General features: G+C 44.5%; 5 long non-coding RNA genes across 5 annotated transcripts in view; 2 read left to right on the top strand and 3 right to left on the bottom strand.

Moving 5' to 3' along the window:
• Window positions 1–5,174: 5,174 nt before the first annotated feature.
• On the top strand, window positions 5,175–9,749 carry LOC129385702 (uncharacterized). Its single transcript, XR_008613210.2, has 3 exons — window positions 5,175–5,539; window positions 6,377–6,488; window positions 6,696–9,749. It is a non-coding gene; the product is annotated as an uncharacterized lncRNA (long non-coding RNA).
• Window positions 9,750–25,266: 15,517 nt separating this feature from the next.
• LOC129385703 (uncharacterized) lies at window positions 25,267–29,703 on the bottom strand. The gene is made up of 3 exons (XR_008613211.2): window positions 29,477–29,703; window positions 28,528–28,639; window positions 25,267–28,320 (listed from the first exon to the last, which is right to left on the bottom strand). It is a non-coding gene; the product is annotated as an uncharacterized lncRNA (long non-coding RNA).
• A 4,588-nt stretch (window positions 29,704–34,291) lies between these two features.
• LOC129385704 (uncharacterized) lies at window positions 34,292–51,664 on the top strand. The gene is made up of 3 exons (XR_008613212.1): window positions 34,292–34,378; window positions 44,477–44,551; window positions 51,638–51,664. It is a non-coding gene; the product is annotated as an uncharacterized lncRNA (long non-coding RNA).
• A 4,468-nt stretch (window positions 51,665–56,132) lies between these two features.
• On the bottom strand, window positions 56,133–62,759 carry LOC129385705 (uncharacterized). Its single transcript, XR_008613213.1, has 2 exons — window positions 61,646–62,759; window positions 56,133–56,230 (listed from the first exon to the last, which is right to left on the bottom strand). It is a non-coding gene; the product is annotated as an uncharacterized lncRNA (long non-coding RNA).
• A 2,719-nt stretch (window positions 62,760–65,478) lies between these two features.
• Window positions 65,479–72,089, bottom strand: part of LOC126534133 (uncharacterized) — a 9,549-nt gene continuing 2,938 nt past the window's right edge. The window contains exons 3-4 of the long non-coding RNA XR_007600245.3: window positions 70,796–70,850; window positions 65,479–65,575 (exon numbers count right to left, since the gene is read on the bottom strand). This is a non-coding gene — a long non-coding RNA (uncharacterized lncRNA). The remainder of the gene's footprint in view (window positions 65,576–70,795; window positions 70,851–72,089) is intronic.

Below are 72,089 nucleotides of genomic sequence, written 5' to 3'. Positions count from 1 at the left end.
CGTTTTCTTCATTCACCAGTTCAGTTGGTAACAAAACGCACTGCTGCTAGATATGACCCAGAACATGAATTGGTAGCTAAGTAAAGAGGTATCATGCTTCAAGTTCCCATTCTGTGTGCTAAGTATTATCTTTCGCATGTGCAGACCTGTGTCCATGGCAGGCGCAAGGTGTATAGGAACAGCTTAGAAAAAAAAAAGTATTATGGGCAACTTGTTTTGCCTTGCAAATATGAATGAGTCAATGTAAACATGTTTTAGGTAGTGTTTATGGTGTCGGAATACCTTGAAAAGCTAGCAATGTTTATTAAAGCAGTGAAAAACATGACAGCTATGGTCACCAGTTTGTGAACATATGCCATGTATATCTATGTGTGTGGTGTGTTGTCATCTATGAATATTACTTAGTAAGCACATGGAAAATTTGATTTTGATCATCTCTGTACGCCTACTTCAAATAAGAACATCGGTTGAGCTCAGTAATTGTGTTCTGTCTCTATACCGTCCCTTCTATCTGAAGATTTCCAGCAGACTCTTTCTATACTAGCTAAAGTGAAGGTTGTCAACACCTGCAAACAATGCTGAGCCTCAGTCATCAATAGGCTCCTGTGTTCTTTATGAACAAAGCACTGACATGTCTTAATCAAAATTCACTTGTAAGGCTTGCGTATAAGAAAAATATTCTTGATGGCGGTATTTTTGTTTTTCTTTGCCTACCTTCCTGGTTTGGCATGGCGGCTGCTGTTGTCGGTTGCTGGGCCGGTCGGCATCTCTGCGGATTTATTTATGGATATATATAATACAAATGTCATATGTGCCCCTCCTGCAAGTACCAGCAATCAGGGTCACATAGCACCTGCCGCCAGACCGCGAGTAGATAGTGTAAGTAAGCGCACTTTGTCTGACGTAATAAAAAATAAGTTACTTTGCCAGACCCAAACATATTGGGGGCGAGCGCCACACTGGAAAAGCTGGCGGTACCGCCGGTGTGACGTGGCATGAGGGATCACGTGGACACAGCGGCCGCGTCGGCTGCTCTGGAAGCGCCGAAGCGAGCTGAAAACGAAAGTTCAAAGTCCCATCTGCGCTGCGGTTCTGATTAAATGGTGAGGCTTCCCCTCCTTCGGTGTCTGCTTGGCAACACTTGAAATCACTATAACAGGTAGTGGCTGCCTTTGGAGACGTGCAGCATGGTAGGCTACCGCTCGGTGCCGCAGTGCCGTACGTTCGCAACGGAGCCCGGTTTCAGCCTTATTCACACGTAGCCGCAGCCGTAGCCACAGGCTGCGTGAAGCTTGACTCGCGAAACTTTGGACCGGCAAACAGCCATCGGCTACAACTCGGGTATGCAGCAAGCACAGACGCGAGAAATATTTCTGCTACGGCGCCGGGACTGCGATGTTCGGTGAGGAGCAAAAAACGCGCACTGAGACGTTCGCCCGCGCTCGCTGCCCTGCTGGCGTCACGACAGTTTGGTTTATGAAGTTGTTGATGCTAGACACTGGCAAGTTTACTGGAATGAAAAGGAAGTGGTAAGAAGCACATTACACAAAGGCATGGCATATGGTCATGTTTGTGTTATGAATTAACGCACTGGATTAAGAAAAAGAAAGAGCGCGAAATCGCCCACTGAGCGCATACAGTGCGACGCAACTTGAGAAATAATATTGAAACACCCAAGAATTCAGAAGAAAAAAATATTGAATCGTCGCGATGGCACATCACAGTCGCCGTAGGCGTCGAAGTCCCTTGTTGAAAGGAAATTGTTTTTGAACAGCTCGGATAACGTCCACGCAACAATGGTTGCTTGTGGACTGTCAAATGGTCATATTCTTCGGTCTAAAGCTCACAGCACGTTGCGAAAACGCTCGCAGTGAAAGCGAAACATTGTGCGTGGACATGCATGCGGACGCACAGTCGGTCGCCGCGAACCCGTGTGGTTGCTTCACGCATTGAGGCTTCGTTCTGTTATGCGCCATTTGGTTATACACTCTTAGCACGGTACCTTTTATGGTAACTTGTAATCACGAGTAACTTATAAAATAAAGGTTACATGCGAAATATGTTGATGTTTTAATTAAATGTTGTTACGTATATATATATCTATAGGTTACAAGAGTCAAAATTGACGGATTTAAAGGTTAATTCAGCGCAAAGCGCCTTGTAACCTTTAGATTTTAACCGCTAAAGAACACTGCAGCGCACCAGTGAGGAGACCTACATCATGGATTGGACGTTTGCTGATAAATGTATCCCAATGTGTTTGTGTGCTGCATTTATGATCTGGTTATTACAAACGTAGGACTTCGGCAGTTCGAGCTGTATTCGGTATTCGAGCTGTATTGCTTCAAAGAGTATAACAGTCAATGAACCACTGAGTAAACCAATCAATGCGCCATTGGGGATGCATTACACACTGAACGTTTTGTGTTGGAATGTTTCTTTCTTTGACATTCTGTTCCACACCGCTTACTGGACACCGTGGTCATGCTGGATATGTGTTGTGTGTATTTCTCCTGCAAAGCATGCATCATGATTCATGACCAAGAAACTACAAGCTACCTCACTATCTGCAAGAACAACGGTTTTCTTGCTTTTACCATGAAAAAATATATATATTCAGTTCAAAACAGCATGTAGAAATCTATATGAATCGTTGCTTTGAACAGACCATACGCATTCAATCCCATAAAACTAACGGCGTCGTGGACAATTCTGTTCACTTTGATTCTATGCAGCACGCAACGCCAAGCAGTGTTATCTACTACAAACGCCACCACTTTATTTAGATTGAATGTTTATGTTCACGCGCTACACCACTACAATACCGCCGAAATCCAAACACCGAATAAGCTGAATGTAGTGTGAGACGCCTACGCAGCGATGCCACGATGACGAATGGGATGTGTGATAGTTCTTGAGGAAGCAATGGGGGTGACAAGTGCATGCACAGAGATGTTTTCAGCTACATTTCTAGCTCCATTTAAGATTCTACAGGTGTTTCGTCGCATTGGCAAGTACCTATTCTATAGTTTTGGTACGGAAAGGGCACGTGCCAGTGGCTCCTACCAAATAAAGTAATTCAGAAAATCCAGAATTAACCAGAAGATTAAATGATTGAAAAAATGCTTCGGATATTAGGCGCTATTTCATCCAAAGGTCGGTGGGTTTTGACATATGTACAAGCCGGCAATATTGGGGGCGAGGAGTTATGGAAACGCCATCTGTCGGAACGCCTCCCTTGCGTAGTATGAGGTATCACGCGGCGCGCTCCTCATGGGTTTCGCTTACGGCGCTCAATAAAAACACCACGCGGCAGCCCTCCTGGACATTTCTGTAAGTACACTCTTAGCACGGTACCTTTTATGGTAACTTGTAATCACGAGTAACTTATAAAATAAAGGTTACATGCGAAATATGTTGATGTTTTAATTAAATGTTCTTACGTATATATATATCTATAGGTTACAAGAGTCAAAATTGACGGATTTAAAGGTTAATTCAGCGCAAAGCGCCTTGTAACCTTTAGATTTTAACCTCTAAAGAACACTGCAGCGCAACAGTGAGGAGACCTACATCATGGATTGGACGTTTGCTGATAAATGTATCCTAATGTGTTTGTCTGCTGCATTTATGATCTGGTTATTACAAACGTAGGACTTCGGCAGTTCGAGCTGTATTCGGTCTTAATTTCTGTCAGCCAAGCAGTTACATTTTTCACGATTTAAAACCAAAAACTAAATCTAGCACGATCGCACTTGCAAGTTCATCTGCGCGCTGTTCTTTGACGACCCTCCATACTTGGCACACAGCCATATTTGAAATATCAGCAACGAAGACTGTGTCATCGAATGATGTGGCGTGAACTGCCTGCCGAAACCCAGCGGTCGAACGTGACGGAAGCCCCCTGCTCTCGCACGCATTCTACCCACAATGAGACAGGCATGGAACATCGGTATTTCAACGCGAGAAACAAAAGCGGGCGAGTTTCTTTAGAACAATGAATATTTTTTAACAAATTTCATGTACGAGGCGAGAAAGAACAGTAGAAGAAAAGCACACGAACGCGTTGGGTCTTTCAGTAAAAGGTTGTTGAAAACATTGGATGGTTCTATCACATATCAATATAATTCAACTTGTCTACTAAAATGTCCCTGTACAGAACCTTTCAGTTGTCTGCATACATTTTCTGCCTTTAACCGGGTTCGTTTCATTCCCTGCACTGCCTTGATGCTGTCAACCAAATATTTTCCATGCCTCAACCATAAGCGTTTAAGATGAGGTTAATAGTTAGTGTGCAAGAAGCGCGTGCCTAAGAAAACCATGCCGACACGCGGTACCAGCTAGGCAGCGTGCGTACATAAGTATAAACGCGCGGCGAGGGAGCTGGGTATGCGGTACGCGCTAGGCGACCGGCGTAACTGCTTTGAAATAGACAACAACCTACATGTCGGCGAACCATTCTGCATTGCATATTAAGCTGCGCCGAAGACTGACACTACAACGACAGCAAATTTAAGTTACAGCACACACGAAACGCGCCAAACGTTCAGTGAAATCAACAGGATGCCGCTACACTCACATAAAAGCGAGCGCCGTCCGCTCCGTTGTCTCTTTAGGAGACATAGACAGATGAAAAGAGGGTTAAATGTGTGAAGCCGCCAACTGAGAAATGAAATCTTTATCACTGTCCAAACATGAAATGCTTCCACCATCACACCAATAACATCACTGGCACCTCTGACATTTATTTCTGTAAGTCATTGCTTGTTTTCATTCTTTTATTCATTTTTGCTTGTGCCTCTAAGTGCCTCTTTCTAAGATGGCGGAAGCGAGCAAGCATCAGCCACACTGGAGTGCGGCCATCCACGGCGCTATCATCTCTCCTCCTCGGTCCAATCGAGATAGCTCGAGTTGCACGCTGGGAAGATCTTAAGCGGGAGCGGGAGGCCAGGCCCCGCACACTCTCAAGTTCAACAAATGGCCACAGAGGGCGAAAAAATCGACCGCGCGCTGCTGCTAATAAAACTAGCATAGTAATATCACTTCGGGATGCTTACGTTAGTTTGAACATTTTCCGCTGGAGGCGCCGTAATAAGCGCAATTTTTTTTTTGCAAACTTTCGCCTACAATTACCGAAGCACGTTTATTACATGAAAAAGAGGTCGAAATTATCATTGCTAAATTGATATTGTATTCTTTGTAAGTAAGTTTATTGTTTCTTTGTCATTATAAACGCAAATAGCGTTCAGCATCATCGATCTTTCACGTGACCTCTGGCCTGGATTTAAAATTTTTACCGGTATTTTCGAGTGCATGGCGGCACGGATTCATTCGTTCGTGCGCTCAGGCTGGTTGCTTCTTTTTCGCTAAAACTAGTTTATTGCGCTTCGATGTCACGCGTTATTTAACCTGGGGTGAAGTGACGTGTTTGCAAGCGGACATGCAAGCCCGAAAGTTGGGTATCGGTCGTGAGCCATTCGGAACACGTCTGCATCGAAACGGGAGCTGGATTCTGGTGCGGCTGACAACGGCAATAACGGTGAGTCGTTTAACACCGCTGCTTGAATCGTTATATAATATTCGGCTCATTAACTTACAGGCGGAGACAAGTTAACGAACTAGATCCTGCACAGCATATGGCAGCCGGGATCCTCCGTTGCTGTTTCCTAAGTAAACCGTTACTTGCGAGGCTGTCGTTATACACACACAAATCAGGAAAGAAAGAGCGATATCGGAACGCGCGCCTCATTTTTAATCTTATTGTAGCCGTGGCCATAGGTGACTGGGTAGCCTTAACAATATACATATAAAACTTATTTTCGAGTCCGCCGGCAACTTTTTTCGTCCACAAAATCGAATAATCCTTTGGTAAAATGATGTGAAAGTACAGAATTTAATGTATTAAACAGTTGCAAGCGTGGTAATTCACTCATATTTCGTACTTGTTGGTTCCAAATGTTCTTGCTGTTCACTTTGGTTTACCGTAGGGCATTTTTGCAGTAGTGCAGCAGTGCATCACGTTCGTGCAGAAAAATAATGCATCACTTCTAATAGCTTCATGACTTTCATGTATTTGCTTGTGGAACCAGCAGTGTATTCTCTTCCAGTGTATAAATGAACGCACAAATGTTCTCATTTGTGATCTTAATAATACTTAAACTGTTTACATGCATTGTATAGTTAGGCAGGCATAAATTTATGGACAATAGCAATATTTATTTAACATGCTGCTTAAGTGCCCTAGAACAGACAGGGTATATTTGTATGTGTTCTGTAGTCGCAAACCATTACAATATATATGTCACACCTTTTTGCATTTCATATTGCAAAATTGTGCTTTTTTCAATTTCTGATTCAGTCAAAATTTCTGTTCCAGACATGCAGTAATGAGGATGGCACCAGTATAAAGCAACACACTCCACACACTAAACAGAAGCTGCTGCCTGCTACAACAAGGCCATTGTGTGGACATTGGCTGCTACTACAAGGTAAACAACATGTGGTTCAGAAATAAGTATGCCTGATATATGCTGTATTGTCTTGCTAGTCTTGAGATACATGTCGTTTGTTTGCAGCAGAAATGAATGTTTGCTCATGTTTATGGTTCAGTATAATTGGTTCGAACATAAAAGAAAACACACATGAGTTTGGCTAATCTGTGCTGTATCTCATGTGTCACCGTTCTGCCCCAACAGAGTCCATGCCAAGCATACCTTGGTCATCACAGGAGCTCCTATCCACACCAACAGAAAGGGGCTGGAGCTGAATTTGCAAGGCTTTTACACCACGAACAAAGAAGCGCATGCAGAAGAATTTACATGAGATATCAAGTCTGCAGAGCACTGTGTCAAGACTGAAAAGAGCTTCAGCCACCATTCCACCAGCGCGGACAAATTGGCTGAGTCATCCAGGTAACTCAAAAAGGACTTTATGGAAATTCTTCGTCTCCAGATGTGCCTGCAACGTCTGATCAAGCACGGACGAAGCTGGCCAAAAGAGTTCCATCAGTTTGCCCTTAATCAGCTTCCTGGCCATGTCAATTCCATTTGTGCCAAGTGTAATTTTTCTTCTATAAATGCAAGCTTTTTCATTGTCCATTCTTGTTAGAGATCATTCATCCTCATCCAAACATAAAGGTCAACCGATTCTTCGCTGATACTTAATACCAGTCACTGTCTAGTAGCATAACATATTTGTAGCAGTACCTTTTAATGCATGTTGTCATGCACAATTCCTCTCCTGAAATAGCTGATGCAACATCGACATGTTTCTTGCATTAACCTACGCACTGTTTGCTATGCACCATTTTACTTTTCTTGATGTTTTTGGCCTTCAGTGCTTGCAGAGCAGGGTGGCTTCTCTCTTGAATGCAAGCTTTCTCATTTTCCATATTCCTAGTCTCGTTGATGGTTGCTCTTCTTCCTCGATAGCCTGGGTCTTTGCGCAAGCTACACTGAATGATAGATTGCAGAATCTGGTTTTGCTGCCCCACTTGGTTGTGGTCGCCGTGTTCATTTCTCGGATGTGGGGGCCTGCTCAGTTACATTGGTAAGCAGTCTCTCGAGGTAAACATTTGCTCCTGCAGTCCGCACAGCGGCATAGACTCCCAATTTACACACCATGATTCGTGCTCCCCGTTCAGCCTTTCCTGCTGCAGCCATGTGCAAATTGTGCCTGCGGCCTTTCTCAGTCGCAATTAAGCACGAACGGAGACAAGCATACGTGCTTACATGGTCCAACGTGTTTGAAGTTCATAGCCACATGGGTGGAAAGGCCCGCATAAATGGCTGCCGAAGGTGATGCCCACGAAAGCGACTTGTCCATATTGAGACAAAGTGGGACGCCAAATGTGAGCCACACATTAGTGGCCCTCGACAGAAAAGAAACATGCAGGTTGAAAGGAGTTAACGCTAAAATGCCGGATAGTCCATTTCGCTGTGTTGGTTGTGGCAGCAGATGCCTGCATCACCTGATTTCTTCGCAATGGAAGTTGCTCATCTTCAACGGCAACTGTCGGTTCAAACAGGTGCGACGCTCTGTCCAATCTGTTTGTACTGCTGTTTGCCGCTCGTTACCAGACCACCACATGCGACGAAGGCAAGCATTATGCCTGTAAGTAGGCGGCTGAATGTATCCTAAGAGACCCGTGTATGTGAATGCTCACTGTTGCCATATGGTTTGTAGCCAATGTATAACGTATTCTCTGAACACTATGTGGTGAATGACTGCCGTTTATTTTTGCTGTTATCTCACTTGGTTACGGTTGCCGTATTATGCTTATCGGATGTGGGGGCCTGGTCAGTTGCATTGGAAAACAGTCTCTCGAGGTAAGCATTTGCTCCTGCAGCCCGCACAGCGGCATAGACTCCCAATTTACACACCAAGATTCGTGCTCCCCGTTCAGCCTTTCCTGCTGCAGCCATGTGCAAATTGTGCCTGCGGCCTTTCTCAGTCGCAATTAAGCACGAACGGAGACAAGCATACGTGCTTACATGGTCCAACGTGTTTAAGTTCATAGCCACATGGGTGGAAAGGCCCGCATAAATGGCTGCCGAAGGTGATGCCCACGAAAGCGACTTGTCCATATTGAGACAAAGTGGGACGCCAAATGTGAGCCACACATTAGTGGCCCTCGACAGAAAAGAAACATGCAGGTTGGAAAGGAGTTAACGCTAAAATGCCGGATAGTCCATTTCGCTGTGTTGGTTGTGGCAGCAGATGCCTGCATCACCTGATTTCTTCGCAATGGAAGTTGCTCATCTTCAACGGCAACTGTCGGTTCAAACAGGTGCGACGCTCTGTCCAATCTGTTTGTACTGCTGTTTGTCGCTCGTTACCAGACCACCACATGCGACGAAGGCAAGCATTATGCCTGTAAGTAGGCGGCTGAATGTATCCTAAGAGACCCGTGTATGTGAATGCTCACTGTTGCCATATGGTTTGTAGCCAATGTATAACGTATTCTCTGAACACTATGTGGTGAATGATTGCCGTTTATTTTTACTGTTATCTCACTTGGTTACGGTCGCCGTGTTATGCTTATCGGATGTGGCGGCCTGGTCAGTTGCACTGGAAAGCAGTTTCTCGAAGTAAGCATTTGCTCCTGCAATCTGCACAGCGACATAGACTCCCAATTTACACACCGCGATTCGTGCTCCCCGTTCACGTTCAGCCTTTCCTGCTGCAGCCATGGGCAAATTGTGCCTGTTGCCTTTCTCGGCCGCGATTAAGCACGAACGGAGACCGGCATACGTGCTTACATGGTCCGACGTGTGTGAAGTTGGGTGCAAAGGCCCGCAAAAGTGGCTGATGAAGGGGATGCCCACGAAAGCGACTTGTCCATATTGAGACAATGTGGGACACCAAGTGCGAGCCACACATTAGCGGCCTCCGAAAGAAAAGTAACGTGCAGGTTGTAAAGGAGTTAAGGCTAAAATGCCGGGTAGTCCATGTCGCTGTGTTGGCTGCGGCAGCAGATGCCTGGTTCACCCGATTGTTTCGCAGTGCAAGTTGCTCATCTTTAACGGCGACTGCCGCTGCAAACAGGCGGGACACTGACCAATCTGCATGAGCCGCTGGTTGTCGCTCGTTACTAGACCGCCATGTGTGACGACGACGGTGAGCCGTTTACGAGCTCGCGTCAAAGATTCCATTGTATCTCGACATACAAATTTTATTTCTGCTATTGCACGAGAATGTACATACACTGCTTGTCTTCTGCCAATAAAGTCGCACGTTCTGTTCACTCACTTGTGGCTTGTTTGTATGGGCGTCAGTAGAGGCTCTTTGGTCTCCTGGCAATTAGAACGCACCGGCTACGCGGCAGCCGAGGCGGGTACGGCGCGTACGAGCGGATACAAGCGTTACAGTGGCTAGAACGTACACGAGCGGATACAAGCGGCCATATTGAATAATGCTCTAAAAAAAATGCGCATTTCCGCTTCCTGTTTTAGCAACGTCATCTGGCGTCCACCTAGGTAAGTTCCATGCGCTGCCGCTGCTTATTTTCGAACCACTGCGGAAGGTACAGTTTCCCTTCTCTAAAGTTGTTCTTTATTCTATGGGGAGGCTCGGAGCCGGCGGGAGTGGTTAGCGCGCTGTCGTCCTGTCGTTGTTGTAGTTGTCGTTCTGAGACGGCCGTTATATATTTGACTTGTTTGGATACCATCCGATCACCATTGTGTGCTGCCACCACTTGTAGCCTGCAATAGTTATTACCGCTTCTACTGGGAACTCGCGCCATCCGCTGCACCCTCATGCCTTTGTGCAGCAGAGTCCTTTTCGGTGTGTTGCGCGGTCGCTGCAACGAGCCGGGTTGTGAGTGCAAGCGATACACTATTCTGCGCCTGTCGGAAAGTGACAACCTGGTGAGGTGTGACTATTGTGACCACGTCCCAAATGCACACGGATAAATCTGGGTAAGCAGAACTTTTGCTTTTAATTATTTTTAGGTGGATAGTACGTGAATTCTTTATAGTTCGCAATTCAACATTTGACATAGTGCATGCTCTCGCTGCGCGTAAGTGTTTCTGAAAAAAGTTATTGTTGATATATTTGCTTCTTTAAGCTCTTCGATTTACATTGAGCTAAATTCGATGTTGTCATGTTGACATTTTGTGCAAATATTAGATTACACCTCTCTAAAATATTGAGATTGTCGGCGGGATGAGTTGTGTCAGGGCAACTAAATGACCTCAACAATACGTTTCTTGTACTGGCACCGTGCTTTGGGCTGACGTAGTTGATAGAAATCGTTCAGTATTTTACAACTCGCCTCGCGCACCCTCCGTTAGCCATGCTGTGGTGGTGCGTGACTGCCCGCGCCCTGGCCTGGAGGTAATCTCCGGTGTGTGCAGAAGTCGGGCAAGCCGAGGCGGCTCGTGGTTGCCTTTCCGCTTTCTTTCGGTGCGCGTAGTGCTGGAGGTCGCGTAATCTCAAAAGTTCGGAGACACGTTGAAGGGAGCAACAAAACAAACGTTCGCTCCCCTCTGCGTTCTTCAAGCCAACTTGATAGCGATTGTTCGCGGTCGTCAAATGAGATATGTTCATTTATGCCTGTGCTCGCGTGACACCATGGTTATTAGTAAGCTAATGATTACTGTTACGGCAGGTAAAACTACGTACCTTAGTTTGAGTAGTGGTCTAATGCTTTGCTATCGCTATTAGTGCTTCGCGTTTTGGGTGAAAATACGTGTTTTTTCTATTTTCTTTTAGTCAAACTGGCCAATAATTTAACATGGGAATCAGTGGTTAGCATTGACTAACTGCGAAGAATGCACAATTCTCTTTTTACCGCAACGTCACCCCTTCTCTTACAACTTGCATTCAAATTTCGCACAATTATGTATAATTATATACAGCGTTGTTCCGGAGAATACATGTTGTATAGCTGTCGCACGAATTTCGCTTACGTACGCGTTCTTTTTTTTCGCCTAGAGCTCTGCAATGCGCTCTGCATTGCTTTGTGAACACTAATGATGTTCTTTCGTTGCGTCTATAATTTCAGAAATGAAAAATACAGCCGAGGCAAAGGCGCAATGCAATGTGCCAGGCACCGTGTCCGAGGCCTCAGTGTCAGATGAAACCGTGGAAGCTTGCACATCTAGTCTCTCCTCAGTACAATATGGTTAGTATAAAGTGGAATGTTAGCCAAAGCTTTTTTGATTGCCTAGTGTATCAAATATTTTAAAGCGAAGCTTTCTTTGCCACTTTCCTCGGCTTTTCCACTGTTGCTGCTGTCGCTGACCTGCACGCGGCGTCGGGGAGTGGTTGAGTACGTAATGTATATAATGTACGCAATGTACGAGAAATTACATTGTACGTGTACATAGTAGGGACGCGGGAGTGGCGTCTGTGAGCCCTTTCCAGCAAGAGCGGCGCGGGCGTCGCCACAATGCCCTCTGGAGCTCTTTAGTCGTCACAATGTCCTCTGGAACTCCTCGGTCATCGACACAATTGCCTCTGAAGCGCTGTAATTACGCGTTAGCCTGCGGTATAAGCGTTGTAGAAGCTGCAGCGCTTTTGTACTCACGTGCAAATTTCCAGAGGGGAGATAGTCAATGGAAAGATAATACAGAGAATGCGTAAAGCCAACGCCCTGACCAAACGGATGAATATTAGCTGATATTCGCTCGTGGCGCCTTGCATACATAGTATGATCGCGGAAGAAGGGAAAGACGCCACCAGAAAGCATGCTTCATTTGGGGTCGCTACTTCAGAGACGTTGCTACTAGACATGGCAACAGTTGCAGGGAAACTGTAAAAATGTTAGTTTAAGAATGAAACGGCACGTTTCTGCTATTTCTGAAAAATAAACACCCTGCAAGTTTGTACATGATGACAACTGATGCAGGCGTGCAGACGCAAAGCTGCGCTCAGTACCGCAGCGTCAAGACGACAACGCGCAAGCGGCTGTCGAGCAAATAAACATTTCAGCCACGATGCCATGCGCTCGTGTGAAGAATGGCAGTGCTAAATTCCTTGCAGCATACGAACAATGGCGCACAACAATGCCTCGAGCAAACACGCCTCGCTGTTTGGTGTACTACGTAGGCAAACACAAGTGGTGCACGTAAGGTGACATTTAACATCGCATCACGACTGTCGTAGGCCGTCAACATCACCGCCAAATATTGCCACTGAACGCAAACAGCACAGAAAGCTTTGCTTACATCGATTCCCACAGTGCGTGGGATCTATATATATTCTTTTCCTTTTTTTGCTTTAGAGAAGACTGTCCCAGTAGGTGCCTCCATAGAAAATGAATCGGCCTGCATGCCTGTGCAAGAATCACAGCCTGGCTGCTCTAAAGGTAAATGCATAGCGCATACAGGAAAGAATTGGTTTCATTGGGTGCTTTGTTATCACTTGTTTGTTTCAGACTCCGCACCGTGGCCCCATGTGGAAGAGCCCCCACTTGACAGCCCAGTGGTTGCCATGGAGAAAGATAATTTGCTAGTTCATAAGGAAGACATCTCAAATGTAACAATGCTAAATATTACATTCATTTGTAAACTTTTCACATATCGTCCAGAAAGCTCTCTGCATTCACTTTGTGATTACTTGTGCTCACATCTGTGTTCCTGTTCAGTACTTATATTGTAGCATCATCATTTGTATTGGTCAGTGGTGCGAGTCGAGCGGAGCATCACTACACGATTTAATGTTGTCGCCTTAGATTTTCTTCCCATGAAATAATACTAAGAATGGAGGCATTGCTCATACTTTATATGCGCTTAAATTGAGGTATGGTAGTATTTTGGTGCTATTTTTTATTCACTCCTTTCGTTTAACTAGACTGCACGATAATTAACACATGATGGCACAGAATGTAGAGAAGGAACAAATTAATGAAATTAGATGAAATCGTTAAATTATATTTCACAATTTAATTTAAATGTGATTTACCGCATTTGAAAGTTAATAAAGATGAGGTAAGCAAAAACCGTAAGAGACATCCTGCCGGACGGAACGTGCACACAGCCAGCTCATGAAGTGTGCGATGCTGCACCAATTTACCTGGTGAAATCTCGTTAATGCGTATCTAGTGGGAACAGGGCATAATTACGCGCTGAACGGTAGTATCCTTTAGTGAGATTTCAGTTGTATATAGTTCAGCAAACAAACGAAAATTAGTATTATACTGATTACTTTCAGTAAAATAACATGTCATTGCTTTTTCCTGCATGCTTACTATAATTAGAGCTAAAGGTGAGCCAGTTCTAATTTTCCTTGATGTAGAATGGTTGGGCTCTTTGGGGTTGTGTTGTGCTCTCCAGTACTGCACGTTTTTGGTAAATTTTACTTCGTCAGTTCACATTATACTGTGCATATTTAATGTTTGATAGGCGAATGTTTATAGGCTCTAACTGTCTTTGTAGGCTCCACTGCCCAGTGGTGATATCCAGATTGCAGCTCCCCACGTCTACACATGCAGCGAGCACACGTGTGTTTATGCTGGCAGCAGGCAAGAAATAATTTGGGTCTCGAACGGCAGCCTGGAGCTAGCTGTAATTTATTGTATTTTAACCTACTACATCAAGAACCTCGATTATCCATATGCATTTGCACCACTCCTGGCGCTGATGCAGAAACTTGTGCTTCCCAGCAATGTTGTGCCTAGAGGGCTCATAAATGACAGATTGAAGTGTTTCTGTGCTCTTCTGAAGAAAAAGAATGTGATTTGACTCAAAATCTAGTTAACAATTTTCACCTTGCATTAATGTTCACTTGTTGCCAGGAGGTGGTGAACAGATGCATCATTTTGTGCATTACATTTGCATGCCTTTTTATAACTGTTCAAAATTACTGAGGTAATACAACCATTCATGCAAGTGACACTTAGTATTGTGCACAAGTATTTTATTTAGCTGCTCAAAATTCTTAAATTCGTGCAATGTGAATTATGGCGGCCTTACTTTGTCACTGAGTTATTCTAACTGCTAGCCTCTACATGATAGAGTAATTGTGCAGTACTATGCATAGTAGTGTCCAAATGACCTTTTTCAATATTGATTTTAAGTAGGTAGTGCATTCAAGAAGTTTGAATCCCATCCTTGACATTGTTAGCTAGACAGTAAAATGTGCCTTGTAGTAATTTTAATAAAAAAATGTTCATGTTTGTATTGTCACAAGGATCCAAACTGAGAGTTCACTATGCTGCTTCCAACCTTTTGTCATTTGGCCCTACAAGCCAGCACTTTGCACATCTCCTGGTTAAGCTTTGTCTGATGTTTGTAAGAGCAACAAGTGGTCTTTTGATGCCAGTGGTGGTCAATGCTAACACTAAGGAAACGTTGCTCAGGTATAGATGGGCCGCATGCATGCATGGCCTTGTGGTCTAGTCTTCTTTTTTAGGTTCACCTATAGCCAATACTTTGTATATTTTTTGCATTGTCTACATTGCATTGGCAACGTCTTTATTGACCTGCTCTAATGCTGCACAGGATGTGTAAAGCATTTTTTGTGTAGTGTCCAATGTGGATCTGAACACAAGTGTCCAGTTTTTGTTCCTGCATTCTCATATACTAATCTTTGCCTTGTTTTCTTGCTTCCTGGCAGCAGTACAAGTTTTTACATGGACAGTTAACACGAATTTATTGACGACATGCATGGCTGAAACACGGTGATATGCTTTTGAAAATTCCTGTGATATGATGCAAGTGATAGTATTCTCTTGAATTTTCAGATCTAGTCATGTGCCAGCAAGGCCTGCTGTACTTGTGGTGTATTCTATGTTGTATTTTCAAATAAAGATGTTGCATTCTGAAGTTAACCTTATACTGCCTGTGGAACTGTCAATTTATACTCAAATTATTTATACAAGCTAACGGTGCCTCCTCCTCAGGCGTTCAAATTGTGTTTTGATCTGTATTTTTGGGAACATTACCGTTACATATTTGCTCAAAAGGTGCCGCACGGGGAGTTTCATTTCGTCAGAAATCCCAAGGGATACTAGTATACTAGCATCATAGTAGCCCTTTGTTGGCTGAAATACAACGATTTAAGTGATTTAAATGAAAGTAAGCTTTTGATACCACATTCAGTTGAGCGTTTCTTTTTTTTTTTTTTTTTTCAGAGAATTTCATGTGGGTCACGTTCTTTACATCGTCCGACAAGCCGGGTGCAGCCTAGCAACGGGGAGGCGCCACCTTGGGTTTTGTTCCAGAAAGTCCAAATCTCCGCATGGTACACCGAGCCGGCTGCCGCCAAACAACAGAGGTGCGTCATTTCCTTCTTTTGCGGTTCTCTCTGCTTGCGCCTCTTCTTTCTTGCGCGCTTCTTTCGCGGTCGGATTAAGCAGCCGACAACCATGCCCGAAGAAACGTGAGCCCTCGCGGAGGACGCCACTCGGCCAGTCTTTTTTGGACACGGTCTTTACACGCGGTTGCGCTTCGAAATAGTTCACCTGTACACCTCGTGTGGTTTCCACAGGAAAGGGTGTCCCTGTGTCTCTCTCAGCCTAAGCAAAAAAAAAAAGAAAAAACTGCGTTTTGCTGGCAACTTACGCAAGCCGTAACATCTCTTCGACTGCAATAACATCTAGTCAAAAAATTCTCTAGCTATCACAAAGCGCAAAGAGGAGCGCGGGAGTACAGATCTTCACTTACGAATGGCATAGCAAGTGACAGACGCATACTGTTTTTGGGTACAATTGTGTAGCTGTTTAGCAATAAATGAAGCAAATTTTTGCTTTGCTTATGAACAACGGCAAGTGTTCAGGCCCTTTACCCGTGCTGTTGCTGTTTTTCTCCTGCGCATGCATTTACGTTTACTGTGTGGATTGTACCAAGGGTATCATTCAGCATGCAGAAATTAAAAAGGAAAATTAGTCAGCTGAAATTCATTTTTTTTTTTCATTTTCGCATGCTAAATGATACCTTAGGAACAATCCACCGTGTAAACACAAACGTATGTGCAGGAGGATAAAAACCGCAACAGCGCGAGCCAAAGGTCTGAACACTTGTCGTAGGCAAAGCGAAAATTTGGCTCATTTATTGATTAGCAGCTACAGAACTGTAGCCCAAAAGAATATGAGTCTCACTTACAATATACTATTCGAAAGTAAAGAAATTTCTCTGGCTCCCGCGCTCACCTTTGTTGTACTTTTTGGGGTAGTAGGCTGCATTTTGTCTTCGTATTTTTTAGGTCAAACAAGAGATGTTGCGGTATGCGTAAGGTCTACGTTGCCTGCAAAACGCAATGTTTCTTTTTTTTTTTTTGTTACTTAGGTTGAGAGAGACACAGGGACACACTTTGTCCCGAAAACCGCACGAGGTGGACACGTTCACTATTTCGATGCGCAAGCGCATGTAAAGGCAGCGTCCGGAAAGGACTGGCCGAGGGGCTTCCTCCGCGAAGGCTCACATTTCTCCGCGCACGGTTGTAGTCTGCTTAATCCGGCCGCGGAAAGAAGCGCGCAAGAAAGAAGAGGCGCAAGCAGAAAGAAGCGCGAACGAAGGAAGAGACGCACCTCTGTTGCTAGGCGACAACTGCCTGGGCGGAGCATGCGCAGAGCAACGGGCTTTTATGAAACATACCGCAGAAAGAAGCCCGAAAGAAGGAAGAGCCGCGTCTCCGTTGCTAGGCGACACCGGCTCTATATACGGAGCATGCGCAGCGCGATGTCCATCTGGGACCTCCTGCAAGCCGCATTGTGTGAACATTTTAATCTTTCAACCGGTATATTGTAAAAGTAACTTTTATATTTAGGCAAAGGCACTCAATACTGTATGCCTATACTAGAGGTTAAAGTGTTGTAACCTCTAGTTGAGGTGCACGCTTTCTTACCTTTAATAGAAGTTAAACTTGTAAAGGTTGCTGTGTAACTTATAAGTTAAAGGTGCACAAATCTGTGAGAATATACCCCTTTAATAAACGTTACCGTGCTAAGAGTGTACAGACCGCCCACTATAATAACATATTTCACATAATTTGCGCTCAGCAATTGCCGACCGTTCACGCAAGCTGGTTTGGGAGACTCCATCGCGGCGACCACGCGCTGTGGCTTTGACTGTACGTGTTCCGAAAGAGATGGCGTCTGTAAACGATTCCGTGCTTTCAGTTTTCCCAATATTATTATTTCGACAGTAATACAGTTCCCTCGTTTTGTGAGTACACTCTTAGCACGGTAACGTTTATTAAAGGGGTATATTCTCACAGATTTGTGCACCTTTAACTTATAAGTTACACAGCAACCTTTACAAGTTTAACTTCTATTAAAGGTAAGAAAGCGTGCACCTCAACTAGAGGTTACAACACTTTAACCTCTAGTATAGGCATACAGTATTGAGTGCCTTTGCCTAAATATAAACGTTACTTTTACAATATACCGGTTGAAAGATTAAAATGTTCACACAATGCGGCTTGCAGGAGGTCCCAGATGGACACCGCGCTGCGCATGCTCCGTATATAGAGCCGGTGTCGCCTAGCAACGGAGACGCGGCTCTTCCTTCTTTCGGGCTTCTTTCTGCGGTATGTTTCATAAAAGCCCGTTGCTCTGCGCATGCTCCGCCCAGGCAGTTGTCGCCTAGCAACAGAGGTGCGTCTCTTCCTTCGTTCGCGCTTCTTTCTGCTTGCGCCTCTTCTTTCTTGCGCGCTTCTTTCCGCGGCCGGATTAAGCAGACTACAACCGTGCGCGGAGAAATGTGAGCCTTCGCGGAGGAAGCCCCTCGGCCAGTCCTTTCCGGACGCTGCCTTTACATGCGCTTGCGCATCGAAATAGTGAACGTGTCCACCTCGTGCGGTTTTCGGGACAAAGTGTGTCCCTGTGTCTCTCTCAACCTAAGTAACAAAAAAAAAAAAAAAAGAAACATTGCGTTTTGCAGGCAACGTAGACCTTACGCATACCGCAACATCTCTTGTTTGACCTAAAAAATACGAAGACAAAATGCAGCCTACTACCCCAAAAAGTACAACAAAGGTGAGCGCGGGAGCCAGAGAAATTTCTTTACTTTCGAATAGTATATTGTAAGTGAGACTCATATTCTTTTGGGCTACAGTTCTGTAGCTGCTAATCAATAAATGAGCCAAATTTTCGCTTTGCCTACGACAAGTGTTCAGACCTTTGGCTCGCGCTGTTGCGGTTTTTATCCTCCTGCACATACGTTTGTGTTTACACGGTGGATTGTTCCTAAGGTATCATTTAGCATGCGAAAATGAAAAAAAAAATGAATTTCAGCTGACTAATTTTCCTTTTTAATTTCTGCATGCTGAATGATACCCTTGGTACAATCCACACAGTAAACGTAAATGCATGCGCAGGAGAAAAACAGCAACAGCACGGGTAAAGGGCCTGAACACTTGCCGTTGTTCATAAGCAAAGCAAAAATTTGCTTCATTTATTGCTAAACAGCTACACAATTGTACCCAAAAACAGTATGCGTCTGTCACTTGCTATGCCATTCGTAAGTGAAGATCTGTACTCCCGCGCTCCTCTTTGCGCTTTGTGATAGCTAGAGAATTTTTTGACTAGATGTTATTGCAGTCGAAGAGATGTTACGGCTTGCGTAAGTTGCCAGCAAAACGCAGTTTTTTCTTTTTTTTTTTTGCTTAGGCTGAGAGAGACACAGGGACACCCTTTCCTGTGGAAACCACACGAGGTGTACAGGTGAACTATTTCGAAGCGCAACCGCGTGTAAAGACCGTGTCCAAAAAAGACTGGCCGAGTGGCGTCCTCCGCGAGGGCTCACGTTTCTTCGGGCATGGTTGTCGGCTGCTTAATCCGACCGCGAAAGAAGCGCGCAAGAAAGAAGAGGCGCAAGCAGAGAGAACCGCAAAAGAAGGAAATGACGCACCTCTGTTGTTTGGCGGCAGCCGGCTCGGTGTACCATGCGGAGATTTGGACTTTCTGGAACAAAACCCAAGGTGGCGCCTCCCCGTTGCTAGGCTGCACCCGGCTTGTCGGACGATGTAAAGAACGTGACCCACATGAAATTCTCTGAAAAAAAAAAAAAAAAAAGAAACGCTCAACTGAATGTGGTATCAAAAGCTTACTTTCATTTAAATCACTTAAATCGTTGTATTTCAGCCAACAAAGGGCTACTATGATGCTAGTATACTAGTATCCCTTGGGATTTCTGACGAAATGAAACTCCCCGTGCGGCACCTTTTGAGCAAATATGTAACGGTAATGTTCCCAAAAATACAGATCAAAACACAATTTGAACGCCTGAGGAGGAGGCACCGTTAGCTTGTATAAATAATTTGAGTATAAATTGACAGTTCCACAGGCAGTATAAGGTTAACTTCAGAATGCAACATCTTTATTTGAAAATACAACATAGAATACACCACAAGTACAGCAGGCCTTGCTGGCACATGACTAGATCTGAAAATTCAAGAGAATACTATCACTTGCATCATATCACAGGAATTTTCAAAAGCATATCACCGTGTTTCAGCCATGCATGTCGTCAATAAATTCGTGTTAACTGTCCATGTAAAAACTTGTACTGCTGCCAGGAAGCAAGAAAACAAGGCAAAGATTAGTATATGAGAATGCAGGAACAAAAACTGGACACTTGTGTTCAGATCCACATTGGACACTACACAAAAAATGCTTTACACATCCTGTGCAGCATTAGAGCAGGTCAATAAAGACGTTGCCAATGCAATGTAGACAATGCAAAAAATATACAAAGTATTGGCTATAGGTGAACCTAAAAAAGAAGACTAGACCACAAGGCCATGCATGCATGCGGCCCATCTATACCTGAGCAACGTTTCCTTAGTGTTAGCATTGACCACCACTGGCATCAAAAGACCACTTGTTGCTCTTACAAACATCAGACAAAGCTTAACCAGGAGATGTGCAAAGTGCTGGCTTGTAGGGCCAAATGACAAAAGGTTGGAAGCAGCATAGTGAACTCTCAGTTTGGATCCTTGTGACAATACAAACATGAACATTTTTTTATTAAAATTACTACAAGGCACATTTTACTGTCTAGCTAACAATGTCAAGGATGGGATTCAAACTTCTTGAATGCACTACCTACTTAAAATCAATATTGAAAAAGGTCATTTGGACACTACTATGCATAGTACTGCACAATTACTCTATCATGTAGAGGCTAGCAGTTAGAATAACTCAGTGACAAAGTAAGGCCGCCATAATTCACATTGCACGAATTTAAGAATTTTGAGCAGCTAAATAAAATACTTGTGCACAATACTAAGTGTCACTTGCATGAATGGTTGTATTACCTCAGTAATTTTGAACAGTTATAAAAAGGCATGCAAATGTAATGCACAAAATGATGCATCTGTTCACCACCTCCTGGCAACAAGTGAACATTAATGCAAGGTGAAAATTGTTAACTAGATTTTGAGTCAAATCACATTCTTTTTCTTCAGAAGAGCACAGAAACACTTCAATCTGTCATTTATGAGCCCTCTAGGCACAACATTGCTGGGAAGCACAAGTTTCTGCATCAGCGCCAGGAGTGGTGCAAATGCATATGGATAATCGAGGTTCTTGATGTAGTAGGTTAAAATACAATAAATTACAGCTAGCTCCAGGCTGCCGTTCGAGACCCAAATTATTTCTTGCCTGCTGCCAGCATAAACACACGTGTGCTCGCTGCATGTGTAGACGTGGGGAGCTGCAATCTGGATATCACCACTGGGCAGTGGAGCCTACAAAGACAGTTAGAGCCTATAAACATTCGCCTATCAAACATTAAATATGCACAGTATAATGTGAACTGACGAAGTAAAATTTACCAAAAACGTGCAGTACTGGAGAGCACAACACAACCCCAAAGAGCCCAACCATTCTACATCAAGGAAAATTAGAACTGGCTCACCTTTAGCTCTAATTATAGTAAGCATGCAGGAAAAAGCAATGACATGTTATTTTACTGAAAGTAATCAGTATAATACTAATTTTCGTTTGTTTGCTGAACTATATACAACTGAAATCTCACTAAAGGATACTACCGTTCAGCGCGTAATTATGCCCTGTTCCCACTAGATACGCATTAACGAGATTTCACCAGGTAAATTGGTGCAGCATCGCACACTTCATGAGCTGGCTGTGTGCACGTTCCGTCCGGCAGGATGTCTCTTACGGTTTTTGCTTACCTCATCTTTATTAACTTTCAAATGCGGTAAATCACATTTAAATTAAATTGTGAAATATAATTTAACGATTTCATCTAATTTCATTAATTTGTTCCTTCTCTACATTCTGTGCCATCATGTATTAATTATCGTGCAGTCTAGTTAAACGAAAGGAGTGAATAAAAAATAGCACCAAAATACTACCATACCTCAATTTAAGCGCATATAAAGTATGAGCAATGCCTCCATTCTTAGTATTATTTCATGGGAAGAAAATCTAAGGCGACAACATTAAATCGTGTAGTGATGCTCCGCTCGACTCGCACCACTGACCAATACAAATGATGATGCTACAATATAAGTACTGAACAGGAACACAGATGTGAGCACAAGTAATCACAAAGTGAATGCAGAGAGCTTTCTGGACGATATGTGAAAAGTTTACAAATGAATGTAATATTTAGCATCGTTACATTTGAGATGTCTTCCTTATGAACTAGCAAATTATCTTTCTCCATGGCAACCACTGGGCTGTCAAGTGGGGGCTCTTCCACATGGGGCCACGGTGCGGAGTCTGAAACAAACAAGTGATAACAAAGCACCCAATGAAACCAATTCTTTCCTGTATGCGCTATGCATTTACCTTTAGAGCAGCCAGGCTGTGATTCTTGCACAGGCATGCAGGCCGATTCATTTTCTATGGAGGCACCTACTGGGACAGTCTTCTCTAAAGCAAAAAAAGGAAAAGAATATATATAGATCCCACGCACTGTGGGAATCGATGTAAGCAAAGCTTTCTGTGCTGTTTGCGTTCAGTGGCAATATTTGGCGGTGATGTTGACGGCCTACGACAGTCGTGATGCGATGTTAAATGTCACCTTACGTGCACCACTTGTGTTTGCCTACGTAGTACACCAAACAGCGAGGCGTGTTTGCTCGAGGCATTGTTGTGCGCCATTGTTCGTATGCTGCAAGGAATTTAGCACTGCCATTCTTCACACGAGCGCATGGCATCGTGGCTGAAATGTTTATTTGCTCGACAGCCGCTTGCGCGTTGTCGTCTTGACGCTGCGGTACTGAGCGCAGCTTTGCGTCTGCACGCCTGCATCAGTTGTCATCATGTACAAACTTGCAGGGTGTTTATTTTTCAGAAATAGCAGAAACGTGCCGTTTCATTCTTAAACTAACATTTTTACAGTTTCCCTGCAACTGTTGCCATGTCTAGTAGCAACGTCTCTGAAGTAGCGACCCCAAATGAAGCATGCTTTCTGGTGGCGTCTTTCCCTTCTTCCGCGATCATACTATGTATGCAAGGCGCCACGAGCGAATATCAGCTAATATTCATCCGTTTGGTCAGGGCGTTGGCTTTACGCATTCTCTGTATTATCTTTCCATTGACTATCTCCCCTCTGGAAATTTGCACGTGAGTACAAAAGCGCTGCAGCTTCTACAACGCTTATACCGCAGGCTAACGCGTAATTACAGCGCTTCAGAGGCAATTGTGTCGATGACCGAGGAGTTCCAGAGGACATTGTGACGACTAAAGAGCTCCAGAGGGCATTGTGGCGACGCCCGCGCCGCTCTTGCTGGAAAGGGCTCACAGACGCCACTCCCGCGTCCCTACTATGTACACGTACAATGTAATTTCTCGTACATTGCGTACATTATATACATTACGTACTCAACCACTCCCCGACGCCGCGTGCAGGTCAGCGACAGCAGCAACAGTGGAAAAGCCGAGGAAAGTGGCAAAGAAAGCTTCGCTTTAAAATATTTGATACACTAGGCAATCAAAAAAGCTTTGGCTAACATTCCACTTTATACTAACCATATTGTACTGAGGAGAGACTAGATGTGCAAGCTTCCACGGTTTCATCTGACACTGAGGCCTCGGACACGGTGCCTGGCACATTGCATTGCGCCTTTGCCTCGGCTGTATTTTTCATTTCTGAAATTATAGACGCAACGAAAGAACATCATTAGTGTTCACAAAGCAATGCAGAGCGCATTGCAGAGCTCTAGGCGAAAAAAAAGAACGCGTACGTAAGCGAAATTCGTGCGACAGCTATACAACATGTATTCTCCGGAACAACGCTGTATATAATTATACATAATTGTGCGAAATTTGAATGCAAGTTGTAAGAGAAGGGGTGACGTTGCGGTAAAAAGAGAATTGTGCATTCTTCGCAGTTAGTCAATGCTAACCACTGATTCCCATGTTAAATTATTGGCCAGTTTGACTAAAAGAAAATAGAAAAAACACGTATTTTCACCCAAAACGCGAAGCACTAATAGCGATAGCAAAGCATTAGACCACTACTCAAACTAAGGTACGTAGTTTTACCTGCCGTAACAGTAATCATTAGCTTACTAATAACCATGGTGTCACGCGAGCACAGGCATAAATGAACATATCTCATTTGACGACCGCGAACAATCGCTATCAAGTTGGCTTGAAGAACGCAGAGGGGAGCGAACGTTTGTTTTGTTGCTCCCTTCAACGTGTCTCCGAACTTTTGAGATTACGCGACCTCCAGCACTACGCGCACCGAAAGAAAGCGGAAAGGCAACCACGAGCCGCCTCGGCTTGCCCGACTTCTGCACACACCGGAGATTACCTCCAGGCCAGGGCGCGGGCAGTCACGCACCACCACAGTATGGCTAACGGAGGGTGCGCGAGGCGAGTTGTAAAATACTGAACGATTTCTATCAACTACGTCAGCCCAAAGCACGGTGCCAGTACAAGAAACGTATTGTTGAGGTCATTTAGTTGCCCTGACACAACTCATCCCGCCGACAATCTCAATATTTTAGAGAGGTGTAATCTAATATTTGCACAAAATGTCAACATGACAACATCGAATTTAGCTCAATGTAAATCGAAGAGCTTAAAGAAGCAAATATATCAACAATAACTTTTTTCAGAAACACTTACGCGCAGCGAGAGCATGCACTATGTCAAATGTTGAATTGCGAACTATAAAGAATTCACGTACTATCCACCTAAAAATAATTAAAAGCAAAAGTTCTGCTTACCCAGATTTATCCGTGTGCATTTGGGACGTGGTCACAATAGTCACACCTCACCAGGTTGTCACTTTCCGACAGGCGCAGAATAGTGTATCGCTTGCACTCACAACCCGGCTCGTTGCAGCGACCGCGCAACACACCGAAAAGGACTCTGCTGCACAAAGGCATGAGGGTGCAGCGGATGGCGCGAGTTCCCAGTAGAAGCGGTAATAACTATTGCAGGCTACAAGTGGTGGCAGCACACAATGGTGATCGGATGGTATCCAAACAAGTCAAATATATAACGGCCGTCTCAGAACGACAACTACAACAACGACAGGACGACAGCGCGCTAACCACTCCCGCCGGCTCCGAGCCTCCCCATAGAATAAAGAACAACTTTAGAGAAGGGAAACTGTACCTTCCGCAGTGGTTCGAAAATAAGCAGCGGCAGCGCATGGAACTTACCTAGGTGGACGCCAGATGACGTTGCTAAAACAGGAAGCGGAAATGCGCATTTTTTTTAGAGCATTATTCAATATGGCCGCTTGTATCCGCTCGTGTACGTTCTAGCCACTGTAACGCTTGTATCCGCTCGTACGCGCCGTACCCGCCTCGGCTGCCGCGTAGCCGGTGCGTTCTAATTGCCAGGAGACCAAAGAGCCTCTACTGACGCCCATACAAACAAGCCACAAGTGAGTGAACAGAACGTGCGACTTTATTGGCAGAAGACAAGCAGTGTATGTACATTCTCGTGCAATAGCAGAAATAAAATTTGTATGTCGAGATACAATGGAATCTTTGACGCGAGCTCGTAAACGGCTCACCGTCGTCGTCACACATGGCGGTCTAGTAACGAGCGACAACCAGCGGCTCATGCAGATTGGTCAGTGTCCCGCCTGTTTGCAGCGGCAGTCGCCGTTAAAGATGAGCAACTTGCACTGCGAAACAATCGGGTGAACCAGGCATCTGCTGCCGCAGCCAACACAGCGACATGGACTACCCGGCATTTTAGCCTTAACTCCTTTACAACCTGCACGTTACTTTTCTTTCGGAGGCCGCTAATGTGTGGCTCGCACTTGGTGTCCCACATTGTCTCAATATGGACAAGTCGCTTTCGTGGGCATCCCCTTCATCAGCCACTTTTGCGGGCCTTTGCACCCAACTTCACACACGTCGGACCATGTAAGCACGTATGCCGGTCTCCGTTCGTGCTTAATCGCGGCCGAGAAAGGCAACAGGCACAATTTGCCCATGGCTGCAGCAGGAAAGGCTGAACGTGAACGGGGAGCACGAATCGCGGTGTGTAAATTGGGAGTCTATGTCGCTGTGCAGATTGCAGGAGCAAATGCTTACTTCGAGAAACTGCTTTCCAGTGCAACTGACCAGGCCGCCACATCCGATAAGCATAACACGGCGACCGTAACCAAGTGAGATAACAGTAAAAATAAACGGCAATCATTCACCACATAGTGTTCAGAGAATACGTTATACATTGGCTACAAACCATATGGCAACAGTGAGCATTCACATACACGGGTCTCTTAGGATACATTCAGCCGCCTACTTACAGGCATAATGCTTGCCTTCGTCGCATGTGGTGGTCTGGTAACGAGCGACAAACAGCAGTACAAACAGATTGGACAGAGCGTCGCACCTGTTTGAACCGACAGTTGCCGTTGAAGATGAGCAACTTCCATTGCGAAGAAATCAGGTGATGCAGGCATCTGCTGCCACAACCAACACAGCGAAATGGACTATCCGGCATTTTAGCGTTAACTCCTTTCCAACCTGCATGTTTCTTTTCTGTCGAGGGCCACTAATGTGTGGCTCACATTTGGCGTCCCACTTTGTCTCAATATGGACAAGTCGCTTTCGTGGGCATCACCTTCGGCAGCCATTTATGCGGGCCTTTCCACCCATGTGGCTATGAACTTAAACACGTTGGACCATGTAAGCACGTATGCTTGTCTCCGTTCGTGCTTAATTGCGACTGAGAAAGGCCGCAGGCACAATTTGCACATGGCTGCAGCAGGAAAGGCTGAACGGGGAGCACGAATCTTGGTGTGTAAATTGGGAGTCTATGCCGCTGTGCGGGCTGCAGGAGCAAATGCTTACCTCGAGAGACTGTTTTCCAATGCAACTGACCAGGCCCCCACATCCGATAAGCATAATACGGCAACCGTAACCAAGTGAGATAACAGCAAAAATAAACGGCAGTCATTCACCACATAGTGTTCAGAGAATACGTTATACATTGGCTACAAACCATATGGCAACAGTGAGCATTCACATACACGGGTCTCTTAGGATACATTCAGCCGCCTACTTACAGGCATAATGCTTGCCTTCGTCGCATGTGGTGGTCTGGTAACGAGCGGCAAACAGCAGTACAAACAGATTGGACAGAGCGTCGCACCTGTTTGAACCGACAGTTGCCGTTGAAGATGAGCAACTTCCATTGCGAAGAAATCAGGTGATGCAGGCATCTGCTGCCACAACCAACACAGCGAAATGGACTATCCGGCATTTTAGCGTTAACTCCTTTCAACCTGCATGTTTCTTTTCTGTCGAGGGCCACTAATGTGTGGCTCACATTTGGCGTCCCACTTTGTCTCAATATGGACAAGTCGCTTTCGTGGGCATCACCTTCGGCAGCCATTTATGCGGGCCTTTCCACCCATGTGGCTATGAACTTCAAACACGTTGGACCATGTAAGCACGTATGCTTGTCTCCGTTCGTGCTTAATTGCGACTGAGAAAGGCCGCAGGCACAATTTGCACATGGCTGCAGCAGGAAAGGCTGAACGGGGAGCACGAATCATGGTGTGTAAATTGGGAGTCTATGCCGCTGTGCGGACTGCAGGAGCAAATGTTTACCTCGAGAGACTGCTTACCAATGTAACTGAGCAGGCCCCCACATCCGAGAAATGAACACGGCGACCACAACCAAGTGGGGCAGCAAAACCAGATTCTGCAATCTATCATTCAGTGTAGCTTGCGCAAAGACCCAGGCTATCGAGGAAGAAGAGCAACCATCAACGAGACTAGGAATATGGAAAATGAGAAAGCTTGCATTCAAGAGAGAAGCCACCCTGCTCTGCAAGCACTGAAGGCCAAAAACATCAAGAAAAGTAAAATGGTGCATAGCAAACAGTGCGTAGGTTAATGCAAGAAACATGTCGATGTTGCATCAGCTATTTCAGGAGAGGAATTGTGCATGACAACATGCATTAAAAGGTACTGCTACAAATATGTTATGCTACTAGACAGTGACTGGTATTAAGTATCAGCGAAGAATCGGTTGACCTTTATGTTTGGATGAGGATGAATGATCTCTAACAAGAATGGACAATGAAAAAGCTTGCATTTATAGAAGAAAAATTACACTTGGCACAAATGGAATTGACATGGCCAGGAAGCTGATTAAGGGCAAACTGATGGAACTCTTTTGGCCAGCTTCGTCCGTGCTTGATCAGACGTTGCAGGCACATCTGGAGACGAAGAATTTCCATAAAGTCCTTTTTGAGTTACCTGGATGACTCAGCCAATTTGTCCGCGCTGGTGGAATGGTGGCTGAAGCTCTTTTCAGTCTTGACACAGTGCTCTGCAGACTTGATATCTCATGTAAATTCTTCTGCATGCGCTTCTTTGTTCGTGGTGTAAAAGCCTTGCAAATTCAGCTCCAGCCCCTTTCTGTTGGTGTGGATAGGAGCTCCTGTGATGACCAAGGTATGCTTGGCATGGACTCTGTTGGGGCAGAACGGTGACACATGAGATACAGCACAGATTAGCCAAACTCATGTGTGTTTTCTTTTATGTTCGAACCAATTATACTGAACCATAAACATGAGCAAACATTCATTTCTGCTGCAAACAAACGACATGTATCTCAAGACTAGCAAGACACTACAGCATATATCAGGCATACTTATTTCTGAACCACATGTTGTTTACCTTGTAGTAGCAGCCAATGTCCACACAATGGCCTTGTTGTAGCAGGCAGCAGCTTCTGTTTAGTGTGTGGAGTGTGTTGCTTTATACTGGTGCCATCCTCATTACTGCATGTCTGGAACAGAAATTTTGACTGAATCAGAAATTGAAAAAAGCACAATTTTGCAATATGAAATGCAAAAAGGTGTGACATATATATTGTAATGGTTTGCGACTACAGAACACATACAAATATACCCTGTCTGTTCTAGGGCACTTAAGCAGCATGTTAAATAAATATTGCTATTGTCCATAAATTTATGCCTGCCTAACTATACAATGCATGTAAACAGTTTAAGTATTATTAAGATCACAAATGAGAACATTTGTGCGTTCATTTATACACTGGAAGAGAATACACTGCTGGTTCCACAAGCAAATACATGAAAGTCATGAAGCTATTAGAAGTGATGCATTATTTTTCTGCACGAACGTGATGCACTGCTGCACTACTGCAAAAATGCCCTACGGTAAACCAAAGTGAACAGCAAGAACATTTGGAACCAACAAGTACGAAATATGAGTGAATTACCACGCTTGCAACTGTTTAATACATTAAATTCTGTACTTTCACATCATTTTACCAAAGGATTATTCGATTTTGTGGACGAAAAAAGTTGCCGGCGGACTCGAAAATAAGTTTTATATGTATATTGTTAAGGCTACCCAGTCACCTATGGCCACGGCTACAATAAGATTAAAAATGAGGCGCGCGTTCCGATATCGCTCTTTCTTTCCTGATTTGTGTGTGTATAACGACAGCCTCGCAAGTAACGGTTTACTTAGGAAACAGCAACGGAGGATCCCGGCTGCCATATGCTGTGCAGGATCTAGTTCGTTAACTTGTCTCCGCCTGTAAGTTAATGAGACGAATATTATATAACGATTCAAGCAGCGGTGTTAAACGACTCACCGTTATTGCCGTTGTCAGCCGCACCAGAATCCAGCTCCCGTTTCGATGCAGACGTGTTCCGAATGGCTCACGACCGATACCCAACTTTCGGGCTTGCATGTCCGCTTGCAAACACGTCACTTCACCCCAGGTTAAATAACGCGTGACATCGAAGCGCAATAAACTAGTTTTAGCGAAAAAGAAGCAACCAGCCTGAGCGCACGAACGAATGAATCCGTGCCGCCATGCACTCGAAAATACCGGCAAAAATTTTAAATCCAGGCCAGAGGTCACGTGAAAGATCGATGATGCTGAACGCTATTTGCGTTTATAATGACAAAGAAACAATAAACTTACTTACAAAGAATACAATATCAATTTAGCAATGATAATTTCGCCCTCTTTTTCATGCAATAAACGTGCTTCGGTAATTGTAGGCGAAAGTTTGCAAAAAAAAAAATTGCGCTTATTACGGCGCCTCCAGCGGAAAATGTTCAAACTAACGTAAGCATCCCGAAGTGATATTACTATGCTAGTTTTATTAGCAGCAGCGCGCGGTCGATTTTTTCGCCCTCTGTGGCCATTTGTTGAACTTGAGAGTGTGCGGGGCCTGGCCTCCCGCTCCCGCTTAAGATCTTCCCAGCGTGCAACTCGAGCTATCTCGATTGGACCGAGGAGGAGAGATGATAGCGCCGTGGATGGCCGCACTCCAGTGTGGCTGATGCTTGCTCGCTTCCGCCATCTTAGAAAGAGGCACTTAGAGGCACAAGCAAAAATGAATAAAAGAATGAAAACAAGCAATGACTTACAGAAATAAATGTCAGAGGTGCCAGTGATGTTATTGGTGTGATGGTGGAAGCATTTCATGTTTGGACAGTGATAAAGATTTCATTTCTCAGTTGGCGGCTTCACACATTTAACCCTCTTTTCATCTGTCTATGTCTCCTAAAGAGACAACGGAGCGGACGGCGCTCGCTTTTATGTGAGTGTAGCGGCATCCTGTTGATTTCACTGAACGTTTGGCGCGTTTCGTGTGTGCTGTAACTTAAATTTGCTGTCGTTGTAGTGTCAGTCTTCGGCGCAGCTTAATATGCAATGCAGAATGGTTCGCCGACATGTAGGTTGTTGTCTATTTCAAAGCAGTTACGCCGGTCGCCTAGCGCGTACCGCATACCCAGCTCCCTCGCCGCGCGTTTATACTTATGTACGCACGCTGCCTAGCTGGTACCGCGTGTCGGCATGGTTTTCTTAGGCACGCGCTTCTTGCACACTAACTATTAACCTCATCTTAAACGCTTATGGTTGAGGCATGGAAAATATTTGGTTGACAGCATCAAGGCAGTGCAGGGAATGAAACGAACCCGGTTAAAGGCAGAAAATGTATGCAGACAACTGAAAGGTTCTGTACAGGGACATTTTAGTAGACAAGTTGAATTATATTGATATGTGATAGAACCATCCAATGTTTTCAACAACCTTTTACTGAAAGACCCAACGCGTTCGTGTGCTTTTCTTCTACTGTTCTTTCTCGCCTCGTACATGAAATTTGTTAAAAAATATTCATTGTTCTAAAGAAACTCGCCCGCTTTTGTTTCTCGCGTTGAAATACCGATGTTCCATGCCTGTCTCATTGTGGGTAGAATGCGTGCGAGAGCAGGGGGCTTCCGTCACGTTCGACCGCTGGGTTTCGGCAGGCAGTTCACGCCACATCATTCGATGACACAGTCTTCGTTGCTGATATTTCAAATATGGCTGTGTGCCAAGTATGGAGGGTCGTCAAAGAACAGCGCGCAGATGAACTTGCAAGTGCGATCGTGCTAGATTTAGTTTTTGGTTTTAAATCGTGAAAAATGTAACTGCTTGGCTGACAGAAATTAAGACCGAATACAGCTCGAACTGCCGAAGTCCTACGTTTGTAATAACCAGATCATAAATGCAGCAGACAAACACATTAGGATACATTTATCAGCAAACGTCCAATCCATGATGTAGGTCTCCTCACTGGTGCGCTGCAGTGTTCTTTAGAGGTTAAAATCTAAAGGTTACAAGGCGCTTTGCGCTGAATTAACCTTTAAATCCGTCAATTTTGACTCTTGTAACCTATAGATATATATATACGTAAGAACATTTAATTAAAACATCAACATATTTCGCATGTAACCTTTATTTTATAAGTTACTCGTGATTACAAGTTACCATAAAAGGTACCGTGCTAAGAGTGTACTTACAGAAATGTCCAGGAGGGCTGCCGCGTGGTGTTTTTATTGAGCGCCGTAAGCGAAACCCATGAGGAGCGCGCCGCGTGATACCTCATACTACGCAAGGGAGGCGTTCCGACAGATGGCGTTTCCATAACTCCTCGCCCCCAATATTGCCGGCTTGTACATATGTCAAAACCCACCGACCTTTGGATGAAATAGCGCCTAATATCCGAAGCATTTTTTCAATCATTTAATCTTCTGGTTAATTCTGGATTTTCTGAATTACTTTATTTGGTAGGAGCCACTGGCACGTGCCCTTTCCGTACCAAAACTATAGAATAGGTACTTGCCAATGCGACGAAACACCTGTAGAATCTTAAATGGAGCTAGAAATGTAGCTGAAAACATCTCTGTGCATGCACTTGTCACCCCCATTGCTTCCTCAAGAACTATCACACATCACATTCGTCATCGTGGCATCGCTGCGTAGGCGTCTCACACTACATTCAGCTTATTCGGTGTTTGGATTTCGGCGGTATTGTAGTGGTGTAGCGCGTGAACATAAACATTCAATCTAAATAAAGTGGTGGCGTTTGTAGTAGATAACACTGCTTGGCGTTGCGTGCTGCATAGAATCAAAGTGAACAGAATTGTCCACGACGCCGTTAGTTTTATGGGATTGAATGCGTATGGTCTGTTCAAAGCAACGATTCATATAGATTTCTACATGCTGTTTTGAACTGAATATATATATTTTTTCATGGTAAAAGCAAGAAAACCGTTGTTCTTGCAGATAGTGAGGTAGCTTGTAGTTTCTTGGTCATGAATCATGATGCATGCTTTGCAGGAGAAATACACACAACACATATCCAGCATGACCACGGTGTCCAGTAAGCGGTGTGGAACAGAATGTCAAAGAAAGAAAAATTCCAACACAAAACGTTCAGTGTGTAATGCATCCCCAATGGCGCATTGATTGGTTTACTCAGTCGTTCATTGACTGTTATACTCTTCGAAGCAATATGCGGGATGTCTCATCAATGCTCACTAAATCAGCAGGATGCCAATTCTTGAAGTTATGATGTACAAATTCGTTGGTTCATTACACAATATTCTTGGCTTAATACACAATTTTCTCACACTTCATAAGCACACTGCCATCTTTTGGCTAAATGTTGAAGACACTTCCCGGAGCCAAAAACTCAGACGGACGAACATGAAGTGTTTTATTCGGTTTTCGGTTAAATTTTTACCTCTGCTCATAGTTTTTAGGCTAATTATTCTTGTCGAAACTACTCCTAAGTTGGTTTTGCAGTCGAGCTTAACTTTAAGGATACTTCTTAGAGCGCACTCTTTCATAGCAGGAAGAGCATTCGATTGTCCTAAGAGATGGATACATTTGCATGCAGCCGAATTGAGCGGTGCTTGCTAGCCTAGACGTGCTAATTTACACTCAGAAAGAAGGATGACGAAATAAAGGCGCAATAAAAGTGAAGCTTAAGGTGGTCTTGCTTTTACGCAAGGACATTTTGCGCCTCCATTCACTTACCATCTAATGGTCGCAGAGCCAGGTGATTTGGAACAAATAAAATCCTTGTTAACTTATACACTTACCGTGCGCTCGAAAGCATATTTCTACAGGGCAGGCGTAGAGAGGTTCTGACAGACTATTTGAAGTCTGAAGGTCGCTCAACTTGAGAGCTGATACCGTTTCAGCGCTCGACTTGAGTACAATCAACCGTTCTGTTTAAAACTGAGCACAGCACCATGTAGCTTTTCTTAAAGCGAAGGCTTTTCCCGAATAACTGCCCGTTGTAAGCAGAGTGGACTGCATGAGTATGCAGTAAAACCTTGTTGAAAAGAACACAATGGTACAATAGGCTTTTGTGTCCCACCAGAAAGGAAAAATAAATTGATTGGCAGCCCAAGTTTCGGAACACAATAGCGCGGTAACAAATTTAGGATAAACCAACATGGCGAAGCAACACACTAGGTTCCTTACGCAACTGTTTGTACAGACACTTGCGCTGCAAGATTTCAGTAGCGGGTAGCTTACTGAAGAGGAAGAATATTTTAGTTCACCTCGACACAGATTTTGTTCCCATTGAGTACGCTTTACATGCTTTGCATGCGCGGAACCGAATTGATAGACAAAGGTAAACCATTGTTCCGCATGTATAATTCTGCTTTTGCTTTCTTTTTCTGCCGTAACAAACCTAACGAACAAAACGTTCCGATGCGCACAATGCAATGCCTTGCCGCTTTTACATGAAACCGGCACAAAACAAAGTGTGTCATATATTTTTACATATAAGGCTTAACTCTCTTTGGGAAATAATTTTGTGACGAAATGTCTCTGGTCCTCTATACAAAGGAAACTCGAACGAGATCGTCTGGCTTGTTTTTAGGCGGCGTTGTCCTATACAAACCTACGCGCAGCATAAAAGGTTAGCCTGCAATACGTAGCATGGTCCCGCGTGTTACAGAAGAAAACATGTTCTACGCAAGAAGTCCAGGAGCGAGACCTGCTTTCCACGTCTGCTGCATGGTGTTATTGACGGCACGTTCCGCGATCGACACTCGTATCACCGCAGTGGCGGTGCTGCTTATCTTCGTCTTGGCGGACACTGTAGCATACAGCACCATTCGCCACGAAGTGAATCAAGGTGCACACGCACAAAGGGGTCCACAGCATAGTGGGAGAGGAACCTATCGACCTCCTGTAAGTAGCTCGCGAAGCATAAGGTGCTTTTAAAGTGAATACACTGGATCGCACTACACCGGCCTTCAGTTGTGCTAATCGTCGACGCAGAACGCGTCATAGTAGTGTTTATTCTCGAACGTTCTACGGTACCATTGCATCAATACGATAAAGATGAAAGCGCAAAGTTTTCGTATCACCAGCAGGCAAAAGCATTAATGCGTCGTATTAGCAGTATGTGAGAGATATCCAGAAATTACCTGGCTGCCATCGACAATTGAACTGCATTTTTTATGCATCCGTGTGCGCTGCTGAAAACAGCATACACGTGCTTACTTGAACTGTTCTTCAACTGTTCAATTGCACTGAAGCAGTTGAAGTAAGCGCCCGTGTTGTCTTCTTTCTTATTTGTTTGGTCTTGGAGCAATACTTGTCTATAAGGTCAATTGAATACCATTTATAAGAACAGAGGTATCATATATGAAAACGTCAGCACTGCCATTCACACTCAGTCTGTTAAGCAAATACCTAAATAAAAATATAAGTTTCCAATTTACACATCTAATGATCTATAAACACGTAAAGCTGCTGAAATAGCTTTTCTCGGAAATAAAAACATATAGAACGAAACAAGAACGGTCATTCAGTACACCCATGAATGTATTAATTCCAAAGGACAAGTTTCGAATATACATCGCCAATTTAAGGTTTTAATGTGGTACCTTGCAGTTAACAACCCACGAATAGCCATAATTTTAGGAATTACTAATGCACCTATGAAAATCTATAGCAACGAATCCATGTTTCACAATGTTAATTTCGTCCTCTAGAACAACGCCTATGATATTCCGTATACTTAACAATTTTCGTCATCGCCACAGCATGTATATCCCTCCTCCTACTACTTGCAATGATTCGTTTAAATACAGCCTCTTTCCGAGAGCAATAAAACAATGGAATCTATTATCAGACTCAATAGTAAAGATGTCATCTATACGCAACCTTCTTGAAAATGTCGAAAGCACATGTGTGCGCATACCATAACTCGGCCAAATGTTAATACTGTAATCACCTCGGTATTGTATTACATGCTGTATTTGCGATGTTATTACTATCAGTGCGTTGCCCAAAATGTACTTTGATTTTCTCTATCCTTTAATTATATTGTTGCTTGTATTGTCACTTACCACTCCTGTAATAGCCGAAAGTTGGGCTGACAGTATCAATAAAGGAAATGAAAAAATGAAGTGAAATAATAATGTTCACGAACAACCATACATTAAAATAATCTTATCAAATAAATAGGGTACCAGCAAGTACGAGTTAGTCGAAAGAGAAAGCCGAAAACCCCGAAGTCCTGACATGGTTAACAGCCTCAATAAAGTGTCGCTTACTATCAGAATAAACAACTAGATTGTGTGTTAGATGCCTTTTCTTCACAGTTTACCATACGCATGTTATGAGAAAGCATCAGGCAAGCTTTGTTAGTTAGGGCTACGCCATTCGAAGTGCACCACCTCATCACTGCGTTAATTTCACATTCTAGGGTATGACCGTCAATAGTGTATTGAAGCCGAGCGAACAGGTTTATGCCCTCAAATACAGTATTGATTTAGCATTCGTAATGGGTGAAGTGAGATAATTTCTAAACACATTAAAAATAATGCGCCAAAGAATGGTGGCGTGGGATGCACTATAGGGCGCGACGCATTCTTCAGATAAAACTCCTCATAAAGGAATGCAATTGTTACATTGATATAGACAGTCCTTAAGGAGCAAACGAAGAGTATCAGCCGCGTCACATGGCTTTAATTTGTCTAACGAAATCATGTGAATTAACAAATCAAGGGTTTTTGAGAAATCTCACTAAATGATTTACTCTACCTCCGTCCAAAACAACCGGTGTAACACCATTTAGAAAAGACACGAGGCTAACTTCTGTAGATCACTACGCACAAAGGCGTGTTGTGGAAACGAAATATTGCAGTTGACAATAATATAAAAAACTCTAGCCAGTTGGTAAATAAGTGACGCTGGTCGGCAGTTTTCTACACTCTCCTTTGAAACGGTACCTGAACGCACGATGGTATCCCAGTGGCCATGTCGTGGCGCCGCTGAGCTCAAGGTCGCAAGTTTGATCTGGCCGTAGAGGCCGCATTTCAATGGGGTCTAAATGCAAGAACGTGCTTGTGCTTAGATTCAGGAAGGGCACGCTAAGAAACCCAGGTGGTCAAATATATAAGAGAGTCTCCCACTACGACTTGCGGCATAATCAGATTGTCGTTTTAGAACCCGGGACTTACCAACCCCCCAGACTTACCAACCAGAACAACGACCATAATGTGCCTCACTTTCGGAAGCAATTTTAATTTGTTAGCATTAGGAATGTCAAAGTAGAAAAAAAAGTGTTTGTGTGGGAATGGCACGGGTGGGACGGTGGTTACGTGTGCGTACATTGTCGGGAGCAGAGGAGTCGCAGTGGGGCGCCAGAACAAGATGACCATCGTAGCAGGCTGCTAGAATATAATTTCGCGCGCCGTCTTTGCGCGTCGAGCACGCGCTGCCTATGTGCCCATTCCTCGTCTATCGCAGTCGTCACCGAAGCGCGCCTGAGAGTGTCACCACGTTGAGGCGTCGGTGGGCACTACCGGGCCCCCGCCCAAACGGAACAACAAAATGTACGCGTCGACGAGGCAGAGATGGGGCTAACTTGGTGACATGCAGTTCGGTGGATGTACCGGTGACATTCGCGGGGATCTCCGTTGGTGGCGTCTGGAGGTAAGCCGGTTTGAGAGGGTATAAGGAGGCGACCATTTGATAGGATGGAAGAGGACTACGGCCCCTTGTGGAGGACACGGCGCGCACTATCGCAGGAGGGTGTAAGATGTAACACCGTGCGTGGAAGACCCAAGTTGCGGATGCACAAAGATACTGAGGTTAGGAGATTTGGAAAGGACGGGGCACATTGGCTGAATGCAGTCCTGTAGGCATTGAAGTTACTGCAGCAGCTGAGGCGAGGGGGGCCGAAGGAACGAACAAGTCACCAGGAAGCTGCAGGGGTGCACCATAGACGAGTTGCGCCGCTGAACAGCGAAGTTCGTGACGAAGTATGGCACATAGGCCAAGCAAGCCTATAAGGTAGTGGTCGACGCAATGCTCTCGATGCAGGCACGCCGTGAGGGCAGCCTTGAGCTGGCGATGGAGCCGCTGAACCATACCCTTGCCACAGTGATCGTATGCCGTGGTGCGGCAGTGCTTAGTGCCAAGGAGGTGGTTGAGGGAAGTAGAGCGAGTACATTCAAATTGCCGGATGCGATCAGTTGTAAAAAGGTTGGAGCATCGGAAGTGGGAGACCCATCTTGAAAGCATGGCTTAGCGACCATTTTTGCAGTCATGCCCGGTATGCGTATGGCTTCGGACCAATGGTGAAGCGGTCAATCATTATCATAATGTATCAGCAGTCATGGTAGAGAGGAAGCAATCAAGATGGACGTGGGTAAAACGACAGCCAGTTCGCAAAAAAAAGCTCCGTGGGAGTCTTCATGTGGCGGGTCACTTTGGCAGTTTGGCAAGAGAGGCACGAGAGGGCCCACTGGTGAACAACGGTGTTAATGCTCCGCAAGGCGCACAGCTGTGCAACGAGGCGCTGCCTGGGTCGGATGCTGGGATTGCAGATGTCCAGTGACTGAAAACCGCACGAAGGGGGCGAGATGCGCCGAAATGAAGGATAGGAGGTGCAGCCTCTGACATGTCGCACCAGAGTAAGCTAGGAACAAACCGGTGAGGAACGAGCTGCAGACGGAGAGAACGGAGGTGGCCATGGGGGAGCGCTTGCAAATCAGGGTCTTCCACCAGCACCAGAGTTAGACACTCCCAGTATACAGCAGCACCGAGAGAGGTGATTCGTCTTCTTGTCTCGTCTTCAGTGCCTTTGATGTGCATGATATCCTCTGTAATCTCTGATATTAGGCTTGCAGAACCCTCCTTTGGGCCAGACCTAGAACCCGGACGGCGTACGCCCGCATCAGAATAAAATAAACATGGCGCCTGGTTGTGGTAGAAAGCCATGGTACTTGGTTCTTTTCCAGCGTCGGTTCGAGTCAGCTGTCTTTCTCCTTCGCTCCTGAGGCATAAGCCTACGAGTGTGGACCTAAGACGAACACAATGACTGATTCGCCCGAACCCTCCACGAAACAGGCCTCACGTCCGCAGGACGTCTCGTCTCTGCAGCTTTTGCACCCCAGCGTTCTAGCCCCAGAACTCGCAAGATTGGTTTCACCAAATCGAGGCGCAATTCTGCCTCCACCGTATCACCTCGGAAACGACGCGCTACTACCATGTCGCCTCAGTCTTTCCTCCTGATACTGACAGCGAGCTCTCGGACGTTCTCTCCACCAACTATACTTGTCTATTACATACAATATTCACACATTGACAACAATAGCTTCTTGCGCACGGATCTAGCAGCTTAGGAATTGCTCCATCCCGATAATAGACTCGAAGTAGATTGCGTGCCCTTATTAGATTTTGTCCTGAGCAACAATGAAGTAGTGTCTTCCGGGAGTCGCCGGGTCATCGCGGTATACTGTACGGGCGGCTGAGTGGACACATTGCGCTCCATTGTCTGAACATTCTCCTTTAGCACGTTCCTATGAGCCTCAGCTGCGTTGCCCTCAGGCGCAGTTTTAAGGGTGTTGTCAGGAGACGCCCGGCCATCGGGGAAGCTTCGTAGTGGATGGGTGAAGGCCGTGCGCGCCGGGTCCCTCTGCCCTACGAGCGCGCACCTCCGCATCCCAAGCCGTCTTCCTCCGATCACCCTTGCCGACCTGTCTGCGCTTCCTACTTTTCTTCTTTCGTCTGTTTTTTAAAGGAGAGAGCGCTGCCTTCTTATTGGTGTGTCCTTTGGCATTTATGTTCGCGTGGAAATAGCCTCAACACACGCCGATTGAGAGAGGCATATGTCTCTTACACATCAAGAGGAATTAGGTTACAGTGCCTCGAAGCAGGCGTTATGCATAATCATAATTTCGTTATGTATGTACACATAGTGAATGAATAACAGCGCGAACAGCACGAACCTGCGCACACTTCAGCGTATACAAGCTCAAGTTATACGGACGTGCCTAGGCCTCCCTTAGTGTGCATCCATAGCACCCACAATCGCCATAGCGCTTGACCAGCCGTAGCAGCGTACATTGCAGTCGACGCTCTAAGAGTGCACATTCGAAATGTTGCAAGAATACGCTTTCTCTATCTTGCTTGCCTGCCAGCAACTAGGCCGCATACGAGTTTTAGCCGTCTCCTGACAACTCACGGAACAGCGCTACCATCCATTGAATTCCGTCCAAGCTGGTTGCTGCGGTAGTTTCTGCTATCACCTCCAGTATGCCTTACCATTCCAGGCATCAAGAAGAAGGCACAAGTGCCTTGAGCAGCATCGAAGCTGGTAGAATTATCGCTACTACCTGAAGTCCTCGGTGAGCGATTACATGTTCACACCTATGGGTCGGCTCTGCACTATAGTCAGCAGCTGCAATATTAAAGTGAAGCTTTCTTTGCCTCTTCTCCCGACTATTCGGGTGCTGCTGCGGTGGTCTCGCTCGCATCACCACGAGGTTCCTTGCAACACCACCAGATGGCGATCGCCTTCGCGCATCCCGGCCGGTGCTGCCGCGGTGGCGTTTCACAGTTTGTGCGTATGGCAAGTGTCATGCTTGCTTTAGTATGCAGGTGCTGTAGGTACCTGCATGCAGGTACTGGGCTGTGGAGATCGCGCACTGGCTGTGAAAGTGTAAACATGACAATGGTCCATAGCCTGAAGAAAGCGATTGGGGCTGGCGTCTCAACAGCGTGCTGGCCATGCATGCAAAAGGAGAACGTAAACATGATCAAAAAAAAAAAAATGTCTCCAAAGTGTGTACTCAGCGTCGAGGAAACCCAGGCCCGAAAGAAGCGTCGTGCGGAGTTGAAGCGTCTTCGCTGCGCAGCGAAACGTCCTGCAGACCGTATTGTATCTATACAATGCGTACAAACAAATTTGTAGTAATCATTGAATTGCGTAAATGTCCATAATACAAATATAATTTAATTCTTCTGCCATGTGCTATGTGAGCCGTAGATAATGATCAACCCTCTCAGAGATTATGAGCAATGACGCACAACAAGCATTCAAGCAAACACGTTTCCCTGTGTGTTCTGCGGACTACGCTGACAAACTGCAGTGGTGCACGCAAGGTAACGCACAGCACTAATTCACCACGACCAATTGCTTAAGAATTAATACATTTGCCGCCAATATCACTGCTAAGTATCGTCAATGAAAGTAATCGGCATACACATATTTGCTTACATCGATTGCCACAGTGCGTAGAATTCGCGGATTTTTTTTCTCCTAGCGAAACCTACACTGATAAAATTCAGCACATCGCACTAAACATCAACAGCGGCTGTCGAACTTGTAGCTCTGCGTGCGGCTGTTCAATTGATCAACCAGGAATCGCCCAAGAAATGGTCCATTTTTTGCGATTCCAAGGACACCATCAAAAGTTTGCTCTCCACATTACACCACGGACTCCACGGACGACTTGTCGCGCAAGCCCCAGAAATTTACCATCGGGCAATTGAGAAAGGACAGGTAAACGTATTTCAATGGTTTCCAAGTTGTGGTACCCTCGGACACGAGAAAGCAGATGTAGCCGCTTGACCCCCAGATGGTAATGTCGACTACATTCACTCTCGATGTCAAGAACGGACGCAGCGGGAAAACTCCGTATGCCTACTCGCAAGCTTACGTTGGCCCAATTAAATTCGGCATACCTTAAATACCAGCGCCTTTGTTTGCTGAATCCTCACCTGAAGCTCCGCCTTCCACATTGATTACTACGACGGGAGGTAACTCATTTGTCATCTTTGGCTTCGAGTAGCTTTTACTAATGCGCGCTCCGGCCTCATCGGAATGGCCGCAAGTCCAGAACGTCAAGCTTTTGGGTGAAAAGAGACGATAGCGCACATTTTCTGTAAGTGTCGTCGTTTCAATGCAAAAAGAAAAGTGCTCAGCACCACGCTCCACAAGAGTGACAGCCGGCCCCTTACGGAAGTCGGAATTTTCGCCAAATGCCTCACGGCTGCAGAAAGCGGCAAGAAAGGAAAGCGCGTTTTTTCAATCCGCCAGAGCGGAGTAAGTGACTGCAGTTTCAGTGTACTCCGCCGAACGAAGCTAAATTGACAGTGTTTTCTCGTCTGCCTTGCTTTCATCCTTTTCGCCTTTCTTTTCATCCCTGGACCTCCTTGTTCCCGCCTAAGTTATCAAACCAGACGTGCGGATGTTTAACGGTCCTGCCTTGCCTTGCTTTAAACTTTCTCCTCTCTCTTTCTTTCTGGAACGGGAAACGATATAATTTGGTTCGTGGTGAAGCAAAGTGCGAATTTTTAAGGACAGTGCTCCTAATTACATGCAAGGAAAGCAAATGGAATGACTCGTGAACGAGAGTTATTAATCGCTTCAACTAGAGCACAAGGCACTTCTGGTAATGCCAAGGACTTCGTTTATTTTTAAATGCAGGTAAGAAAGTCACATGGCGTATGCCGCAATACCAACGAGTGCAACGACGACTGCTGTTGTGTGGAACGACAGCACGTGCAAACCTGCCAGCCGTACTCACTATTCGGTGAAAGATGCACCATATCTCAAATAAGAGGGGGCGTCTACCACAGTGCGTGTCCCTGCGCCGCTGGAAATCGTAAGAAGGCAGCTCGCATGTTTATACGAACCATTCCCGTACAACAACTCTGCCGCGTGAAAGATATTTATTTATCATTTGCCGATGTGCGTTTATAATTGTTGCGTGCGATGCCATACAATTGGCTTCAAGAACAATATCAGCGTGACGGTATTAACTGGTACGAACCATGACGTTTAAAAATGGGACAGTTCGAAATTGAGAGACTCTGTAGAGAGAAAGCACGTTACGCGACCTAGGATATGTTCTGAACTAGGTTGCGTAATATTGAACTACAGCGGGGGCGCCAGGAACAAGGAGACGTATTACGCTGTTACAAGTACACAGAAAACCAAACGGGGACTATGTCCCGTTGCCTTCTTTCTCTATTCCATTTTAGCAAGAGCATGATTGGTTTGAATGCGCTTGTAGTCTTCTTAAAATTATTTTGTTTTGTCCATAACTATGTAGCCTCGGCATTGTAGTAATTAAGTTAGTTGCTGTTTTATGAAATGTCAAGAGGCGATCAAAGAAACTTTTTTTTCTTGGTGGTTCCGTGTACCCGAAGTATCCATGTACAAAAGACCAATCCGCGTTAAGAAGCGTGTTGGAGGAAGTAATAACAGACAAATAAGCAAAGCAACGGAGGAGGATAGGCGTTAGCAAAAACACACAGAGTGCGTGGAGTAGTAGTAGTTACAGCCATAAGTCTACGCAAGCGCATACGCTTCATGCCTGGTAGCGATTTAAATCAGTTCAAGAAGGTAACAACCGGAGCTAGCGATCTCTCTCCTTCAGCTCGATTTAAAAACAGCGTTTTATGCACCTGTCCTACGTGATTGCATAGGTTCAAGTAGAGAATGGAAAGTTGGTTGTACTTTGGTCATAAAAATTACGATGACAATGTCTTAATCTTCATACCGCGAAAAAAAAGAAAGAAGGACAGGAGCCGCACTAGTGAGTGCCTTGTTTTTGTTACCTGCTTCGAGGGGAGAAGGATTAGAAAAGTGAAAACACTGTGTGTAGAGAAGACATGCTGGAAGCTCGCAAAGCACGCCCTTAATGTAGTTAAGAAGGAAACAAAAAATGACATGTTCGGGGCAGTGAAAATTGTAGTGTATAAAAGAACGGCAGGACGGAAAAATACATTGTACTGTAAGCAAAACGCACATGAGAAATGGAAATTCATCATAGAATTTTTTTTTAAAACAGAGTACAAATTATCTCTTGCAACCTTGAGAAAACAAATTTCTCAATATGTGGGAATTACGGAGGCACGCTAGTGGAGTAATGCGGCTTGTATCCGCGTCTCAATGGTCAGAATGTGATCTGAGATAAAATCGAGAGTATAGTAGTCGAGCATCGTCATGGTATCATGAGACGTAGGGACACGACAAGGAGGACGCCCAGAGAGCTCTGCTTTCGGCTTTGAGGGAGTCGATCCTTTCTTTTAAATGAAACAACCACCGTAGTGGCTCGATGACTAAGGTCTTGTGTTGCTTACAACTGCGCCGCGGGCTCACTTTAGGGCTTGATCAGCCATATTCCCGTGAGGGCTGAATAGAAGAATTCTGCTGTACTTAGATTATAGTAGGCATCAAATAAGCTCACGGGGTCAAAGTACTAATCCGGAGGCCCTCGTAAAGCGTAGAGGAAAGCTGAGCCCTGACGTTTAGACGTTAGAATAAATAAATAAATAAATAAATAAATAAATAAATAAATAAATAAAAATTAAATTATGGGGTTTTACGTGCCAAAACCACTTCCTGATTATGAGGCACGCCGTAGTGGGGGACTCCGGAAATTTCGACCACCTGGTGTTCTTTAACGTGCACCTAAATCTAAGTACACGGGTGTTTTCGCATTTCGCCCCCATCGAAAAATAAATAAATAAATAAATAAATAAATAAATAAATAAATAAATAAATAAATAAATAAAATAGAATATAAAGCCAAATAAACAGACTGACAGAATATGTGGACGACAGAAATATGGGGAGAATTCAAAAAGTTTTGTTCGGAAGTGCTGCTTGCCATTGGTCGGCCGCTTTCGTCATTATTATGTTCAACATCACAACTGTTTATGTGCTCTTCGAACAGTGAGAGCGCAAGAACTACATCGTAACATTCTCCTTGTGGATGATTCAGGGCCCATATGTGCAAGAACTTTCTTACGCTAAGACTGTTCATATGAACAGTTAAGTCGCCAATGGCAAGAGCACGTATGAAAGGAGCGCTTTGCAAATTCGGTTCGCGATTTTCTAAATGTGCAGACATTTATTAGATTCGTAATGCGTGCGCAAACTTATAGACCACGATCATTTTCTTCTTTGCGAAACCAAGCGTCGCACCCGTCCTACCGGATAAAAACACAAACCAACTTCTTTTGCTCTTTTTCCAGAGGCGTGCAAAAACGACACATGCAAGTAATCACAGCGCAGGCTCTTTATGACGGAGCATTTGTGTGCAAGAGCAGGTGAGTAGGCAGTTTCAACCAGAAAGTCCTTTTCATTGAGCGGTATTCACAGAGACACCAATGAGTCACCGCCGATAGCTTCCCGTTCTCATTCAACGAAGCAGATCAACTATATTCGCGGACAATTTGCAATGGCAATGAAGCGAAACCTACGGAGGCGGAGCTTCTGCACATGTGTTACCGCGCCAAGTAGTCCGGCAGCGTTTGGTAGCGCTTTTGGTTTCTCAGAACGGACATTGGGGGATTCAGTGCAAGTTCTACGCGAGCAGCTTTGCCGTTTGCCCAGACGCGGAAGGCAAAAACATCAAAATCATTCAACTTCTACAATCAGTTGTGTGTTTTGCCGTATTTAGCTGTTGAAAATAAGGTGTTTATGTTTTCTCTGGCCTAGCTTGGACTATAACGCAGAAGACAATGAGGGACATTTTTCTAAATCAATATTGCGTTTGCGTGCTTTGCCACCCTATATTTCTTTTGATTGCCAGGGAAAGGTGTCTGCGAGTATACCAGTTTAGTTTTCCCCGAATATATTTCTAAAGAAGCCATCATTCTTCTAGTATTCGACGTGCTCATGTGTTACGAATGTAAAGGATTTATAACAAGAATACTTCCCGGATAGTTTCGGGTTATTAACACGTGTGGTAAAGGGGCATAAATATTGCTTGCCACAAAGAGATTCCTTGACCAATTGCCATGCAATATCAAATAACTGCATAAGTGATAGAGCAACTACATTTATAAATAAAAAGGTAAACATTTGTAAATGCAAACGTTGTAAACACGTAAAAATATAATCGTTGTGCAGTAGTTGGCGACAAATAAATACGAATATGTTCTTAGGAGTGCCATGGAGAATTTGCGTCCCACACTAACGCACCAAATTCTCTCTTTGACAAACATCCCAGCACCTGCAATTTTTCACATCCCTTTTCAAATGTTTTCTCGTTAACGCCATCGACAAGTGTAACCGTCTTTATAGCTTGTAGCTGAAATATCAAGTTTTTACACGTTGTACACGTTGTCAGAGCCCCGCATAAGACAGCTGACACATCCATACTAGATATCACACCAAGAAATTACGACACCCTGACATGAAGCAATTTAACGACCGTGAAACGCTGTTTTGTTGAAGCCGTTTTCACGCCTCGCTTTTAATTTTTGCAGTGTTATAGCCACATTGAGTTTATATGAACTCGCTTCGTTTTCGGCGGTTATAGTTTATACATCAGAATCAGAATTTTGTTAGAAGTTGGGTCACATTACAAGTATCTAGTATTCCTTACTGAGAATTTCAACAAGTTTTTTTTTTCTAATTTCTAATTTGTAAAACCGATGTAGCGGATCGTCAGGGTGCGTCTAGTTGCTTTATTTATCCTTTTACAGCCAAGCGCAGAGCACGTCAATGGCCAGCCTGGTGCGCTGGTTAGATATGCGAAATCAATGCATTCTGTGCAGCCGCCGATGCGCGTGAAATTCATGCGGAGCGATGCGTAAGCAACGCTACGCTAAAGCTCTCTAATAACCCCTTAAGTCACGAATTATGTTCGACTGTCGATAAACGTGTAAAAGTTACATAATTTTATGCCAAGTGGCTGGAGGCTCCATAGAAAGCAAGACATAATTTTATGCCAAGTGGCTGGAGGCTCCATAGAAAGCAAGTCAAGGCGGGACGAGAATGATGGTGCATTTTATAGAGAGCTACTATAATTACTTGGTAATTATATATTTATTTATTGTACAGTGAGTAATGCTACGTCTCTTTATTAAAAAAATTGAATCACCCGCTCAAATTACATGCACAGGTTAATTATTTGGCACAAGCATTGCAACAAGGGAAAAACACCTTTCGAAATTACTACCGAAACACCCGACTTCAAACGTCCTGTGAAACACGGTATTCCCTTCACCAAAGCAGTCGTCTAAAGCGATAAATTTCTCTCAGAAGTGAAGGGGGTGCACTTGAGGAAAGCAGAATGTTCAATTTACTCAATGCTTAATGTTCGTTGTCTATTATTTGCAACCACGGCACAGTAATGGCAAAAATAAGTCGCGTCCACAAATGTGTACGCCGTGACTGAAGAGGATAAAAAGATCTACCAACAGCGTAGGATAGCCAACTGCAAGCCATGACCGACGAATGATTGCGAGCCATGTATACCAGGCTAACACCACCTGCGGCGACAACGCAGCGTTACCTTCGCCATGGGCGCAAAATATCACCGAACATTAGCGTCGATGAGCGTGCAAGACAGCGCTACAGACTCCCTATGCAAGCGCGACTGACACACTCGAGCAATTTCACTTTCCATAACAGTCTAATCGAACTTGTTATATTAGGCGGCCACCACAAGTTTTCTTTTTTATAAGCTGAAAATCAAACAGCCGACGATTGAACGATCGGCCACTTGTAACGCTTTAGAGCGCAGCTTTTGGGTGCCTGTTCTTGGTTTGAGCGTCGTCGTTCTTCGGAATAACAGCGCGAACGCTCTCGTGCCACTGCTCGCGCGTTCATCGTCGTCCTATTCCGCAGCTGGTTCCGATGCCGCTCGTCATGCCAGCGTTCCCCTAATGCCCGCCACTCTTCGAAGGCGCTGACCGCACTGGCCTATTGCCAGACGGTGCACTCTCAGATTCTTTGCTTCCATATATCGCGAAACAAAAACACATATAGAGCTGTGCTCCATTTTCACATTAGGGAGTATCGTAATCGACGGACACTTTCTTGTATCCGTCGATTACGATACTCCGCACAGATTGCAACGCCAATGCATTTCTCCGCAAAGTTCGGGAATTAATATGGGGAAACTAGTCCCATCCAGAGAATTTGTTCCAAGTAGAGCCGCCTTGCGAATTCCACGCCCAAAATTTTGTAAATTGCAACATGGTTCATAAGGTAATTAGTTAAAAACTGAAGTCTGGATTTTTTGTTAATTAGTTGATTATGCATTTCATTTTATTTGTCCCAGTAATGTTCGCCTCTTCGGGTGGACCAGCTCATGAACCAGAATGGTGCTATCTGCCACAGGCAATCTTTAAAATTTTCTGGGAGTGTTCGATGAAGCACCTGGCATACTTAGTGAAAGCAAGAACGCACACACAAATCATTGTATACATGCCGGCAAAGAAATGCCAATTCTTTGAATTATAAAGCTGTAGACGGCGAGCTTAGATGCATAAGTTGAAAGCTTGCTGCGGCTTCAGCATCTGTTATTTTACGCGTCAGCTGATTATTATGACGTCCTATACATAGTATGCACGTGACGTCACATCCGCTGCTGTCGCCTGCTTCCGCTACCTTCCGCCATCTTGGGGTACCTTACCAAGAGGCGCGCGCATAGGCCTATAGGTTCCCCAACATGGCGCTGCTGTGAACCGGAAGTCGCGGAGTATCGATGAATGACGTACGTGCATACCATGTATTGTCACACATCTTTCAGTGCGAACCAAAAGGCTGCATACGGCGACCTTATTTTTAACACTGTCGCTATGCTCGCGCAACCTGTCAGACAGCGCCGGTCAACCTAGGTCAACCAGCGCGCCTCGGCCTACCCTGCCCTTCCTCCTTCCCTGCTTCGCTCAATGCCACCTATACTGCGTTCCATACATAGCAGTCAACGCAGTGGACGCTACGCAAGAAGTTCGGTCAAGAAATGTTACCACTCCGCGCGTTCCGTCTATCCTTCGCTGGGCGTGCCACCAGCATTCGCTCGTGCGAGCATGCGCGTGAGGCTCCTCGCGGTCGGTGGCAAATAAAAAAAAACCGTAAAGAACCATAGAAATAAAAACGATCTAAAACAACGCATAAGCAGCTGTGTACCACACTGTGTTTGTTTCTTTGAATTAAAACTTGTTTCATTCAATAGAGAGTCTATATAAAGAACAGTTGCCCACAATCGCGGTCAAAAAGCATCGGACTATATCCAAGTTCGAACGAAGCCACTGCAAGATGTCTATCTTCTTCCCATAGCGTTGACTGCTATGTATGGAGCAGAGTATAGACTTTCCTTTAGGTGGCGTTGCTTTGTCGTGTGCTGGCCGCAGTCCTTTGTACTTTTCCTGGCCCACGATTCTCATCTCCGCCTTCAGGCGTCTTGCTCCTCCTGCGTTCACTTCCTTCGCGGCTTCAAACTAAATATCCCCAAATTCATGGCAGTCCACTTACGCTTGTGCTTAAAAAAAAGCATAACTGACATGAACCCCCATCAGGTTGATATGTTGTTCAGTGCTTGAACTCATAAGTAGGACGTCCCTTAAGAGTAAGTGTTTCATAAAATGACACTTCGAACAAGTTAGTGGCTTTATGGTGAAAAACCAAGCTTCCTTGTATACTCCTAAATTATCCTTCCTTGATTAAGGACTCGAATCTGCTGATCAATCTTATGAAAGCTCATTCTCACAAAGGTTACCAAGCCTTCTTGATGGACCTGGAAGACTTGTATGTATAGATCCCTCGAACTGAATTGTTTTCCACAATGTAACAGTCCATTGATGAATATGGCGCGGCACGTTTTTAGGGCAAAGCAATGTTTCATGTAGTCAATTTTTAGAGATTTGACACTTATAGTCGGCTTGCACTTTCATTGGCTAGGGCGATGCGGGTGTGTGCACGGGCTATTACATCGCTGCCATCCTAAGTGACTTGCTTTTATCCCGTCTCTGCTTGAAGCTATCTGTTTAGCTAGAAACGGCAAAGCTCTTTAAAATTTTGAGGTTCACAGAACATTCTTTTTTCACCGACTGACGATTGCTCAGCTTGCGAGTGGTTGCGTGTTTTACTTTGCTTTTGGCTTCCAATGACCTTGGGAAGCTTTGTAGGCTCCCAAATCTTGAGGCAGCGAGTCCTGGTGGCGAAAAAAGTCACCGAGTCGAGTTTGCAGATTGTGCACAATGTGTTGCGCATATGATCGCTGTGTGATGGCGCAAATATAACGATCGACAAACGCGGCGCAGTCTGAATGACAGGCTGCACGAGCATAGCAAGAGTGTTAAAATTAAGATCGAACAAAGCCGGTTTTCTTGCATCTCTAGTTTTGCATCTCTAGTTTTTTGCAAGACCTGTGGCTGCACACCTGACTTCAACAGATGTGGAGTTACAGGACGTCATGCTAATCCACTGACACGTAAAATAAAGCAATGTGAAACCATAGCAAGATTCGGACAGTTGTTTTCATGCGCGCCGTCTGTAGCTTCATCATGTAAATAATTGACGTTTCTGGACTTGCCAGCCCACGTACAGCAATTTATGTGCATGTTGTTCGCACTTAGTATGCAGCGTGGGGATTTTTGAGTTTTCCTGAATTTTCAATATCGCCTAGAGCAGACCGCATAATTCTTGTCTTCGAGCTGAATTATTTGCAGGAACGGAAATTACTAGCACAAGCTATCGTAACACTTGTTTAACTAATTAACCATAATCCACAGATAGCTTCCTAATAATTGCGGCACATAAGTTATCAATTGTAGCTGGCGACATTGCGAGACTAACGCACTTATATGAATCTCCAAGATGACTCCAGTTTCAAGATACGATTTTACAAAGTGTGGGACGGAGTAGAACGACGTTCTAGTTCCTTTTGTGCTTCAAAGCATAAAAGAGGGATCTAATAAAGAAGAATAAGTGGAACAACACTGTATTCTTATAGTGGGTTTGATGGCGCATATCTCCAAACTGGTGGCATTTAGGAAATTAATTTCAAGTGGATATGGGTTGCATTATCAACAGCTACAATTCGTAAGTTACAATATGCGCCGTAAACAATTAAGAGCGTGATTAGTAATCTTTAGTTTAGTTGAATATGTGTTTTGATTTTTTGTACGAATAATGGCTGCCACTCTGAATAATCCAGCTCAAGAACAACAAATACGTTTTCTGCAACAGACGATTTAGAAACAAAACCGCAAACCTAAAAGTGATCACCCTATATCAGACTGTAGAGATCAACGAAATAAATCGGTTGGAAGATTGGCGACCCCCTGCCTCCTGTTTCCTTGTGTTCGTCTTGTTTCCTTCCCCCTTGTGAGATTCACTAATTCATGGAAACCTTATGGAACATAAAATCGCCTGAACAGCCAGCCTCGCGAAAAGTACACTTGGACGGTCTCGGCAGCTTTGGCCAAACTCTTGTGTCTACCCACTCAGCAAGATGGCTGAAATATCGGCTGTCTGAGCCGTGCCTGTGGCTACTGTGGCCATTTAAACAGGCTAGATCAGAAATCGCCTTATGGCTGGTGCATTCACGTCAACAAATATGGTGGTGTCAACGGGTGCGGTGCTGTAAAAGTTCTATAGGGTGTTTATTAATTCCCATACGTATGTCGTTGTCTTCGTTGACCCGTAGAAGTCCAATCAACATGGATGAACACCCACGAGCAAAAGTGTATAGTGGAAGCGTTCCGAAGAAAAGCCGTATTTACTAGCAGAGGAGGCTGCTTACTCTTCTCAACTTCGCCACTGGTATCTGGTTAAGCTGCCTGCCTTTCCTCTTTATCTCTCTCTCTCTCTTGCCTCAGGAACCCCACAGGGAACTCAAGAATCTAGGGAACGATGAAATTAAAATTATTCCAGCTTAGCATGCTCCATACACTTTTGCTCACATGTGTGTCTCCACATGTCGTTAAACCTAGTCTGTACCTACCGAGGGGTCCGTGTAGTCCGCGTTAAAAGGCGGCCATCCGCCTATTGAATAATTTTTATTCAAGACTCTGTATTGGTGCCGTCCTAACGAGCCATGTAAAATCGTAGAGCTGCTTGATAATTCACACCATATGTGGCTGTGAACAATTTGCGTCAGCCTGAACTGGCCCAATGTGAGCTACATCAGCGCTGCAAAGAAAAAATTAGTGGCGGAAGATAAACGTAAAAGCACTGAAATATTATAGAGGGCCTTTAATGTGCTGCTCCAAGGCAAGGTATTGAAATTAACTAACCGATTTCGTTCAGTTGTGTAGGTCAATAAAATAGGGTACAGTCTTCCTGTATTCACGCCGCAATATTGCAGAGACTACATTGCGGCTTCTCGGACTTGGTGCAGAGCTCGTGAATATTTTGGTTTCCAAGTTGTCAAATCAACTGAATTATAATTTCAGATGGTGCCAATAAAAGACGAAATCCAATGCCTGGACTTATAATTCCACATGGTGCTCTGGATACAATTTGTTTTATGTGCTCAGCGTGAGGCTGTCTGCCTGTTTTATTGCCTATTATGCTCTTCGTCTGCGCAACACAGAACAGCCTGCAAGAACAAATCCAGCGTGTTACTTTTCGATGTAAATAAAGTTATTTTCTCTCTGTCAATCGATGAGTTGCTTGTATGTGAGAAGCATAAAGCTTTTATATACATGCACGTTTAGAAAGCCGCATGATTAAAATTAGTTCATAGTGCTATCAAAATATCCAGAATCATATAGGAGGAAGTTGATTGAACAGTTTAGTGCAGGTCGTGAATATTTAGTGTACGTCGTGAGCGGCACCCCATAGCTCCACATGGGGTGCCGCTCTGTCACTTGTTTAACTCCTAAAATAGCCTCTGTCACCCTGCAACCTCCAGGGGAATTGCCTCATTGGTATTTATTTATTGGCAATAAAGAGTTTATAACGTCTATTGCAATTCGCAGATATTGTTTGAATGTGTGTTTGGCATTGGCTTCCTGTACTAATGTATTAGCCGCTAGCAACGTTTTGGCGGTACTAATGGCTGCGTACGCTCAGGTCAGCGTATCTTCAGAATTCGTCATAAAGTCGGCGTTGGCCCAAAGCTCGCATTGATAATGGCGGTGATATGGCCCAACCTTGGCACTATGCTGGCAACTCATTGCTAGCGCCGTCTTTTTTTCTGCTCTGTCTGTTAATTACAATCTTTCCGCAATTTTTGCGCTACAAAATTAGGTCATTCAGCAAGCACCAGCTTGCCCAAGAAAAAAGCTGTGGTGCCATTTTTGGGTAGCCATAAATTTACTGCTGCACTGGCTGTATGTCCACTCTACGTTGGCACAGCACTGGGCCAGCATTAGCTTGTCCTGCAGTTTGACCAAATGGCAGCTTTGGGCCAGAGCTGTTATCATTTCCTGCCAGAATTGGGCTGTATTTGATCCAATGCTTGCGTACTGCCTATATTTTGTCGGAAGGTTCTTTTTCGGCTTCAGTGTGTTAATGCATAGCCACAAAAACTGCTCAGAAGTACTGCTATGAACTATCTGCGGAGCATCGGACTGGACTAAGACTAGGGAAAACATTGTATTACGTGGCCTATTGTACATATGGTTCCCTTCTTCCTATGCTCGCCATCACCTTTCATCACTAATGTTTGGCACGTTTGCTATTTCACCGCCGCAGAAAAGCAGGACAAAGCATACGAGCTGAAGCCGACCTCTCTGCCTTTTCAATGAGAATATATCCTCTCTCTTGACCAATTGACTTTCTCAAAGGCTTTGATCATAAAGAACAACACTGAGCACGCACAGTCTGCATTTCCGTTAGCTGAGCCTCGCCGAAACCTGAAGTGGTTATACATATCCAAGCCTTAGAAACACAAACGGAAAGCCGGCGGCGTCAAGAATGGTTACTACACACCGCTCTACCTTTTCCCCTTTGCACCCCCGCCCCTTCCCAAGTCACTTCTCAGCAGCCCCTCAAGGACTAAGAAGTGAATAAGGACGTTTAACCAACAGCAACCCACTCGTTTTCCCACAGTGTCGATTGCTCCTGTCGCATGGTAAGATGGTCAAGGATCTAGAAGCAGAACTCCTGAAAAAAGTACAAATCTTTGCCCCTCTCCATATGAGTGGCGGCGCCGAGCGCAGTGCGAATCTTCGCAAGTAATGGATTTCAGTGATGCGGCTATCACGATGTCCTCTATTAGCAGGTCGGGCACTCCACTTCACCATACTTCAGCCTGTACTTTGAATTCGCATCGAAGCTTGATGGTTTGTTCTTGTTTTGCTTATTTGACGATATTTGAAAGGCAGCTGGTTGCTTTCTGCGCAAAATGACATTGCCTAATGAGTGTACAGCAATGACACGAAGAGTTCTACCAATACTAATATTATTTGCAACTGTTCATCTCCTTTACTCGAGGTCACAATTGCGCTTGTGTCATCTACAATTACAGGTGGCACCACATTTGATTCAGGTTCTAGCACTGAAACTGCAGCAAATATCACGGAACTACAGAACTAGGTACTATCATGCCATTCGTTCGCAGAGTGCCTCTCTTTGAAGCAATGTATAAGGCTAACGTTGTGAAACGCATTACAAAAGAATATCGCACAATATGACCACGTATAAAGGAAACAAAGTACTTTTGTTCTAGACAAAAGCGATTGCATAAGTGTAATTTTTGTAAAGTTCAGTAGCGAGCGCGCCCGGCCGGCTTGAGAGGGCACCATGGAAACGAAGACGCTGCAGTCACTGCCAGAAAGGAACTGTCGCCTTGACTTTCATATCGCAATATGTAAATGTGGTGAATGAAAAAGAAGTGACAGAACGACCCCGTGCGGACACGTGGGACAAAGAAGCGAGCGATGACTCAAAGAGGACGCCAATGAAGCGTCAACGCGACCCATGGCATCTAGGCCAAATGTGCGCATGCGGTCGAATAAAGGAAGTGAAGACGAAGACGACGAAGTATGGCAACAGGCGCCTCTATGATCAGGCCGCGTGTGCGCGTGAATGGAATGGTCCGATCAGGGACGGCTTCGTGGAGCTTCGACGGTGGGCTTTGCTGTGATCGGGACTCGTATGGAGAACGTGTGTCCCAAAAGAGGTGGTCTCGAGACAACGGAGGAGAAGACATAGGCTGGAGAAGAAGACGGCAGCCACCAGCCAAAGACATCGAATGCGGCAGACTTTATTGGAAATTCAACGAGCCGCAGTCAGCGCTCAAGAGAGGCAGCCGGGCACTGCTGAGAAAGAGCGGTGTCCGAGGCCGAGTGGCATTGCGGTGCTACCAGGTAACCGCTGGCAAGATCGAAGGCGGCTGGGGGAGTGACGATGGCTGTGCGCCAGGCATGGGTGGTCGTGGGTGCCTAGGACAACCGCTAGGCAGCCCTGACACGCGGTGCTGGTATGCATAGTTGCCACTCCTGTCTTCGGCGCTCACTCCCAGCAGCGCCTACAGCTATCGAAAGCCATCGTAAGTCACAGCTAGCGCCAGAAGCACCAGACCCGCCTGACCTGTTTTGCCCAGTCAATGAGTACTTCCATGGCAACATTGAACATTCCGTTGACTTCTAGGTCGTGCGAGCTTGAGTACAGGTAAGTGGTTCCCGCAGGAACACGTGGAACGTTTTAGCATTGCAGAGACCGCGGTAAACCTTTCCTCGTAGCGGCTCACTATGTCTGTTCCCAGTGTCTTGTGTCTTTATGTTCGCCTGAGTTCATATTCTGTTCCCTTATTGTAAGTGCATCTGGTTGTGTGTTTTGGCATGAGCTGGCCGTCTCTTTCCTGTGTGCTTTTCTCCATGCACAGCACGTCGGCAGGCGTCATGAATGCCCACTGACGTTAACATCTATTTACAAGAATGACCCTGCCTCCTTGTAACACCTGCCTCCTTGCGACAGTGATGACAGGAGGCTCTACATTTCAGTTGGTAAATTTTGCAAGGATAATTAGCACCCCAAAAGAACCCGCGACGAAGGGCAAGTGATTGTGTTAACCGCTTTGTCGACGTCATTTGTACATGATATTTTGTAACCGTTATCTGCCAAGAGCAATTCATTGGCATCAAAATTATTGCGTTGCTCTGCTGTTGGCCTGTGACCCTGAGCGCAAAACTCCTAGCTACAAGAAAAAAACATTTCCATCTATCCTTAACTGCGATTTATCGCGCTGACGTGGGAACGTGGGATCTCAGTGCTTTATTTTTTTTTTAAATTTATACTAAAGTTTAACAGTGGCTGATGTTATTACATCGCTACTTTGAACGATCGCCTCCTCCAGTGTTTGGTCATGAAGCTGCTTCTAAAGTTTGAAGTAGTAGCACATGGCAACGTTATATATTTTGTGGTCGGTGTTCGCATGTCTCAAGCACGGGTCGACAGAAACGTTTTCATGATGCCAGCAGGATGTAAGTGGCAGTGGCAGTGAGTAACACTCACTGCCAGTGGCAGTGAGTAACAGGGGTTTATTTATACCTTCCATTTATATTCCCATCGTATTGATCATCGCCATGAGGTAGGTACTCCATTTTGTAAAACAAAAACATTTTCCCAATTTTTTCTTCCACGCACAGCAATCGAGTGGAACCACCTTCCTATTGACATCGCACCAATAATTGATAAGCAACATTTTCGCGAGGCACTAACCACCATTGTTTACGTCCATGCCTGTCTGAAAGTGTTATTGTAACAAACTGTACCTTGTTGTTCTCATTATGATTGTATTTTTCCCACTCCTCTCTCTAATGCCATTAGCCTTGAGCGCAAATAAATAAATAAATAAAAAAAGTAAATAAAAAAAGTAAATAAATAAATAAATAAATAAATAAATAAGTGATGAGCTGGTTTGTTGTGGCATTCAGCTCGGTATTTTAGCGAGAAAAGAGGAGAAATTATTAGCAAAGGGGGAATTGCAGGGGACTGAGGTAGCAGTGACAGCAGATGTTTATTCGAAAATAGAAATAATGGTGCGCTTCGATGTTTTCGATACAAAGCTGCTGTAACCCCTGTCCCTTTGAACACGTCTGAAAAGAAAGGGAGAAATCTTACAAACACAAGGGAGATAATGCTGTTGGCGTAGCACGAAGCAGTATCAAGAAGCTAGGTTTGGCTTATTCACCTATTTGCACCTTTGGGGTACATCTTCAAACGCGCATAGAGGCTCTCACGCGCAGTGTCCTAGTCGAGACCACTCTGTGAAGCTTAAATCAGCGAACGCTGTGGGACGTAACTGCTAAAAAAATTCTTAGCTCCTAATTGCCTGAAAATTCTGGAACTAAGCACGCTCTACGATATTTCCTAGGAGCTTTCATGAAAAGCGTATAATTATAATCCTGTGTGGAAGGCTTGCGGAAGAAGCTCGACGCTTGACAGCTTTTGAGCGTGTGAGACATAAGAAGATAAGGGAAACAGGGTGGCTTCTCGAGTTACACTGCGGTCGTTCTGTTTCGAGAATGCTCAGCAGTTCAGTTCATTCCTTTAGAATAATTTCAGGTAAGTGCGCCATGATAGCTGGAAAGGCAGCTTTGTATCGCTGTGTAAGGGAAGTTCCTGTCACAGTAGGCGCCGGTGTTATCCATTTACCTTCCTCCGTTAAAAAAGTCATTGACCTGGCTTTTTTGGAAGATGAACATGTGTGGTGAATAAATGCACTATAATGTTTCTATTGTGTTGTTGAACGTCTTACTCATGACATAGGATGGTAGGTAGAAACTCAAGTGTATAATTTCCATTTTTCATAGAGTAGTTGTAGGAGTGTTAAAATAAGTTGTTTATTACCCTCAGAAGTAGTTGGGGCATTTATGATTACGAGTGTTGCTTAAGAGCGGACTTTACTGCACAGGACCTAGCAAGAATAAATTGAGGGGATTTACACAAACATTTCCCGCGCAGAAGTATAGATTTAGAGGGCCCCTTAACGCATCAAAGGTAAACATCTGATAAATAAAATTGATAAGACGCCATGATTTCCACACCAGAGGCCTCTAAGGCTGTAAAATTTATCGCCAAAATTCATCTCTTGTGTTGTAATGTGATTGTTACCTATGGACCATTGTACTTTCGTCACTGGTTAAGCGTATGGCACACATAAAAACAATTTAACGTGGGGAGTACTTATTCTTTATATGGAAATATTTTCACTTGAAACCTATTGTAAGAGCTAGCCAACAATAATACCGTAGATATGTCGTCAGCCACTCGACTAAAGTTTCATATGTTTGGGCTTATGAAACTTAACTGCGTTTGATTTCTAAGTCGAAATTTTTCACACACATGACGGTGAGGGATGATCGTTTTTCAAAATTTTACTCCACGACATTCAGCTATTTCTTGCCGGATGGTTCCCTACGAAAATAACAAACGTTGAAAATTGAATGAGTAGACTACACTTCAGAATTTCCTCAGGCTACAAAACCACAAGAGCTACGAACTGTCACATTCAAAAAAGAGAAAGGTTCACAGGAATATGGATGTGCAATGTAGTCATTGCTCGCATTCGGCGGTATTTTTTCAGACACAACTATCTATTTTTGCTGCAATAAGACAGGTAAATTTGAAAAGATTTTTAAGAATCCCTTTTACGGGTTTTAAATAATTGCTGCATCTCAACTTCTGCCGCTCACTCACGTTCTTCAATTAAAATGGACTACATTTCGAAAGAAAGATGTGAAACCAGCTTATACGCATCACGAGAAGTTCCCTAAGCGGGTGGTTATACCTTCTTCCGCGAGCGGGATAGCCGAAAGTGGATGTGGAGGAGCCCGAATGGCGAGACTAGAAGTGAAATAGACTTTATACTTTGCGCTAATCCTGGTATCATGCAAGATGTGGACGTGCTGGGCAAGGCAAGCTGCAGTGACCATAGGATGGTAAGAACTCGAATTAGCCTAGACTTGAGGAGGGAATGAAAGAAACTGGTACATAAGGAACCGATCAATGAGTTAGCGGAAAGAGGGAAAATCGAGGAATTCCAGATCAAGCTGGAGAACAGGTATTCGGCTTTAACTGAGGAAGAGCACCTTAGTGTTGAAGCAATGAGCGAAAATCTTACGGGCATCATTAAGGAGTGGGCATTAGAAGTCGGTGGTAACTCCGTTAGACAGGATACCAGTAAGCTATTGCAGTAGACGAAAATATCTGATCAAGCAACGGCCATGTATGAAAGCCTCTAACCCTACAGCTAGATTAGACTGGCAAAACTTTCCAAGTTAATCAACAAGCGTAAGACAGCTGACATGAGGAAGTAGAATATGAACAGAATTGAAAATGCTCTCAGGAACGAAGGAAGCCTAAAAGCAGTGAAGAAGAAACTAGGAATAGGCAAGAATCAGATGTACGCGTTAAGAAACAAAGCCAGCAATACCATTACTAATATGGATAAGATAGTTCAAGTGGCCGAGGAGTTCTGTAGAGATTTGTATCGTAGCAGTAGCACCGACGACGATATTGCAAGAGGGAATAGTCTAGAGGAATTTGACATTCCCCAAGTAACGCCGGAAGAAGTAAAGAGAGCCTTGGGAGCTATGCAAAGGAGGAAGGCAGCTGGGGAGGATCAGGTAACAGCAGATTTGTTGAAGGATGGTGGGCAGATTGTTCTAGAGAAACTGGCCACCCTGTATACGCAATGCCTCATGACTTCGAGCGTACCGGAATCTTGGAAAAACGCTAACATAATCCTAATACATAAGAAAGCAGACGCCAAAGACTTGAAAAATTATAGACCGATCAGCCTACCGTCTGTTGCCTACAAAGTATTTACTAATGTAATCGCAAATAGAATCAGGAACACCTTAGACTTCTCTCAACCAAAGGACCAGGCAGGATTCCGTAAAGGCTACTCAACAATAGACGATATTCACGCTATCAATCAGGTGATAGAGAAATGTGCGGAATATAACCAACCCTTATATATAGCTTTCATTGATTATGAAAAAGCGTTTGATCTAGTCGAACCCTCAGCAGTCATGGAGGCATTGCGGAATCAGGGTGTAGACGAACCGTATGTAAAAATACTGAAAGATATCTATAGCGGCTCCACAGCCACCGTAGTCCTCCGTAAAGAAAGCAACAAAATCCCAATAAAGAAAGGCGTCAGGCAGGGAGATACGCTCTCTCCAATGCTATTCACAGCGTGTTTACAGGAGATATTCAGAGACCTGAATTGGGAAGAATTGGGGATAAGAGTTAATGGAGAATACCTTAGTAACTTGCGATTCGCTGATGATATTGCCTTGCTTAGTAACTGATGGGGACCAATTGCAATGCATGTTCACCGACCTGGAAAGGCAAAGCAGAAGGGTGGGTCTAAAAATTAATCTGCAGAAAACTAAAGTAATGTTTAACAGTCTCGCAAGAGAACAGCAGTTTACGATAGGTAGCGAGGCACTAGAACTGGTAAGGGAATACATCTACTTATGGCAGGGAGTGACCGCGGATCCAGATCATGAGAATGAAATAATCAGACGAATAAGAGTGAGCTGGGGTGCGTTTGGCAGGCATTCTCAGATCATGAACAGCAGGTTGCCATTATCCCTCAAGAGAAAAGTGTATAACAGCTGTGTCTTACAAGTACTCACGTAAGGGGCAGAAACCTGGAGGCTTACGAAAAGGGTTCTACTTAAATTGAGGACGACGCAACGAGCTATGGAAAGAAGAATGATGGGTGTAACGTTAAGGGATAAGAAAAGAGCAGATTGGGTGAGGGAACAAGCGCGAGTTAATGACATCTTAGTTGAAATCAAGAAAAAGAAATGGACATGGGCCGGACATGTAATGAGGAGGGAAGATAACCGATGGTCATTAAGGGTTACGGACTGGATTCCAAGGGAAGCGAAGCGTAGGAGGGGGCGGCAAAAAGTTAGGTGGGCGGATGAGATTAAGAAGTTTGCAGGGACAACATGGCCACAATTAGTACATTACCGGGATAGTTGGAGAAGTATGGGAGATGCCTTTGCTCTGCAGTGGGCGTAACCAGGCTGACGACGACAATGAGTATGATACCAACGTTTATTCCGGTAGAAATGGCATCCCACGGGAGGTAGTATACTTTTTTCGTTCTAATCTGGCAGTATGTTAATATTCTGATAGTAGAGACCGAATAATAGCAAAGCAGCTGTAGAACAGGTGGTAACTGCACGATTAGAGATAGCTGAAACCCAAACACCAATGAATGGGGCCGCAAAAGCTAGAACCTGTACTGATCCATGGATTGGTAGTCGGCGAGCCCTGATCCATGGTCCACATTTCTTGCAGGATTGACCCACCCACTGCCCCTTGGGTACCCTGAATATCCTGCACCACCTCCTATATTGAAGCGAAAGTATCAAACTTCTCATTGAGTGAAAAAGCCGGCGTCTATAGCAGCGATACGGCACCTTAATTTCCACTTGCTACGATGCCACGTCATGAGCGCGCATTGACGGAGCAGAACAAGTGAATCGGAACGCCTGTTGCCCGCTAGCGCTCCAGCTGCTGACTGAAGGGAAAGGGCATCACCGCGGCGCCACGTCACCAGCGCTCCTCGATGGAGCTGAACTGACTGAACCGACGACGCAACGCTGCGGGGAGAGACGGGTTGTTTTCGGCAAGGCAATCGCGTGGCGCACGCGTGCGTGTGCCACCGTCTCGCTCTCGAAAGCCGGCGCGCGGTTCGCATCTCTCGCTCTACCCCCCCCCAATGGAATTAGCTGCTGCGCGCGCCTGCCGGCTTTGGTGGCCGCTTCTGCTTCCTCGGTCTCTCGATGCGCAGGACGCCGGTGGCATGTTAGCGTCGGCCCCGCAGGCAGCTGCTGCTTGCTGACTCAGGCGGAACGTACTGCTTTGGTGCATTACTGGCCGCGCAGAACTAGAACTGCTGAGCGGCGTTCAATTGGACATTAGTACTATCGAATTCAGAAGTCGTAAGAAGTGCTTAGGTGTCCTCGGCTTTTTAGTATCTCAGGTGCTCTCTTAAGGTCTTAATTTGTAGGTTACATACGCCCTCCAGAAGCAGTACGAGTAAAAAATGCAGTCTATTGTCGCGACAAAAGAAGCATTCCGCAATGAAAGAGTCACCCCGGGCCGCTACTTCTGCAACACCAGTCAGAACCTTGCTGTCGTGTGTTCGTTGTTTGCTACGAAATTAGTGTATTACCGTGCTTGCCACAGCGCAAAGAACAATGAAATAATCAACAATTTGTCAATTTTTTTATTGCTCTTGATAGAATCCATGCGCACAATGCGTTTTTTTTAATGCTAAGGGTTTCTTTACTATTATAAGGAACCTGTAAACTTCACTGTCTCCTGTAATAACGATAAATAACTGCTCATGAATGAAATAGCGTCCCGATCTCCCAGCCACTGTTCCTGTGAGTTTGTTGCAAAGGGCGGTAATAAATGCCGCAGCCTCAGAAACTGGCATACTTATATTTTGAGGAAAGAAGTTCTGTTCGGTCACTTACGGCAGGTTGGTTGCTCGGTGTGCCACTGCAAACCGTGCCTTCTTGTTCTGGCTGGGAATATGGGCCCACCGTGTCTGGGAGAGTTACGTTAGGGACCACATTATCCGAAGTTGTGAATAAAACAACCAATACAATCCCTATCACAGGAGCAAGTCGCATAGCGCACACTTAACGTACCATCAAGGGCGTCACGCAGCAGATGAGGAAGCAGTTTGCAATATGAATGCCCTCTACTATATATTTTTATGCACGCGAAGAAAAACCGTCAACAATAGTGCGAAGGCAGTGTGGAAGTGCACTGAGGCGTGCATATTGTGCACATAAACATGCAAAGAAAAAGAAATATATTAAGTGCGTTTATTTACACAGAGCTATGGCAAAGTATTCGTAGCCGATTGCCGCCCAGACACACTGCCGCCGCTATTGAATATATTAGGAGAAGCACCACACTTCTAGCTAGTGCAATGCAGAAGTGTCCAAGATGCAATACCTATCGTTGTGCAAGTTGGAACATTTGCGCGATTGTTTGTCCATACAATGCGCAATGAAACCAAAAAGGTCCTTTCTTTGAACAACATTTGTGTGACATAGCTGAATGCGGCTGCAGAAGGGGAAGCATGGTCGATCGCGCAGGTGTGCAGAAAGGTGTTTCGTGAGGAAAGCAGTGCATTTCGTTGCAGCTGCTACATGCGCAATGAAGCATAGTCCATGCGAGTCGTATACGACGGCTGTTTCATAAAAGGTTTGTATTATTTTGCAGCCTGCCTTTCAGAGCCCCTTCGTTCGGAAATGCGAGGTGCTGAAATATATCATTTTACCTTCTGAATTTCCCCAAAATGAAGTATTTTTCGATGGCCTGGCAGTTCCTACCGAGACTTCGGTGTTTGGAGTGGCCCGCTTAACAGTGAACTAGTTGGTAGCAGTTTCTTATTTGTACATTTAACGTGAGTTCCACACTTCGAAGCTGTTCCATCTTGAAGTACCAAGCCTTGCTATATGACTGCTGGCATGCAAATCCTTTGAAACTCAAAGGTATGTATTTAACTAGCATTCTGGTTGTTGACCTGATGGTTACCACTTTCTAAAGAAAATGTCACAGCTTAGTAGGCGTTGTGCCTGCCTGTTTAAACTTAGTGAATTTCACAACATTGGTTACAGTTCAATCGAAGGGGACGTGTTACTTAATGCAAAGTGCTTAGAATATCCTCCAATATTTATCTTCTTTCACGGAAAGTGACATTTAAAGCAGCTACTAATAACCGTCCTCAGCATATAAGCATCTGGTGGTATCTCTGTGCTCTAATAATCTGCACGGATATTTGTTTGGCTCTCTCTATCCCTAACGCTCAAGATGTAAATAACTATCATTTTGACATGCTCCTGTGTATTTCTTGCAAAATACTCCATATGTGTAGTTTAACAAATATATTCGTGAAGTATGAATACCCACTTCAAAGTAACTTTGCTGCAGCGGATGTTAGCAACGGAAGAAGTTTGATTCTGGAGTGAGCGCCAAACAAAATGTGTAGATCGGTTCGTGACCTCTCGCTCCTGTGTAGCCCCTGTCAGTGCGAAACGTTTTGTTAAATATACCTTGATAAACATGTTTTTGTATGAGGCATATAGGAGCAAAATTTTTTCAGCAAGAACATATTCAAAAATTAGCGTGATCCAACTAATAACTGGCCATGATCCTTAAAAGTAATAACCAAAATGGCCAAGCCACACTACCGTACATTTGGCGCGGGTGACCCTTGTAAACTATATTGTATCAATTCTTCATGTGGATCATGATGCAAGGGTGACAATGAACGCTGCAGTGCTGCCTTCAAGCCGCCGAAAAACTGAGCAATTGCGTGGTTGTTCGACAACAGTAAAATGCTGCACCGTAGGAATGGCAGGGAAGTTCCGCAGTTGTCGTCGCTTCCAGGCGAGAGATTCCGAAATTGATGATGGGGACTGTCGTTAGGATGGCAATAGCTGCGGTCGAACCGTTCTACCGCACCAAACTTCTGGTGTATATGTGCTTGTTTTCGATGTATGTTTCACAGAACAGGATGGGGGTTAAGTGCTTGAGAAATGGCGATAACAAGTCCGTTATATTCTGCACAACAGGTATATTCAACTGTACCTGTGGTTATTGAAGCATTGAAGTTCCGCTGGAGACTGAAATCCAGATGACAATGAATGACACTGAGCTGATGCCATTTTGCAGAACGAGGTACATGGTCTTTTAGCAGTTAGAGAGGGTACACGGGGACGCTGAATAGCTGAAAACATCGCCCGTAGCTGATTTCCTCCCATGGGCGTCCGAAGTGGCAATCGCTGTAGAGCTATAGCGACGGCGGTTACTTCATCGGTCAACATGTGTGGGGATGTTAAGATGAGGTAGCGAATACGGAGCACCTGATTTGGCTGTCTGAACATGCGCTATAGCGAGGCTGATGCATGGCAAGACGGCAAACGTTAAGCTGTAGTTCCCACGAAATTCATGCGGTCAAAACTGCGTCTTCTGTTAACGTTTGCCGCATCACTAGTGTAGTATAGTTACGCATGTAATTTGTACTAAGAAGTACTTGAATTACAATTACTGTTACCGAGTGAAGTGTACTCTACCAAAATAGCAATGTTTTCAAACAATCAGAAGTAAATATTTATGTCGAATTTTTCGATGTAAATATAAATGAGAGAGGCTTGAAATTTGTACATGTGGTCAATAAAGATAAACTTTCGTTTATATGGACAGTCTCAATTTATACTTATGAAAGAAGACATTACGGAACAAACTGACGTATCCGCAGAAGGAAAAAAATAAGAAAGACGTATATCCGATCATTTCTACTGTTTCTATTCATTTGTCCATTGTACAGCCCATTAACCATCGGCATAATTTTATCTTGTATAGGCTTTATGCATTTTTGACCGACTGTTTTTAGGCCTCTTTACAGCCACCGTAACATCTGCCCTTCGTTATTCATACCTCCATTGCAAACGCACTACCACCGGCCTGGCGCTCTTTGGCCACATTTGGCCCTTGCGCCACAAAACGCCACATTCATCATGTTTCTATTCATTAATTTTCGCGGAAATTCCAGAACTATGACTGATTGTGCGCATCTGCATGCAAACGGATACTTATCAGGCCAGCGATCATATCGCAAGGCTTGATGCGTCAAAATGGAAGTATCAAATGCGTACTTAGCGCCGCATATCCTCATTTGGCAGAGATAAATTTATCAACTGTATATTTTGTATATTTCGATCTTTGATCAATAGATATATATATATATATATATATATATATATATATATATATATATATATATATATATATATACGTATGTATGCATGTATGTATGTATGTGTGTATGTATGTATGTATGTATGTATGTATGTATGTATGTATGTATGTAGGCATGTATAACTAACCTCGGGAGTGTCAGCGGCCGCCACCACTCATGGCCTTGGCGGTGGATGTGGAACACCCTTTCTGCCGCAGGCGTCACGCCTACGTGAACGTTTTCGGGTGAAGGTAGCTGGTATATAAAGCCACACGTGCTAGCTGAAGGCTTCAAAGCTGCCGGATGCGAGACCCTCGATATGTAACGAACGAAGCAAAAGGAAACGGAGGGGCCCGTTTAATTAGTCATACCATAAGACGCAACAAACAATGACGCCTAGGAAAGCATAGGAGAAATCACCCGTAGTTTTTACTCGGACTAAAGAAATCACACACACACACACTTATATATATATATATATATATATATATATATATATATATATATATATATATATATATATATATATATATATATATATATATATATATATACAGTAAGGTTATCTTTATAGTAGTCTGGTTAGAATTTTCTGTACACGAAGACGGTATAAGATTTTCCCACACATTGCCACCTGGTTTCACAGCAGCTGTAAAAGAAGCAAGAAAAGCAGTCACACACAAACTTCTGCCACTTTAACCAATTGTTAGAAAGATGTGTTATGATGCACGAATACAAATTCGCCGGCAAACCCGCGGGAGAGATGGTAGACTTCATGACCATGACATAATCATAATAAATGTAATCTCCTTATGCGCCTACTCTGAGGGTGGAGGAGTTTCCTAGCGATCTATTATGACCACTGTCGTGCGTATGCTGACTCCTTCCTATGCACGCAAATCTTCCAATCAACTGCCGCTGTAGGTGAGCGGCTGTGGAGGTGCTCTGCTCAGCACGAGGTCGGGCGCTCGATCCTGGCTGTGGCGGCCACGCACTCATGTACCAGAAATACAGAAAAGAAAGACGCTTGTGCGCGGCGAATTGGGTAAACGGTAAAGCACCCCAGGTTGTCAAAAGTAAGCAGGTGTTCTCCAGTTAGGCGTCTTTGATAAGACAGTGTGCCGTTTCGGGACGCTGAACTGCAGAAATGATTTCTTTTTAATTTCTCATTACAATCCAAACAGGTAATCCTCTGTTGCATTGGAGTTCATTTCTTTTCACGCAGCATGCATTATTTGCTATAGTAAAATAAAGGTAGTTAGTAATGAGCAAAAGATCACTTATTCAAGTATTGCATATTTGCTCACTTGTGTGCAAACGCGAGGCGTGGTCTGAGCGCGCGTACGCTGCATAGAAATGGACGGTTTAGCCTAAATCATCAAGTTATTTTGGTAATGGTTTGATGAATCTTACTAATTAGTTTTGTACAACAGTGCGCATTGCAGTGTTTTCAGTCCCAATGTCGTTTCGATGTAACCATTGTACATAGAGAGTTCAAACCCAAAGGCGTCTGAGCGCTTTGGCAGTAAGCAGTAATTTATTTAAACAATATGCATGTCATGAAATTGAGAAAGCCAGACTATGAGCGAGGATTATTGCGTTGCGACGGTCATCCTTGCCTGAACTTCAGTTCTTGCTCTCAGGGTAAGTATCTAATAAAGGTTGCGGCACTTGCTTGCGTAACACATGCAAATGGCTTAAGTTGCTTACATGATGACTAAATTTGTGGAAGATATGCTTTAATTGTCTACAACGGCAAAACAAGTGAATGTTTATCAATAGTCGTCGCCGCAAGTCATTACTACATGAGAATGCCCTACCGAATTTTTTTTAAAGTTTATAAATATGTTTAACTTATAGTGGCGCTGACACTGTTTCAATGATGCACATGAAATAAACACGCCGCTATTTGTAATTAATGATAGCAACTATAAACATAAATGTCATTTAATTTCACTAGCAGGTAAAAAAGAATGGCAGTGCTCGCAAAAAAATCTGTGGTACGTTTTGTCCTATTTAGCTGTTGCTAAGAAGGAGTTTGTTTTCTCTTCCCCAGCTTAGACTAACGTGGGCGAAAACGCGGGACTCTTTTCAGAAGCGCTGTAAGTTGTGCGCGCTTTGCCACCGTAGCTTTCCCTGCATAGCCACAGAAAGTAATTCGTGAGTATAGCGGCGAGCTTTGCGTCTGACCATGTAACCCTTATTGACCTCGGTAAGGAGACGGTCGCAGCCAAGTTATAAGAAATCACAGCGCAAGCCATCCATTTCCCACCTAAGGCAAACCTGAAATTGTGCATGACTGTCGGAAGCACCTCAAGAAGTTCTACATGTTATATTTGTGCTCATAACAGTCCTTTAGACTGGCATAATTAATTTGTTCACCGCGTGTTTAAGAACAGCACTGTAGCGGTTCGCAAGAATGAACTCGGCACACGTTTTTCTTTTATATTTTGCCTGCTTTTTACAGACCACCGAATCAAGTACAGCGCGAAATGACAGCACAAGCCTCCCCCTACCGAAAAAAAAAAAATGAAATAAATTTTTTTTTATTTGTTTGTTCAGTTTTGCGAACCACAATGGTTGGAAGCAGGAGTGGGCCAACAGATATGTACAGCCACTGTTACAATGTGTCAATGAAACTTGTAAATAGAAAAACATTTCAAATGTTAAAAAAGTGCAATACATTAGAATAATCAAAACGAATAAATGCAACCAGGTGATGAAATAAACTAAATAAAACGAAATTACACTGGAACTACTCTACTAACCCGAGCAACTTTGAATTATCAGGCAAGGAATTCAAGTTTGTTCACGAAAAAAAAAAAAACTGCTTTAACACTCTTGTTTCGCTCATGATGAGATGCCCTAGGCTTATCTTTTGTTCATGTGCTCTTCTGGTTTTAGACCCACGTTTTCAAAATAGAGTGAATGGAGTAATAACTCTTGCTGATTTACGCCTGTCCTTCAACGAGTCTAAAATGTGATCTCACTGAGAAGAGCATCTCAGACGGAGAGTCTCAGCGGCTGTAGCTGGTATAGACAAACAATGCAAGTGGGTGTGCGTTGAATTTTTTCCGGCTCGTCGTTAACCAATGCTGTGGGCGGAGGGCTGTCCCAGATGACATTCGCGCATTCAGGAGAGGGTTTGAGTATTGCTTTATATGCCTTTGTTCTTAACTGACAGGTAGAGCTGTGTAATTAGTGTTTTAATAACACCAGTTTGTGTCCAGCGATAGAATAAATGTTAGCTATATGCTTTCGCCATTTTAAACAGGAAGTTGTCTGGACATCCAAACACTTATCCAGCTCAACATTTGTCGGGAAGTTTGCACAGATATACTTCATGGGAAACCCAGTAATTTTGTTAATGTATGACGATGTCCGAGATTTACCGTGTGTTACATTGTGCCCTGGTTTTATTGCGATTATCAGTATTTGAGTACCCCACCTATCTATCTATCTATCTATCTATCTATCTATCTATCTATCTATCTATCTATCTATCTATCTATCTATCTATCTATCTATCTATCTATCTATCTATCTATCTATCTATCTATCTATCTATCTATCTATCTATCTATCTATCTATCTATCTATCTATCTATCTATCTATCTATCTATCTATCTATCTATCTATCTATCTATCTCCCGCCCGCATAATAGCGCATGTTGTCCTCGAGCTACGGGGACCGGGTATGTAATCATGGTCGTGATGCAGTAGCAGTCACTCAATCGTTGTCACTCCAGCATCGTCATGTGACTCCCGTCACGCCGTTGTCGTTACACCTACAACGCATACTAAGGGACTTAGCTTGTCTAATAACTTGGACCAGTGTGTACGTACTGGTGGTCGTGATATCGCCATAGCCTTTGCATCGCCTTCATTCCAGCTTTCTTCTCCAATTGTCTGTCGCCTTGCCGTCGTCGTCATGTTATTGTCATCATGCAGTCGTCATGCATTCATTGTCATACCGTCACCGTGATGCCTATGTGGTCGTTCTAGCATTGCCACTTAGCTTCGTCAGCCGACTTTCATCATGCTGTCATCGCCTCGCCATCGTCATCCCACACTCGTCGTCATGTACACGGTCGGGTGCCGTCGTGGTAATTCCATCGTTGCCATTGCAGAATCGTCATTTCACTCTCGTTATGCCGCCGTCGTCATGCCTTCTACGCCATAAAATAGCTTGGGCCGTTAAGTATATGTGTATAATCGGGATGCTGTCGCAGTCGATGCATCGCCGTCATCCCACTTTTGTCAACTGACTGTCGTCATGCCATGCTCGGCACACAGTCGCGATGCATCTGTTGCTATAGCGTCATCGTAAGCCCGTTGTGGTCATTCCAACGTTGACACTCCTTCTTTCGTCATGCGACTCTCGTCATGTCGTTCTCGTGACGCCATCGCTGTTAACTCGTGTCAGAATAAATTTGTTGTCGCACATTCGTTATCATACAGTCGTCGTCATGATATTGTGGCGGTTTGTTTATCGTCATCACAGCTTTATCATGGTACTCTCGTCATGCTGTAGCCGTATCAACGCATCGTCGCCATACTGTCATCGTGACGCAATTGTCGTGATGCTGTCGCGGGCGTTCCATCTTCGCCACTCTAACTTCATATGATTTTCGTCACGCCACCGTCGTATCACTTCTGTTTGCCCATCTTCGTTCACTTCAGAAATATCAGCATATTGTCGTCGTACCGTCGTCATCAAACTGCCAACGGCGTTCAGCCTCTGTCATTTTATTGCAATCGTGCCGTCGTCATTTATTAGAGACCGCCCTTGTCATGGCATGAACGCTATTGCATCGTCGTGAGACAGTCACTTCCACCTACCGATCGACGTGCTGTTGTCGCATTCTGTCGTCACTGTTCCATAATCGTTATTCCACATTTTTCACCTGGTTGTTGTCATACCGTCGTTTTTACGCCGTTGTTGTCTTACACTCGTCTCTTTCCCGTTGTCTTCATGCCGGCGTTGTCACGCTGTCCTCGTCATACTATCGTCATCATTTCAGAATCATTTCGTTGTCGTAACGCCGTGGTCATTACCTTGGCCGTTCCATCGACGTCATTCCGTGTTCATCTTTCCATGGTCAACACTGTGTCATCGTCATACATTCGTCCACACACCGTCATGCTCAATGGCGACTTTGGTAAGCGAGTGACACAGCAATGTGGGTGGATACCGGAGAAAATCTACATCCTACATAGCCGAAACAAGGAAAGTCTAAAAATGAGCGTTACACATAATAAACACACTTGACCTAAACCGCGCGGTGTGCCCCTACATTGCTTCGATGCTGATTGCACTACCGTCGACAGTCATCGTGACATGGGTTCTGGCGCCAGTTCTCCTTCTTTTTCAAATTCCGGTGATCGGGCGTAGCCCTTCACTTTTTGTCCAAGAAACCTTAAAAATAAAACACCCGAGGAAAGCGTAAACTGCATGCATCACCACTCGCTTCCTCCTCCCCTGCGCCAACATCATTGTTAGCCCAGGTAAGTTTGAGTCCGAACGAATCTGTGTTTCCGTAAGTCGAAATATGTCGGACTCACTCTAAGCTCATGAACCCGTGAGTTACATTGAGCCTGAATAAATTCAATGTTGATTTGTGTGAGTACCAGCAAGTCTAACTGAAATAAATTATGAGGCACGCCGTAAAGGGGGACTCTAGACTTACTAATACCACCTGGAGAGCTTTATTGTGCACCTAAAGTAAGGCCCACAAGTGTTATTGCATGCCGCCCTTATAGTAATGTCGCACCCCGGTAGACTATTCGGTTGTTGCGGGAGTGGGCCCGAACACTCACCGTACGGCGCTTACTCATTTTTCATTTTATCAAACTTTGGTGACTTACCTAAGGACCATATATTTGAAGAGTCATCGCAAGCATGTACCGTTCTCACAAGCCCCTGAAACATGACATATCAGAGAGTGCGTCAATAGTCGATTGGCAGAATGCGCGAAATACCCTTACTATACGCAGGGAAAACACGGGGAATGCGGGAGATGGAAATTCAGGACGATGAGCCAAACGTGAACAAAGTGAATGAGCCAACGATGAGCCAACGATGAGCCAACGTGAACGTTGGCTCCTGCATTCACCTTGTTCACGTTTGGCTCATCGATTTACTATACGCAGTCCTTCAAGAAGTATAGCTTTGTCATATGAATAAAACACCGGGCTAATGATGGCGTTTTACAACGAGAAAATGAAGTACACAGACAACAAATACGCATGAAATTCTACATCTACTATAATATTGCCAGATTATCATATTCTCGCGCAATCTATAAGGCGCACACTTTCAGCTGTAAATATTTTCCAGAAGCGCGTACATACAGGATGTCCCAGCTAACTTTAGCCAGAGTTTAAAAATATGCGAATGCCACGTAGCTAGACAGAAGCAAGGTAATATTGTTTGCCGTCAGTTGGAGATACCCAAATATTTTGTCAATCCACTTCATTAGATAATTAGTCTTGATTAATTAACGAACTTCTCAAACGTTACAATTAGATGAAAATTGTCAATCAGGTAATTGTAGAGCAGCATGAAAACCTCCCGATACAGCTTTCTGTTTCTCAATACGTGCTACATAAAAGTGTTTTTCCAAGCGTGAAAGGGGCCCGTAAATGCGTGCGAAATTGCAGCGCGACTGGCCGATCGAGTCACTTGCGCCATTAGTGACGTCGATTGCTTGCAGTCGCAGCCGAACGCGTGAAGCCGTTTCTCTCCGGTTTCAAATTGGGTAGGTCAGGCGTCATACGTACTCCTGAGGAGCAGGCAGCTTTTGATCTGCAAAGCCGCGAGCAGAACGGGGAACGTGCTCATTTACACCGTGCTGATGCTGTAGTCTGGGCACAAGAACAGGCCCGAGCAGCCGAGCTCGAGCAGCAACTGAGTACCGAGGATCCGACAGCATACCAATCCGTCGTTTAATGAAGCGTCGGGATTAACCCAGTGACAAACACCGTGGCCGCACGTTTCAGCTGCGCTGGGTAACCATCTACATGGAGTGCTAGGGCGGTGATTTTCCAAGATGCACAACGCGTAAGAAATATCATAAAAATAAATGACAAATGGACAGGAGCAATTAGCAGCTGAATGACGTATACTGCTTTGTTAGTAATACTGTACTGTGTATTAGGT

Source organism: Dermacentor andersoni, chromosome 7 (genome assembly GCF_023375885.2).
Source record: "Dermacentor andersoni chromosome 7, qqDerAnde1_hic_scaffold, whole genome shotgun sequence".
Classification (NCBI taxonomy): Eukaryota; Metazoa; Arthropoda; class Arachnida; order Ixodida; family Ixodidae; genus Dermacentor; species Dermacentor andersoni.
The sequence above is the reverse complement of the archived record's forward strand: the minus strand, read 5'-3'. Positions and strand labels throughout refer to the sequence as shown.